Genomic DNA, 70,174 nt, shown 5'->3' with positions numbered 1-70,174 from the left:
GGAGATGATTGACTCATAGTCATATTTGCATGCTAGATGGGTCTTAGTTGGTGCATGCTCAATTAGCCCCTGCATACATGCTGTTTACAGGGAGGTCAGGTTGAGGGGGAGAGAGCACATCAGTGGGGCGGGGGGGAAAGGAGCACAGTGTCACAGCACGTTTGCTCTTTTATGGCACATCATCTCTATCTTAAGCACTGCACACCGAGAAACCTTGCTGAGGACTTTCACAAGCAAAGAGCCTGCTTTGGTGCCCAAAGGAGGAAGGCTCTCTCCTCTCCCATGTTCTCCTACATCCTGCTTCTCCAAAAAGAGGGACCCACTGGAGAAACCAGTCTTGAGGCTCACCAGAGCATCCCAACGCATGGCCATGCTTTGTGCTGTTTCAACCCACATGACTTTGAACCTGGTTTTGAAAAATGCCAAGCCCCAAACCAACCCACAAACCCCAGATTCCTGCATAGATCTGCCCAGTGCAGCAACCTGCCAGTGCAGGGGCACAGAAGTGACTTCTCTAGTTCCCCATTTTAGGCATTTCACTGCCTTTGGCAACATCTGCAGATGTTCCTCAAGGAGTTATCAGAAAAATCTGGAAAATACCTGGGGTGGAGGGAGGTGACTGCTTTCCAGGACATGAGGGGATGTTTCTCTGCTCTCTCCCTGCCTCTGCCATCTCCATGGCACTGACCTACCGAGCTCCCACATGACACGAGCTGAGGTCACAGTGGGATGTGCTGCATCACAGGCAGGTCTTCTTGGTGCCATGGGTGGTGGCCCTCACCTCCCTGTGAGGCCCTGGTGCTGCTGGACACTGCTAATGCGATACCCACAGCTGCCCTTTGTAGTGGGTCCATGGCAAGAAGAGGGGACAGGAGGCAGTGGGGCTGCGTTGGGGGCCCCTCGCCAAAGGGCAGAAGAGCAGGAGCACATTGGAAAGGAGTTTGGGGTGATGAAACAGGAAGATCATCCTTTCTCCATGGCTGGAGAGGCAAGCTGAGGGCAAGGGGACAAGCGAGATGGAGGACTGATGGATGGACACCATCAGCCCACACCACAGTTCCTTCTTCCCAATGCTCCTGTGGCTCTCCACTGAGGGTAAGGGCTTTGGGAGCTCCTTCCCAAGGTGTCGCACAGACACTGTTAACTGCAAAAACTCCTGGGGATCCTGGGCTGTGGCGGTGGCTGCACAGGGCTGGGGGCTGCCGCAAGAGTCCTGCCTGAGGGTCCCCTCTGGCTCCAATGGACAATGTGGCAGCCAGGACTCCTGGGTCCAGGGGCTGCCCTGAGCCACAAGGATTCTGTGGGGCCAGCTCCATCCCCTTGTGGGTGGGGTGGGCAATCCATGGCCAGGTTTCCCTGGGAGTGGGTCCCCCTTTGGGGTCTGGCTCTGAGAGGAAAGGGGTCCTGGGTCCCAAAAGGCTGGTGCCACCAGCACAGGCCCCAGAACTTCCCCCCTGTGCCCCCATGGCCTCCAGGGCGCAGGGCAGCCAGCAGACCCGCAGGGCCCCTGCTGCAGAACCCAGCACCGCCAGGACAGCAGCCGCGCCATGGGGCCCTGCATTGCCCAGCCACATAGCGCCACACTGCCCCCAGGCCCCGCCGTGCCCTGGCCCCGCGCTGCCGCCCAAAACATGGTGCCCGACTGCGGGGGAGGGGGCAGAGCTGGCCGCCAGGGCAGGAGGGCTCAATGTTGCCATGGCACCGCCCCAGTGCAGACCTCCTATTGGCTGGAAGGAGCAGGAGGGCGGGCATCGATTTCACTGATGGCTCTGTCAGCCAATTACCATCCAACATGGGAAGGGGAAAAAGACACCAAGGAGGGAAGTGAAGGAGGAGCGGGAGCAAAGCAGGTGAGAAACGGGCAGGAGAGAGAGTGGGTGCGAGTGGGTTTGGTGGGGGCTGCAGGCGTGTTCAACTGGTGGCGGGTGCCCTCCTGCTGGGGCAGGGGCAGCGGTGCTGGTGACGGGCCTGCTTTCCTGCAGGAGCTGCAGCAGGGGCTGGTGGGGCCGTGAGCAGGGGCCAGAGCGACGTGGGCCAGAGCGGGGAACTGCCCTGCAGCCAGATGTGGTGGCCTGCCCCAAGCAGCTGGGCCGGGGCGGCTCGGTGGGGTTTGGGGGCAGGAACCTTTGGCCCTGTGGTGGGTCTGGATCGATGTTAAAGCATTTCCCCGAGCTGCTGCTGCCAGCGCAGCCCCAGGTGCTGCTCGGAGCTGTGTTTGGGAGCTGCTGGGCAGAGTGTGAGCAGGCTGCTGGTGTCCTCGCGAGGTGCCCTTCCCAGTGATCTCTTCTCTTCTGAAAACGGCATTTCCGAATGTCTCTAAGAGAGGCTGTCCCCGCATGTCATGCCATGCCTTAACCGTTGCTTTTGCTCCAGGCCTCTTGCTTCTCCCCGAGACCTGTGAGCCTGTCAGCAGCGTGAAGGGTTTTTCCAGAGCAGCTCTGTAAGTGTGAGCTGTTTTGCTTCTCAAGGGCCTTGAAAGTTGATAAACAGCCAGTCCTTGCACTTGCCGTTGTTATTTCCATCCTCCTAGGTCAGGATAAAGAGTTGCTGAATTGTGTCTCTGCTGGTTTCACCAGCTGAGATGGCCTGGCCTGAGTCCTTCCCCGTGTCTCCAATTGTCAGGGCATAAAATAGGAGAATGCTTGTTGTCCTGGATGTGTAGAGGATTTGCTGGGATTGTTCAGCATTGGGGAAGGAACTTGACTTCTGAGTTGCGAGAAGGCTTCTCCCTCTGACTGGGACATGAGGCCCTGCTGTCTTCAGGTTCCTGATCGCTGCTCCCATGCAACCCTCCTGTTAGAAAATGTTGCCAAGAATTACTTGCAGGCCTTTTCGCAATTCCTAAGTTTTATGGGCTATGTGTAGAGACTACCTAGGCAAAAGCTACTCTTGTTTTGGGGTCAGAACTGGTACCTGAGGTGTGTTTTGCTCATTCTGAAGCTTCATTGTGAAGCCACAAGGTGAATCAAGGAGGCCATTAATGAGCTGCTCAGCCTTGGGGCAGGGCAGATGGAGCTGCAGGAGGCAACAGCCCCATGGTCATGGTGTGGGCAGTGAGGTCACCACTGTCTGTGAGAGCTATGCCAGAAAATCACCAGTGTCAAATCAGTTCTTTGCAAGGAGCTGATAGGCCAGCAGGAGGCACATGGCTCAGCTGTTGATGATGAGGTCACTTCTGCCTGAGTACCTGATAGTGCAGGTGGAGGAAGAAGGCTTGGCTGTTGCTTGTGAGGTCCCTTCTGACTGCTGACCTGATTGGGTAGCAGGAGCCATGTGGCTGGAGAGGTGATTGTGAGGTCATTTCTACCTGAGTGGTTGATAGGGCAGCAGCAGGTCCATGGCTGGGATCTGTGTTTTTGAAATCATTTCTGCCTGTGCAGCTGATAAGGCAGGATTTGTCTCATGGCTGGGGAACTTGTAGTGAGGTAATTTCTGTCTTAGAGGCTTCTAGGCCAGTGACAGAGCCATGGCTGTGAAGGTAACTGTGAGGTCACGTCTTTCTGAGTGCCTGCTAGGCCAGCAGCAGGCAGTTAGGCATGGGCGTTGATTGTGAGGTCCCTTTTGTCAGAGTACCTGCTAGGCCAGCAGTAGTTCATGGCTGGGGAAGTTATTTGGAGGGAACTTGTGTCTCTGAAGCCCATAGGCCATCAGCAGTCCTGTGGTGGGGGTATGCACCTGTGAGGTCACCTCTATGTGAGCAGCTGATAGGTGAGGAGAAGACACATGGCTTGGATGTTGGTGGTGAGGTCACTTCTGGGTTTGTTGTGTGTGCTCAGAGGAGGGATTGACCCCTGCAGAGCTCTACAGCAATACTGAAATGGAACTGATTAATCAAGCAGAAGTAGATGTTCCACATCGTCTGGCACACATTTTATTTCACTCCATCATCATGAGTTAGTGATGGGCAAGTGAGGAGTTAACAGGACTGAAGTTTGTCAACTGATATGCAAAAGAACTGATATGCACAAGAACTGATGTGGGCAAAGCTCTTGAACAGAGGAGTTAACAGGACTAAAGAAGTCTACCAACCAATGTGCGCAAGGATTGACATGCCTAAGGCTGCCTAATGGAAGCATTAACAAGACTGAAGAAGTCTGCCACCTGGAATCTGCATGGACTCCCGGGGAGGGAAGAAACAATACGGAGGTATTGTGGTCTTGCCTCGCTAGCAGAGTCCTCCCAAGCAGACAAACAGACAGTCCTGTGATTGTGAAACTCGCAAAAAGTCAGCAAAAGCAGTGTTTGCCCAGAGCCCCAGCCGTATAAAGAGAGACTTGGGAGCTAGGAGAGTTTGAGCAGGGACGGGAACGTGACCTGATCATCCTCTCTGGCTTGACCGTGAGTATTCCCCCTCCCTCCCCTTTTCCTGGGACGCTGGGTTAAGGTAACTCCTCGAGGTTGAGAGTCCTCTCACTAAGAGAGTGAAGAAGAAAGCTTTCAAGTAGGGATAAGCAGTCCTTCCAATTAATAACGCAGTAATCGACGGTTTCAGGTTATCCTTTCTAAATTAGTAACTGATGGTTTTGTGTCATCCTTTCTAAATTAGTAATCGCATTATTTTAATGGATGTTACTAATCCAAGAACTTGTGTGAGGAAATAAGCATTTTTTTATTATTATTATATTACTGCCTCAGTCGTTGCTATTGAACCTTCATAGGGTGACAGTGCAACAGTTAGTACAGCTACATTGCAAATGTGGATGATGTTCTGTGGTGAACATGGACATGGAGTTGGACTCTCCACTTCTTGCAAAGCAGAAGCTTGCAGTCTCCTCCCGGTCAGCTAGGGAGTCCAAGTAGACTTTTGAGGCTGCTAAATTAATCTAGTGCTGGTGTGAGCAGTGGTGTTAGTAATCTCTTCTTGCCAGGGTGTGTGCTTTAGAAATTGCCCCTGTCAAAAGAGCAGGGAGCTTGTGAGATTTTCCTGCAAGGTCTGAATGCTGTGTCTGTCTTTGAGGTGTCCACCTGCTTCTTTGACACATTTGGAAGTGTAACACGCTAGAGGTCTCTGGTTTTCTGTCCCCGTATGCAGTCACTGCAGAATGGGTGCAAAGGCTGTTGGAGGAGGCAGAAGGAATGTTACCCCCCAAAAAGGTATGGGCCGCATTTTCCAAGAGATTTCTTGTTCAGAGAAGTTGAGGCACAAGCGAGAGGCAAGAGCTGGCCTGATGAGCCCCTGTGAGAGCACTTGCTCTCTGCTTCCTGGAGGTGGGAAGTGAGCAGGCCCTGGGCTGTGAGTGGGTGTTCAGAGGAAGTGCGAGCTGCAAGACCTTGGAGGACTGGAAGGGAATGGAAGGTGTGGAGAGTTGGGCTTTCTGTGTGTTGGGGTACTTGGAGGTGCCCTGCCTGCTGCCCTGTGTGGTGCTGTGCCCAGTGTGTCACTGATGCAGAGGTGTGTGTTGGCTGCCAACACTCTGTGAGGTGTGGGGGTAGCGGCATGTTCCAGTACGAGATGCCCTGTGGTGGGGTCGGGTGGTGGCCCCAGTGTTTTGCTGCTCAGCGTGGGAGGAGGTGGCTGGAGAGAGCAGTGCTCTGCTCCCAGAGCCCAGCCCGCCATCACGGTATCCTTCAGGGAGACCTGGGTGAGGACTGTTGGTGACCGTGTTCCCTTCTTGGAGCATCGTGGTGCGAGGCAGGGCTGCTCGCAGTCTGGTGGTTTCTGTCAGCTGACATATCTCTCTGAAATGCCTGTACACCAATGCAGGCAGCATGGGGAATAAACAGGAAGAACTAGAGATGTGTGTGCGGTCGCAGGGCCATGATCTCATTGCCATTACAGAGACATGGTGGGATAGCTCGCATGGCTGGAGTGCTGTCATGGATGGCTACGTGCTTTTTAGGAAAGACAGGCCAGGAAAGCAAGGTGGTGGAGTTGCTCTTTATGTGAGAGAGCAACTGGAATGTATTGAGCTGTGCCTAGGGGTGGATGAAGAGCGAGTCGAGAGCTTCTGGGTAAGGATGAAAGGGCAGGCTAGCATGGGTGACCCTGTTGTGGGTGTTTACTACAGGCCACCTGATCAGGAAGAGGAAGTCGATGAGGCCTTCTACAGACAGCTGGAAGTAGCCTCACGATCCCAGGCCCTGGTTCTCATGGGGGACTTCAACCACCCCGATATCTGCTGGAGAGACAACACAGCTAGGCACAAAGAGTCCCGGAGGTTCCTGCAGAGCATTGGTGACAACTTCTTGACACAGGTGGTGGAGGAGCCAACAAGGAGAGGTGTGCTGCTGGACCTCGTACTAACAAACAAAGAAGGCCTGGTTGAAGATGTGAAGGTCGGGGGCTGCCTTGGCTGCAGTGACCATGAGATGGTGGAGTTCAGTATCCTGTGAGGAGGCAGCAGGGCACCAAGTAGGATCGTAACCCTGGACTTGAGGAGAGCAAACTTTGGCCTCTTCAGGGACCTAATTGGAGGAATCCCATGGGTTAGGGCCCTAGAAGGAAGGGGTGTTCAAGAGAGCTGGTTAATATTCAAACATCACTTCCTCCAGGCTCAAGAGCAGTGCATCCCTATGAGTAGGAAGTCAAGCAAAGGAGGCAGGAGACCTGCATGGATGAGCAAGGAGCTCCTGGCAAAACTCAACCAGAAGAAGGAAGCATACAGAAAGTGGAAAGGGGGACAGGCCACTTGGGAGGAATATAGGAATGTTGTCAGAGTATTCAGGGATGCGAGGAGGAAGGCTAAGGCCCGTTGGGAATTAAATCTGGCTAGAGATGTCAAGGACAGCAAGAAGGGCTTCTTCAAAGACATCAGTAGCAAGAGGAAGACTAGGGAAAATGTGGGCCCTTTGCTGAATGGGGTGGGTGCCCTGGTGACGAAGGATGCAGAGAAGGCAGAGTTACTGAATGCTTTCTTTGCTTCAGTCTTTACTGCTCAGGCCAGCCCTCAGGAACCCCAGATTCTGGAGGCAAGAGAGAAAGTCTGGAGAAAGGAAGACTTTCCCTTGGTGGAGGAGGAGTGGGTTAGAGATCATTTAGGCAAACCTGACACCCACAAATCCATGGGCCCCGATGGCATGCACCCACGAGTGCTGAGGGAGCTGGCGGACATTATTGCTAAGCCACTCTGCATCCTCTTTGAAAGGTCCTGGAGGACAGGAGAGGTGCCTGAAGACTGGAAGAAAGCCAGTGTCACCCCAGTCTTCCAAAAGGGCAAGAAGGAGGACCCAGGGAACTACAGGCCAGTCAGCCTCACCTCCATCCCTGCAAAGGTGATGGAGCAGCTCATCCTGGAGGCCATCTCCAAGCATGTGGAGGACAAGAAGGTGATCAGGAGTAGTCAGCATGGCTTCACCAAGGGGAAATCATGCCTAAGCAATGTGAGAGCCTTCTCTGATGGAATGCCTGGCTGGGTAGATGAGGGGAGAGCAGTGGATGTTGTCTCCCTTGACTTCAGCAAGGCTTTTGACACTGTCTCCCATAACATCCTCATAGGGAAGCTCAGGAAGTGCAGGTTAGATGAGTGGACAGTGAGGTGGATTGAGAACTGGCTGAATGGCAGAGCTCAGAGAGTTGTGATCAGTGGCACAGAGTCTAGTTGGAGGCCTGGAGCTAGTGGTGTCCCCCACGTACTGGGGTCCAGTCTTGTTCAATTTCTTCATCAGTGACCTGGATGAAGGCACAGAGTGCACCCTCAGCAAGTTTGCTGATGATACAAAACTGGGAGGAGTGGCTGATACGCCAGAGGGCTGTGCTGCCATTCAGAGAGACTTGGACAGGCTGGAGAGTTGGGCAGAGAGGAACCTCATGAAGTTCAGCAAAGGCAAGTGCAGGGTCCTGCACCGAGGGAGGAATAACCCCATGCAGCAGTACAGGTTGGGGGTTGACCTGCTGGAAAGCAGCTCTGCAGAGAAGGACCTGTGAGTGCTGGTGGACACCAGGTTAAGCATGAGGCAGCAATGTGCCCTTGTGGCCAAGAAGGCCAATGGTATGCTGGGGTGCATGAGGAAGAGTGTTGCCAGCAGGTCAAGGGAAGAGATTCTCCCTCTCTCCTCAGCCCTGCTGAGGCCAGAGCTGCAGTACTGTGTCCAGTTCTGGGCTCCCCAGTACAAAAGAGATGTGGCACTACTGGAGCAAGTCCAGCGAAGGGCTACTAAGATGATTAGGGGACTGGAGCATCTCCCCTATGAGGAAAGACTGAGAGAGCTGGGCCTGTTTAGCTTGGAGAAGAGAAGGCTGAGAGGAGATCTTATCAATGTGTACAAATATCTGAAGGGAGGGTGTCAAGAGGATGGAGCCAGACTCTTTTCAGTTGTGCCCAGTGACAGGACATGAGGCAACAGGCACAAACTGAAACACAGACAATTCCATCTGAACATGAGGAAAAACTTTTTCACTGTGAGGGTGACAGAGCACTGAAACAGGTTGCCCCAAGAGGTGGTGGAGTCTCCTTCTCTGGAGATATTCAAAACGCGCCTGGATGCAATCCTGTGCAATGTGCTCTAGGTGACCCTGCTTGAGCAGGGGGGTTGGACTAGATGATCTCCAGAGGTCCCTTCCAACCTCAACCATTCCGTAATTCTGTGATTCTGTGATAATAGCAATGCTGGAATGGGTCTCTCTCCATTCTTTAGAAAAGGCGCATAGGTGATTCTTTCAGTCTACTTCAGTGACCGTGTCCCAGGAGGAGGAAGCACAAGGGAGAGAGAAATTCACGCCTTCAGCTGGACCACTGTTGCTGAGCAGAGGCAGGCTCCTGGGACGGAGAGAGCTCCTGGCAATGTGGCAGCACTGCTGGGAGACAACTCTTTGCAGGAGCAGCTCCCCTGTCAAGAGCAGCGGGGCTCTGGGCACTGCCTGCTGTTGCTGACATCCATGAGAGAAGGCAGAGAGAAGTGAAAGGGAGTGTGGAGTGGGAGGCCAGAGGAGAGCTCCTTGTGGGAGGAATCTTCCCAGCCCTTTGCACGGTAAGCCTCTGGCTGCAGGGCAATGCTACTGCTGTTGCTGGAGGGGTCTTCTAAACCCAGCCCATAACGGAGAGTTTTCTTCAGGCTTGCTCTCCTGGCTTCTCCAGAGTGGAGGAGAGATTCCCTGCCACACCATGCCAGGGACAGGGTGTCCTGCTGCCTTCTGCCAGGGAGAGCTGCATGGGTGTGAAGCCAGGGTGTGCCACAGGTCTAGCCGGGGCTGCCATTCAGAGCAGTGTTCCTGCACCCCAGGGTGCTGTGTGCCCCGGGCACTGAGTCTGCTGCCTGCGAGGGTCAGCACTCAGCCTGCCCAGCAAACTCCCCACAGCGCTGCGGGGAGAAGCTCTGGGTGGGAGGAGAAACCCAGACAGGGCAGGCTGAGTGTGCTGTGGAGAGGGTGGTGCATGGGTCAGGGCTGCTCACAGCTGCAGCTCACCCTGAGGACATTTCTGGAGGGCACTTTTCAAAAGGAAGGTCAAGGCAGGGGCTACTTGAAAGGGAAGGAGCTTTCCTTCTAGGCTGTGTGCTTTGAGTTCCCTAATTTGGGGAGTGGGAGAACAGGAAAGAGTTTTGTGCTTTGGGAAGGAACTGAGACTCTCAAACCTTCCCTCTCGGAGATCACTAGGTCTGTGAGAAAGCTCAGCAAACCCCTTCAACCCCTCCTCAGCCTACAGGCAGCACCAGCATCATCTTTATGGCCTTGTCAGGGATTTTCTGACGTGCTCCTCAGGAACTCTGAGCACAGCAATGCCTCTGCCCAGCGCCCTGTCCCAGTAGGTTTCTGTCGGGAACAACTGAGCATGCAGAGGGTGGGATGGGGTCTGTGAGCACTGTCAGGGAAAAGACATTGGGATAGAGAAGGAGCTGCCAGCAGGGAGAGCTCCAGGCAGCGAGATGGGCAGGGAATGAGAGGGAACTGCAAACAGAATTGCCATGAGAGGAAGAATTTGGCCAAGTCATGCTCAGTCCCTCTGATGCAGACACCTTCCTCTGAGCCAGTCCTCTGTGTCTCTGTTCCCACCCAGCAGATCCTCTGCCCTGACAGCCATGGAGTGCAGGCCATGAGCCACCTCTTCTTCAGCCAGACCTGCGGCAGAGGAGAGGGGCATCTCTCCTGCCACGCGCCCTTTTCATGCTGCCCAGCAAAGGGGCTGAGAGCCGGGGAGCTGAACGAAGGTAAAGGAGAGAGGAAAAGTGGGAGGTTCTGTGAGGAAGGCAAAGGGTTTGTCTCCCAGAAGACTGCTCTAATTTGTCCCTGTCTTTTCCTCCTTGGACAGGCCCCCATGCCCAGATTCAGCAAATGTCCAGTAGCAGCTCCCTCAACAAATTCCTCCTCCTGGCATTTGCAGACACACGGCAGCTGCAGCTCTTGCACTTCTGGCTCTTCCTGGGCATCTACCTGGCTGCCCTCCTGGGCAACGGCCTCATCATCACAGCCGTAGCCTGCGACCACCGCCTCCACACCCCCATGTACTTCTTCCTCCTCAACCTCTCCCTCCTCGACCTTGGCACCATCTCCACCACTGTCCCCAAATCCATGGCCAATTCCCTGAGCAACACCAGGGCCCTTTCCTACTGGGGATGTGCTGCACAGCTCTTTCATTTTTACTTTCTCTTAGCAACTGAGTATTCTGTTCTCACTGTCATGGCCTATGACCGCTACGTGGCCATCTGCAAACCCCTGCACTATGGGACCATCATGAGCAGCAGAGCTTGTGTCAGAATGGCAGCAGCTGCCTGGGCCAGTGGTTTTCTCAATGCTCTCCTGCACACTGCTAACACATTTTCCATACCACTCTGCCAAGGCAATGTTGTGGAGCAGTTCTTCTGTGAAATTCCCCACATCCTCAAGCTTTCCTGCGCAGACTCCTACCTTAGGGAATTCGTGGTTGTTGTGGTTAGTGCCTGCTTAGTCTTTGGGTGTTTCATCTTCATTGTGCTGTCCTATGTGCAGATCTTCACTGCTGTGCTGAGGATCCCCTCTGAGCAGGGCCGGCACAAAGCCTTCTCCATGTGCCTCCCTCACCCGGCCGTGGTCTCTCTCTTTGTCATCACTGTCATGTTTGCCCACCTGAAGCCCCCCTCCCTCTCCTCCCCAGCTTTGGATCTGGTGGTGTCTGTTCTGTATGCAGTGGTGCCTCCAACAGTGAACCCCCTCATCTACAGCATGAGGAACAAGGAGCTCCAGGACGCACTGAAGAAACTGGTTCAACTGCTACTACTTCAGCAGCAGTAAGCTGCCCATCTCTGCTCACAAGGGATTTCCAATTTACCTTGGGCAACTCTTGTGCTTTGGGCATTCTACCTGTGATAGTCATTTGTACACAAATACTTGAGTTGATCCCACTTCTCCAGAGGCACAAACCCTGTCTGCCAAATTGATTAGTCAGTGGGGATTGGATTTAGAGACTGACTCATTGTAAATATAATGTCCTTGTTTTCCCATGATGAAATAATGGAAATTGTCAGGGAGGTTGTGATTCTGAGGAGAAGAAATTTTCATCTACCCCTCAGGCTGGTGTACCACCGCTTTGTCTGTTATGCTAAGGACTTAATCTCAGTAAGCGTTCACATATTTCCCCACGTCCTGATTAAAATGTTCCTTTCTAAAGTCATCTTTGCAGCAGACTGTCTGGACATAGGCACTTTCCCTTGCTTCCCACTTTTCCTTCTCTCCTTTCTCTTTATTCATTCAGACACCTCTGCTGTCTCTAGGTGCTGCTCTGAGCTTCGGGGAGTGTAGAGCTTGCCTTATCTTTCAGGAGGCTAATTGTCTCTTTAGACAAAGCCTTAACTATTTTTTTCCTCTATCCTTTCCCATCAATCTGTCTAAAACATTTCTCCTAAGGCTATCCCATGTGTAAAGTGCACCTCCCTGGAGGCAGCCTGGACTTGAAACACAGTTTAGGAGTTTATTTTGTTTATCATTCAACTCCATCATGTTTTATTTTTGTTTGATCCCGATAAAGAAAAAGCCTTCTGTGTCTATTTGCAGCTAGTTCTCGAAGGAAAGCAGGTGGGAATTGGTGCAGAGAGGCTGTAACATTCAGCTACAGACTTGAGTGGAAGAAAGCTTCGATTTTAACCAGAGTGAGGTAGGTCCCCAGTGGCTGATGAGAGAAATGGCAGGGCTGGGGAGGTGAGGAGCAAGGCTGTTCGTACATGTCTCCTGTCAGAAATACTGCTTTTCTCACACATCACGATTCCTTAGGAGACCCTCTGAGTCACTATGAATTGGAGAATGTGGCTATCACTTATTCTGTAAGCTGAAAAGTAAAGAAAACGTTACAAGCAGAAATCCTTTCTTTCTTTTTTTTTAGGTGCTCTTTGAACAATTCATCTTTAAAATACACTCCTGAAACCTCTCCAATTAGCCACACGAGAACTGAAGGACTGAAGGAAATTATTGGTATAGACAGGGCTTGTTAGGGCTTTTTGCATTTTAATGACCCCTTGGGGTCTTCTTGGTGCTTAGTCCATGAACGTCAGAATCTGCGAGGAGACTGAACAAACCTCCCAGGAAGCTGAATTCAGAAGCCAGTCCCAAAGCTTCTAGGAGCATTAATGGGTCCCCCTGAGGGCCATTACTCACAGAGCCTCCCTAGAGGCTGATGAGAGCAGAAAGTTGTAGGCCCTGATTGCAGGTAGGCAAAGGAAATGTGCAGGTGGCTCTGATGCCACGTCATCCTTGATGTGTTTCATCATACAACATGGCCAAGCAGTGACACCCAGCCCTTGGGTAGGGTGATCCCTTGCCTCACACTTTGCTCAGGCCTCTCTGTGGGGGCAGTGTGAGGGTGGGGGTGTGCAACACTGCGTTAGGGACAACAAGATGGCACCTCCCAGGCGCTCCCTGGGAGGCAGGAGGAGGAAACAAGGCCTCCATTGCCCTTAGCCTCCACTTCACCAGGATAATGTAGCCCAGGTGCCTCAGCCTCCCTCTACAGGTCATGTGCTGCAGGCAACACGCCCCATCTTGGCAGACCTCCTCTGGACCCTCTCCATGTCCTCCCCATTCCTCCACCACTGGGCATCCCACACTGGCACACGATTTCAGATGTGGCCACGCCAGTGCTGAGTCGACGGGGGATAGTAACTGTCCTTGTCTGGGTGGCCAGACGCTTCCTAATGCAGCCCCATATGCAGCTGGCCTCATCTGTGGTGAGCACGCACCACAGGCTCATATGGCATCCCTCGTCATGTCCAGGCCCTTCTCCTCAGGGTCACTCCCCCAAGGCAGCACCTGCCACTTCCCCTTGCACAACTCCAGCAGGCTTCTGTTGGCCTCATCTCCAAGCTTCTGCAGCTCCCTCTCCACTCAAGCTCCTTTCTGTCAGCTCTGAATGTGTGCGTGCAGATGCCTCATGCCATCTTGCCAGGCCTCTCACAGGATAACAGCATGACGAACTGCAGGACACTACAGATAATAATGGGGTTAGTATTGTAAAGGAAGTGCTGGCAATGGTGGAAATGAGCATGGCAACCATCTCGGAGAAGGCAAAGGAAGGTACAAAGGCAGCAAAAGCAGGGTCAATGGGGACAGGGTAAAGAGAGGTGGTCTGACTGCATGGGAGGAGATCAGGGTGGTAAAGGAGAAGAGCTTGTAAGGTGGAAAAGAGGGGAAAATGCAAGAAAAGATGAAGCAAATGAAAGCCCAGGGCTATGTGGGGGTACCTGCCAAGCAGCCCTGAATCTGAACTACTCTCACCAGAGCAGCACAAGACAGTAAGCGGAATGTTTTCTCCAAGGTCAACAAGAGAAGACCCGGGGTGGAAGGAAATGCAAATGCTCCAGGCTGGAAGGGACCTCAGGTTGTCTCTAGCCCTACCTCCTTCTCACAGCAGTTTCAGCTATCAGCTCCAACCAGCTTGCTGAGGCCTTCAGTCATTCAGGTCTTGAAAATCTCTGAGGATGGAGATGGCACAAACCCTCTGGGCAACCTGCCCCAGTGCTTCACCGTTTGCATGGGTAAAACGTTGGCCTAATATCCCCAGCCTGAACCTCTCTTCTTTCAGCTCATGCCCACTGGGCCTCATCCTCCCATGGTGCACAATGGTGAAGAGCCTGGCTCCATCTTCTTGATGACCTCCTGGTAGGGATGGGCAGGCTGTTATTCGTTCTGCCCAAAGCCTCCTCTTCTCCACGCTGAACCAACCCAGCTCCCTCAGCCTCCCACAGTGACAAAGCTGACCTTACAAATGTGTGCCTAGGATGTTGAAGGCCCTCCCAGTCCTTCTGGATTTTCCTGGATCTGCAAAGGACCTTAGGCCTGTTAGAGTGCAATCACCCTCATGCCATGACTTTCTGCATGCATCACACTCATTGGGCATCGTGTTGTAGTGACCTGGTGTTGTAGGCGGTGAGGAGGGCCCATTCTGGACAAGCAGTCCTTCATCATTAAGTCTTGAACTGAAAACCTTTCAGGCCCAAAAGGCAACCTCACACCACTAGGAGGGGCTGGCTCTGGGGATGGCATATGTGGTGCTAACCTATATGCAAAAAAGGAATTCCGGAGTGCAAGAATTGCAGTATCTATCGCCAGAGAGGACAGAATCACCGATCCATTTCATTTGGAAGGGTCGTTGGGAGGTCTGACCTCCTGCTCACATCAGGATCAACACTGAAGCCACACCAAGATCCTTCGGGTTTTGTCCGACAGCGTCCTGAAAGCCTCCAAGAACAGACAGTCCATAACCTCTTCAAATGCTTCATTTTCCTCATTGATTTTTCTCCCTGCTATCCAATTTTAGCTTTGAACCATTTCTGCTCATTCTTCTGCCATGAGTCCCTGTAAAATCCTTGTTCACTATGGGTGGCAACCTTGAGTTGGGAAGCTGCTACAAGTTGCTCCAAAAGCCGTTCCTGCTCCAGGCTGAACAAACTCGTTCCCTCAGCCTCTCCTCACAGGACAAGTGCTCCAGCCCCCAGTCACCTTGGGGACCTGCAACTGAAATCACTCAGAGTGATCAGCAGTGCTCTTCTACAGGGCCCCCAAATGGATACAGCTTCTAGATGTGCTCTAATGAGGCAGAGTAGAGGGGGATAATCACTTGCCTCCTTCTCCTGGCTTTGTTCTGGTTCATGCAGGTCAGGATGCTGTGGCCTCTGTGGTTGCCAAGGAACGCTGCTGACTCACAGTCAGCTTCCTGCCCACAAAGTCTCCCAGGTGCTTTTCCACCGAGCTGCTGCCCAGCCAGGGACTCCCCAGCCTGTATCTCTTCAGGGTGTTGGTCTATCGGATGTGCAGGACCTGGCATTTGTCCCGCTTGAATTTCACAAAGATCCTGATAGCCCATTCCTCCTCCCTGCTGAGGTCCCTCCCAATGGCAGCCCTCAAGCATGTGACTGCTCTGCCTGATGAGGTGTCATCTCAAATGTGATGAGAGTTGCCTCCTCCAGGTCACTGATGAACCTCTTAGACAGGTCAGGTGCCAGTAGAGACCCCTGCATACTCCACTTGTCAGCAACTTCCAGGGAAAGAATGTCCCCTTCCTCAAAACCCTCTGAGCTCGATCATCCAACCAGCTCGTTAGCCATCTGGTTGTCTACCCAGCCTATCACAACACCTTTCTTGTATACAAGAATATTGTGGGAGACAGTGTCAAACAGCTTGCTTAAAATCATGGTAAGGGACCTCCACTACTCTCCGCTCCTCCACAAGACAGGTCTTTCATCACAGAAGGCAATCAGGTTGGTCAGGAATGATTTCCCTTCACTTAATCTATGTGGACTGTTCGGAGTCACCTTCTTCTCCTCCATGTGCCCAGAAAGGTGATCCAAGATGAATCGCTCTGTGACACACTCCTCACTCAAGTGAGGCAGAATGGCCTGCAGCTCCCCGCGTTGTCCTTGTGGCCTTTTTGGAAGATGGGCACAACATCTTCCTTTTTCTCGTCATTGGCACCTCCCCCGATCTCCACAACCTTTCAAAGAAGAGCCTTGTTGTGATAGTGGTCAGCCCTCTCAATGCCCTGACACCCTCCAGAAACCTCCTGCACTGCTTGCACTCTGCTGTGACAGGGGGATGAAATTCCCTGCAAAGAAACAGGCCCTGTGATCCACAGGCTTCCTCCCATTGATTCAAGGAGATGCATCCACCTCCTCAGCCTAAATGAGTGGTCTGAAAGTCACGTTCACCCACAAGCTCTCACCCTGCCCCTGGTCCATCCCAGGGAAGACCTCCATACATCTGAGCTGCCACTTCACACAAAGGGCATCCTCCCACCTCATCTTCCACGACAATCTCTCCTGAAAAGCTTGTAGCCTGCCATCACAGCCCTCCAGTGGTGTGAGTGATTCCAACACATTTCTGTTATTCCAGCCATCTGGCAGCATTGTGAAAGCTTGTGCATCTCCACCTGCTCCTGCCTGTGCCCCAGGCTAAAGACATTTGCAGATATTTGGGCTGCAGAGCCGCAGCTATGGCACAGCTCCCTCTGCTTCCCTCCCTCAGCAGAAATATCATGGGATTGCTCTCCGGTACCCACCTGTCCATGCTGCCCTTGTCCTTGCCCTTGGACTCTCTGGGCAGGGGGGTTTCTGATGCAGTTCAGACACTGACCCTGTGGGTCCTGCCATGCAGACGTCTCCTTGACACTGAGGTGCCCAAGCCCCCCTCTAATGTGTGGGGCTCTGTGCAATGCAGTGTTGGGGGCTGGGAATGAGCCAACTCTCTCTTCAGGACACCCTCTCTTAGGACATTCCACTAGTTCCTTGGGGTGTCCAGCTGGGCTGCACTCTGCCCTCCAGAAGGGCACAGATCCCCCATTGCATCTTGGTGTTATCTAGGTGCCCCATGGAGAACTTCCTAGATATTGAGGCCATGGAAATGGTGCTGGCAGGCTGCATGTGCGCAACTGGAATGAGTCCAAGGTGCTCCTGGTTAGAAGGGGAGTGCTGAGATGTCCCTCAGATGCTCAGGGAAAGGGTGCTGGGTTGGTTGCTCTTCACTTTGGAACTGGATTCCTCTGTGGTGTCGTTTCTTTTTAGGATAACATGAGTGCAATTGTCCTCCACCTCTGCGGTGTGAGCACAGGGCATCTGGGAACAAGACAGATGGTCAGACCAGCTCTCCTCACTCTGCACTAAAGCTACAGTGAATCCCTTTGCCTCTCAGGAACCACAGCTGGTCACTCTGAGTGCAGTAGCAGTGCTGAGGATTTCTGTCTCCAAGAGTCCTCCTCGGGTGTGATGAGGGCACCTAAAATAAAATAAAACAAAACAAAACAAAACAAACAAATCCTTAAAACTCTTAATGAACTCCCATTGTTTAGAACTGGGAGTGAAGATGCTGAGAGCCCTTCTACATGAGCAGTGGATTAAATCTGATACAAAAGGTGAATATAGAAGTTGAATCACCCCTGCTCCCATGTATGCAGTGCTGTAGGTCAGGGCTGACTCCTCTGGAGCCCACGGGCAGAGGCCCCTGCTCCTCACAGCAACCTCAGCCAGCACAGACCAGAGCTCCAGCCATGGAGCTCAATGACAGTGGTGCTGAGATGGGGAGAGGTAATGTGTGTGTGTTGGGGGGAGGTTATGTGAAAATTTTCCACAGAGAAGTCTGTCCTAACTTGTCAATGACTCTTCTTCCTCAGACAGTTTCCTCAGCCGGGAGGGAGCAAATGTCCAATAGCAGCTCCTTCAATGAGTTCCTCCTCCAGGCATTCGCAGGCACACAGCAGCTGCAGCTCTTGCACTTTGCGTTCTTCCTGGACCTCTAGCTGGCTGCCTTCCTGGGCAATGGCCTCATCATCACAGCCGTAGCCTGCGACCACCGCCTCCACACCCCCATGTAATTCTTCCTCCTCAACATCTCCCTCCTCGACCCTCACTCCATCTCTGTCACTGTCCCCAAATTCATGGCTAATTCCCAGTGGGACACCAGGACCATTTCCTACTGGGGATGTGCTGCCCAGATCTTTCTGCCTCTCTTCTTTTTCCCCCAGTGCAATGAGCAGAGTTTCCCTTTGCAGTGTCTTTCTTGGCACTGACACCAAGGGAGCTCAGGTGAGTACAGGTGGGGTGAGGCGATGGGTCCTGTGTCCATTAGGAGAGCTCATCTTCCCTGGCCACAGTCAGGGTGTGATCTCACACCCCTCTTCTGCGAGGGTGGCAGCCAGGTGTCACCGTGGGCTGGTCCCTTCCCCATACCATGCTCCATCGTTCACAGTGAAGCGGGAGTGGAGGGTCTGGATGCAGCAGGGCAGTCTGGACGCAGCCTGTGGGGATGGACCCTCTGCTCCTCAGGACCATCCCCCCCCACTACCACAGCCCACATTTCCTCATTGCAGCCTTTGCATGGGGGCTGCAGCCCTCCTGGAGACATGTCTGCCAATGGTAGCAGGACTTTCTTTCTTCAGGGCTTCTTTTCCTCACTTCCACACTGGCCTGCTGTGCTCTGACATATGTAGATGGCCTGAGCACTCTCCTAATGTGGTGGTGGTGCATTCCTGTGAGCACCAAGAGAACCAGGCATTGGGCACCTTTCTGCCAGCCCTGGCCTCCAGAATAACACTTCCATAACAAGAGGAGATCTGCCCTGTGACGTGCCTGATCTCAGGCCTTTCTTCAAAGATGGAGCCAAAAATACACCCAAGGAACTGCACCACAAAAGGGCCTCTGCTCTGCTTGTGAACTCTGTGGGCTCCATAGGACGAGCTCAGAGTGCCAGAGTGATCTGTTAGGGAGCAAGGGCTGGGTCCAGGGCTCATCTCTTGGTGACCAGTGCCAGTGGAAATGCAGGCAGAGAGGGAGGGGATCTGCTGGACACAAGAGCAGGTCAGACAGAGAGTGACTGGCCTCATTGCAGGGCCTCCTGCCCTTTGCTGGAGAGCTGCTCCCCTTGTCCTGGGGCCTGCCCTGAGTTATGCTGTGGACATGCCTGTGCCTGGCCCTGCACCTCTCGGGTGCTGACCTGACCCTGTCCCCGTCCTGCTGACCTGACTCCCCATCTCTGCCTCAGACCTGCCCCCTCACTACAGGCAAGAAAGCCTTGGCAAGGGAAGCTGGGATCCAAGCAGATCCCAGAGAAGGTTGCAGGTACAAAAGGTGACCGCATATCCCCACAGCAACTCTTGCCTGAAAGCCAAGTCAAAGGTGTAAGGAGGGCTTCAGATTTCAGCCCCTACCCACGTAACACTGCACACGGACTCTTAGCTGAATGAAAAAGTGTGGGCAGCCACTTGGGGTCTGATTTGATGATGCACAGTTACGAGAGCAAGTGTTTCTGTATCCCAGCTCAAGTGTTTAAGCACCATTTGCCTCTGGGTTCCTGCTACAAAGAGGATGTTGTCAGGAGCAGCAAGAGTGGGGCTGCTCCATGTGGGAAGGGGAGTCGGGAGCCAAGGGTGCTGGCAAGGCAGGCAGGGCAGTGCCCCACCGACAAGAGGTGCCATCCCGCAGTACCCAGAGAAGAGGAGCAGAGGAGGTTTGGGGATGGTAACCGGGGTCAGGCACAGTCCAGCGATCTCCAGACAAGACTGTAGGGCTCCAAGCAGCCCTACTTTGTGCAGGAGGTTGGACTAGAGACCTCCAGAGGTCCCTTCCCACTGAAACTCCTCTGTGACTCCATGAATGGGAAGACCCCGAGCACAGAGACAGGCTCTGTCTTTCCCACATGCTGTGATCCTGGCGGGTGAGAGGCAGAGCCCTTGTCCAGCCCCACTCTCCCTCATCCTCCTCTGCCTCTGAGCAGGTGTCCTGCTGCCTGGCTGGGGCTTGATCCCCGATATGAGGAGAGGTGGGGATGGTCTGGGGCCAGGTAGCTCCTGCTTGCAGAGCTGGTTCTCATGGTGCCAGGAGAGGGGCCAGGGGGTGGGAGCAAGGGGGCAGCAGGCCAGGCAGGGGCAGGGGTGGGCAGGGATGTGGCAGAGGCCTCATGGAGGGGGCGCAGCCAGTGCTGCTGCAGCACAGCAGCTGTCACCTTTGCCTCCCTTGCAAAAGGTTCTGCAGGGCTGCCAGGCAGGAACAGGCTGTTCCCCCATCCCTGTGCTGCCCTCCCAGCAGCATGGGACATGTGAGAAGGGGCTTGGCCTGCCCTGTCCTTGGGACCAGCTCCCCATGGCTGGCACATCTTGGCCTGAGGCAGCTCCAGCTCCTTGGCCTCTACTCCAGCATGTCTGGCACAGGGATGAGAGCTCCTCAGGCAGGGCAGAGCGAGCCTGGCTGGGGCAGCATCAGGGGTGAGATGCAAAGGTGTCTGGCTCATTCCCGGGCTTTGGAAAACTCCCTCATGCATCCCAATAGGCTCCATCTGCCTCTTCCACCCTGCCCTCTGCTCCCCTCCCGTTGGAAAAAGTGGAGCTCAGCATTGCCTGGGGACTCTCCTCCCCATGGGGAGCAGAGGGAGGGCCTTCACCAGCCCCACACTGCCTTTTCCACCCCCAGCCTTTGCAATTGCTCTTGTGCCCACTTGCCTTCACCACTGGAAGCCCATGAAAATCCCGGCACGCCTGCCCTCGAGCTGGCATCCAGCCTGAACCTGGAACCTGGCTGGCCACAAAGGCATCACCTGTCCAGTGCACCGCCAGGGTGGCTTGGGAGAGGGCAGCTCCCCTCTGCCTCGCTGGGGCTGGCCATGAGGTCGGGACTGGGCACAGCTTTTCCCCAGGGATCTCCCTGAGGAGCCACTCTGGGTGCTCTTCCACCTCTGCCCTGGCAGTACCACCCATGCTCAGGGTTCAAGGGGGAAGAGCAGAGAGGGCAGAATGAGGACAGGCTACCCAGGGGGAGCATTGAGACCTTGTCCGTGCACACAGGGATGGAGTGAGGAAAGCCAGAACTCAGCTGGAGATGGAACCAGAGACCTCGCACATGGAAAGGGCTGGAGTATTATTCAATGATTATGAAATGATCCCCCAGAGTGTGGGGGATCCAAGCACCCAGCCTCTGCCCAGTCCTGGCTGGGGCCCCCACACCTGTTAGCAGACAGCCGTGCTCCCAGATCTGCTGGGGTCTGCTGCAGAAGAGTCACCATGCAAGGCTGGCCTCTTCCCCTCCATCGGGATATGGAGAGCTGCAGGAGGACGGAGCTGGTCATGCACCACCCCACAGCTGGGATGAGCAGCCAGCAGTGGGAAGGGGCCATGTGAGGGGTTGGTCCAGGACGATGGTCGTGGGGCAGCTTCCCCAGTGTGTCCATGCAACACAGGGAACAACCTGGGCTCTTCTCTTCTGCACCCTCCACGTCCTGGTGCCTTTCCCAGGAGACCTGCATTTGCCTGCAAGCACACTGCTGGGTGCTCCCACACTGCTGTTCACACACAGGAGCTGCCTGCTGGCGTTTTGCCTCTCCCAGGCCCTTTCCAGCCCATCTCAGCCCCTCCCCAGCTCTCCCCACCTCCCTTGCCCTCTCCTCAGCCCACCCAGCAAAGCAGCTCAGTCTGAGGGTGGGGAGGGACACTCCCTTCCCTGTGCCTGCTGGGTCCCCACTACTTCTCCTAAGATTTCTGAGCTCTCATTCAGTGCATTCTTCGGTTTAGCCCTTTACCTTTGGGGAACTCCACTTGGTTTTGGGAGTCTCCACTCACTGCCCATCCCAGGCGCATGCTGTCCCAGGAGATCCCCTGTGCTCTCGGGGTGGCTCCATATTCCCTTCCAGAAGCATGGACACCTCTCACCAGCCCTGTAATATGGCAGACAGTCCCCAGCAGACACCACTTGACCACTCGCCTGCTCCAGGGACACTGGGCACCCACAAGTTACAGCTGACTCCAGCCCTCCTGCCCAAACACATCACCCTAGGAGCTCATGCCCCTTAGCCCATGGAAAACCCAAGCACGGCAAAGGGCCTTTTCGGGTGCAACTCCCTGAGCACATTCTTGGCTCCAGCTTGGGAAGAAGAGCCCAACCTTCAGGCACTGTCCTCAGGAAATCCCCTTTTATTACAGACATGATGGCAGGGAGGCCTGCCCGGACACAGTGCTACACGGATTTACGGAAGGCTTCCAGGCCAGACAGACAGGGTTTGTGCTGCTGGAGAAGTGGGATGAATTCAAGCATTTACAAACAGAATTATCACAGATAGATAGAATGCCCAAAGCACAAGAGTTGCCCAAGGTAAATTGGAAATCCCTTGTGAGCAGAGATGGGCAGCTTATTGCTGCTGAAGTAGTAGCGGTTGAACCAGTTTCTTCAGTGCATCCCTGAGCTCCTTGTTCCTCATGCTGTAGATGAGAGGGTTCACTGTTGGAGGCACCACTGCGTACAGAACAGACACCACCAGATCCAGAAGTGGGGAAGAGAGGGAAGAGGGCTTCAGGGAGGCAAAAAAGCCAGTGCTGATAAACAGGGAGACCACGGTCAGGTGAGGGAAGCACATGGAAAAGGCTTTGTGCCGGCCCTGCTCAGAGGGGATCCTCAGCACAGCTGTGAAGATCTGCACATAGGACAGCACAATGAAAACAAAACACCGAAAGCCTAAACAAGCACTAATCACAATAATCCCAGCTTCCCGGGGGTAGGCATCTGAGCAGGAGAGCTTGAGGATGTGGGGAATTTCACAGAAGAACTGCTCCAGGACATTGCCTTGGCACAGAGGTATGGAAAATGTGTTAGCAGTGTGCAGGAGAGCATAGAGAAAACCACTGGCCCAGGCAGCTGCTGCCATTTTGACACAACCTCTGCTGCTCATGACGGTCCCATAGTGCAGGGGTTTACAGATGGCCACGTAGCGGTCATAGGCCATGACAGTGAGAACAGAATACTCAGTTGCTAAGAGAAAGTAAAAATGAAAAACCTGTGCAGCACATTCCCAGTAGGAAATGGCCCTGGTGTTGCTCAGGGAATTGGCCATGGATTTGGGGACAGTGGTGGAGATGGTGCCAAGGTCGAGGAGGGAGAGGTTGAGGAGGAAGAAGTACATGGGGGTGTGGAGGCAGTGGTCGCAGGCTATGGCTGTGATGATGAGGCCATTGCCCAGGAGGGCAGCCAGGTAGATGCCCAGGAAGAGCCAGAAGTGCAAGAGCTGCAGCTGCCGTGTATCTGCAAATGCCTGGAGGAGGAACTCATTGAAGGAGCTGCTGTTGGACATTTGCTGATGCTGGGCATGGGGGCCTGTCCAAGGAGGAAAAGACAGGGACAAATTAGAGCAGTCTTCTGGGAGACAAACCCTTTGCCTTTCTCATTGAATCTCCCAATTTTTTCTCTCTCCTTTACCTTTGCTCAGCTCCCTGGCTGAAGCTCCGCTTTGTGCTGCCTGAGTGTGCCGTGCAGAGCAGGGGCCTCTGCTAACGATTTCCAGAGGAGTCAGTGCTGCTCTGCTGGGGGGTGTAAGTGGAGGAAGGTGGCAAACATTTCCAGTTCTTTGGTGGGGATAGGAGGGTGTTGGTTTCCATGAGCTGAGCTAAGGAGACTCAGTCCGGTGACCCAGTGGGAATAGTCTCTGTTTACCAGAAGGAGAGAGGAATATGGCACTTGGACCAACCAATAAACCCCTACAATGGAAGAAGGCTCAGGGGAGATGGGCATGGGTGATGTGCTCATGGAGCTCAGGGGGTAAGGTAGGGTGTGACTGACCACAGCTGTTGCACAGAAAGCTGACTTTATCTCAACACAAAGGGGACCATGACTGGAGGGTAACCTTGGTTTTAGATAAACAGCTATGTCATTTGAGTGGATCAAGTGACTACAGCCCAACTGTGTGGATTAGCTGGTGTCAGTGTTTTCCCCTGAGTCCATCAAAAGAGTGTGAATGTCTCCCTGAGTTAGCCGGACCAGCATGGGGGGGAGTGTATTCGTGGCTCAGCCCACCACGGAGTACAAAAACTGAACAACTAACAAAAGAACTTGGAAAAGAGCAATGGGATCGAGCTGGTTTCATCCCATGTCTTCCTTCCCAGCGACTGGGGATGCCCAGCGCTGTGCTGGCGAGCACAGGATAGAGACCAGTAATGGGGATCACACTGGTATTGTGATTGAGCTGATACTGCAATTGCTCTATTTTGCTAAGTGTAACTCACACTTGTATTGTGATTTCAGTATATTGCTGTGTCACTCTGCTAAATCAAAAATCCTGTGTAATGTCCAATACCTTCAAAGAAGTAAATGTTGATATTCAACATTACACCGTCCATGTGTGGAGTAGCTAAAAGAACCTGGTCAGAGAGGATTGGACTCTGACAAGCTCTCCTGCCAGCTGTCTTGGAAAGGGAAGATCCTTGTGAGGGATTCATCTCCCCCAGCCTTGCCCTCTTGAACAGAGGTGTTTGTATCTGAAGCAGCCGCACCAGCTCCCATTCTAGCAAGGCAGGGAAACTCTCACATGAAGGCAGCAGGTGCCCGACCCTTTCTGGATGTCTCTATTCCAATGCGATAGACCCTCTCCTCACACCAATTTACCATCTGCTCTTCCTCTGCAGTGCGAGTGGGGAGTGACTAGCTCTGATGTACACATCCTGCAGCAGATTATATGTACCCCTTATGTGGAAAGACTGTTCAATATTTTGGCATCTATTTTCTCTGGAATATAATCTTCAGCGGAGGTGTCTGATTAGATATTGATTTAGCTTTTAGATACCTCCATCTCAGTGTGGGAGCATTCTTTGACAGGGCAGAAGTCTTTGGCATTTCAACTGCTCTGAGGATGAGCATTTGTGCATCCCAAGAGGAAAAAAGGGCTCACCGTGACTTTGTACAGAGTCACAGGATGTGGTCTGTCCATGAGTCTTGCCCCTCATGGCCTTGCGCTTGCACCTCACTCACCTAAAGGACATTCACAGTCACAAGTTTCTCTCAGAAAGAATATGACTGAGCTGAGAGCCGAGGACTTCAGGATTTAGGGGAAGATCTCCACATTCTTCTCTCTCAGGCCAGATAGAGAGAGAGTGATGAAGAGCATGACAAGGTCAACTAATTCGCCAATCCCTTGGATTGCCTTTCCTGGAGTCGCACAGGTTTCAAGGGGGCTGGGGACAGCTTATTCCTATGCACACCCCTCTGTTGCACAACTTGCAGGGCAGGTGTCTGAACTGCAGCTGAAACTCCCCAACCCCAGGCAGCCCAAGAGAAGACCAGGAGCAGCAAGGCCAGGGGGCAAAGAAGGAGCAACCCAGTGATGCTGCTGCAAAGGGAGGCAAGGAGAGAGAGACAGAAGGGCACTCAGGAAAGCTTTCATCTTCGCCAGCTGGACATGACACCTCAAAGACAGCAACACTGCAGGGCAGTCGCTCTCAGCCCCTTTTTCGGACAGCATGAAATGGGCACATGGCAGGAGACATACCCCTCTCCTCTGCCGCAGGTCTGGCTGCAGAGGAGGTGGCTCATGGCCTGCACTCCATGGCTGTCAGGGCAGAGGATCTGCTGGGTGGGAGCAGAGACACAGGGGACTGGCTCAGAGGAAGGTGTCTGCATCAGAGGGACTGACCATGACTTGCCCAAATCCTTCCTCCCATGCTGATTCTCTTTGCAGTTCCCTCTCATTCCCTGCCCATCTCGTTGCCTGGAGCTCTCCCTGCTGGCAGCTCCTTCTCTATCCCAATGTCTTTTCCCTGACGGTGCTGACAGACCCCATCCCACCCTCTGCATGCTCTGTTCTGCCTGACAGAAACCTACCGGGACAGGGCGCTGGGCAGAGGCACTGCTGTGCTCAAAGGTCCTGAGGAGCAGCTCAGAAAATCCCTGACAAGGCCACAAAGGTGATGCTGGTGCTGTCTGTAGGGTGAGGAGGGGTTGAAGGGGTTTGCTGAGCTTTCTCACAGACTGTGTGATCTCTGGGAGTGAAGGTTTGGCAGTCCAAATTCCTTGCCAAACAACAACAACAAAAAAACCTCTTTCCTTTTATCTCCCTGCCAAAATTAGGATCTATTCTTTCTAGTTTTATCAGTACTAAGTAGCTTTTTTTAGTCGGAGAGCTCCTTCCCTTTCAATGAGCCTTTTTTTCATCTTCCTCCTAAAAGACCCTTCGCATATGTTCTGTGCATGAGCTAGAGCTGTGAGCACCCTGACACACACAGCAACATCTTGGCGGGAGAATGACCCTGTCCTGCCAGAGGTCACTGAATCTATCAGTCATGGGATGGGATGGGTTTAGACGACCTCTCCAGGAAGCAGTGTTGCCCTGCAGCCAGAGACTTACTGTGTCAAGGGCTGTGAAGATTTCTCCCACCGTGAGCGCTCCGCTGTCTTCCCACTCCACACTGCCTTTCAATTCTCTCTTGTTTTTTCTTCTGTCAGCAAGAGCAGGCAGTGCCCAGAGCCCTGCTGCTCTTTGCAGAGGAGCTGCTCCTGCACACAGCTGTCTCTCAGCAGTGCTGCCAGGTTGCCATGAGCTCCCTCTGTCCCAGGAGCCTGGCCCCGCTCGAGAGCAGAGGCCCAGCTGAAGGAGTGAATTGCTCTGTCCCTTGTGCTCCCTCCACCTGGGACACGTTCACTAAAGTAGATGACAATAATGAGCTAGAGTCCCTCTCTAAACCATGCAGAGACACTGATTTCAGCATGACTATTTGTCTCATCAGAGGATGGTCATTTAGGACACATGGAAACATCCCACTCTGGAAGACCCTATTCCCATCTCTTAATTAGGCAGGAACCTAGACGAGGCCAAGAAGGGAGGTCATTTACCCATGGTTCAGGTATTGATTTAGGTGAGTCCATCTGGGCATCTCATGCCTGTGTAGAAGTCCCTGGGATGGAGTGGGATTCAGCTCTCTCCCATGAACTCCACAAACACACAGGAGGTGGGATTCCCCTTTCTCAACCTGTAGTGAGCACAACATAGACATCCGCGTGCCAGCTCCTTGTCTAAGCTCCCACTGTAACCAATAGAGATGGAGGGTGGGAGTCAGTTGTCGGCACACAAAAACCTGGTGACATTTGAAGAGACAGAGGTGGTCCAAAGCATGTGTTTGCTTGCCCTGATGGAGCAAGTGTGAGACCCACGTCCTTCTAGAGCCTCAGCTGGGGGCCATGTAGGGAATTTCCTTGGTCATCTGAAATGACACGAGATGCCTAATACTGCTAGAGCTCCACTCATGAAGCTGAGGCACAAGCAGATCCCTACACTGTAAACGGTTGATGTAATTCAGTGCAGACACTTGATTTAATGACAGAAATAGGCTGGCAGGGCTATGTCAGATTCCTGGGGTTTCTAGCACAATTGCACGTTTCTAGCAGATACCGCATGGGACCTACAGGAAAACCATGCCCTTTTGGAGTGGTTGCTGGGCAAGTGCTCCAGGGCATTTCGGGCTTCCTGCCCCTGCCCAAACAACGAGATCCCACCACTGCCTTCATGCAAAGTCCATCCCATCTAGAGCCAAGTGTGCTTCATAAATGGGAAGCACATCACACCAAGGAGTCTACTCATGTCCCTGCACTCTTAAACCCTTCTAGATCTTATTCCTCTGAACCTCTTCTCATCCCAAATGAACGGGGACTGTGTTAAGGATGTCCACAAAGAAGCTGGATTGCAGACTCTGCAGGCCCAAGGACTTTCTCAGTGGCACCTTGTCCCTTCTGGAGATCAGTTCACCTCTGTCACAGGCCCCAAGGTGCTGCAGGGTCAGCTCAGGCAGCAAACCCCTCTCCTTCTGTTCCTGCAAGGCCCAGCTCTCTTTCTCCCTGGCCTTGGCCACTGCAGGGTTTGCTCTTTTAGTGGGAACCTCATTTCACCATTACATTGCCACCTTCTCTCTATGCCAGCCTGTCACTACTCGGAATCAAATCCTCTGCATGCACCAGCTCCTTGGTAACAGGTTTCCCTGTGACAGATCTTCAGTTGGTGTGACAGCTGAGGTGATGAAGCCAAAATAGATGCAAACAAAAGCAGCCTGGGGCACAGACAGGATTGCCATAACTGAGATGTGGTGGGATCAGTCCCATGACTCGAGTGCTGCGATGGTAGGGTACAAGTCCTTCAGGAGACACTGGAAGGGGAGATGAGGAGGGGGGATGCCCTTTGTGTGAAGGCAACACTCAGATGCACGGAGCTCTTCCATGGGACAGACAAAGGGAGGCAGCCCTGAAGGGCAGAGGAGCTATGGAAAGCCAGCAGGTCCTTAAGAAGAGCACCCTCAAATCACATCAGTGCTCCGTACTGACAGCTTGTGAAATTTGTAGGCATCTCCAGACCCTGTCTTGGCTAAACAGGGAACTCATGCCTGAGCTCCAGTGCAGTAACGCAGCATAAGGGAAGGGGAAGAAAGGAGAGGCTGAAAAGGAGGAATTCAGAAATACAGTGTTGTCCAGCAAAGTAGGGAAGTCAAAGCTCCCCTAGCATACACACTCGCAGGGGACATCACAAGCACAAAGAAGAGCTGCTACTGCTTCAGTAACAGTAAAAGAGTAAAGAAGGAAAGTGGGGGCTCAGTGCTGCATGGAGCAGGGAATGTAGCAAGAGCAGATGTAGACAGGTCTGAGGAGCTCAGTGCCTTCTTGGCTTCAGGCTGCACCAACAAGGTCTCCTGGGCTGTTGTGCCTAGAGTCAGGACTGCAGATGAGAAAACCAGCCTGCAGTGCATGAGGGCTGAGAGAGGGATGACTTGCAAGAACTCAACCAATACAATCTATGGGATTGGATGTGTGGCATGCTCAGACCTTGAGAGAGCTGCCTGCTGCCACAGCAAAGCAACTCTCTATCATCAAAGGTTGTGGAGATCAGGGGAGGTTCCAAAGACCAGAAAAAGGAATATGTTGTGCCCATCTTCAAAGAAGGCCACCAGAACAACCCAGGTTGCTGCTGAATGAGAGCCAGCACTGTGTCCTGGCAGCAAAGGAGGCCACAGCATCTTGGGTTGCATGAACAGTAGCAGAGTCAGGAGATCAAGGGAAGTGATTATCCCCTTCTGCTCAGCACTCGTCAGAGCACATCCAGAGATGGCCCCCATTTCGGGGCACCCTGCAGAAGAATGATGTTGAACACTCAGAGTGAGTTCAGTGGCTGGCTGCCAAGGGCATCAGTGCTGGAGAACTTGCCCTGTGAGGAAAGACTGAGGGAACAGGCCTTGTTCAGCCTGCGGAAGGAAAGGCTCTTGGGGTACTCCTAGCAGCTTCCCAACTCAAGGTTACCACCAAGAAAGAACCAGGCTCTTTACAGAGATTCAGGGCAGGAGAATGAGAGGCAACGTTTAGAAGCTGACACAAACGCAGCTAGAATGGTTATAGGTTGACACCAGTGCAGCTGGTATTGGATTAAAGGGAGAAACATCAATGAGGATAACAAAGTATTTGAAGTGGGGTCCAGAGAGCTTTTGGACTCTCTGTTCTTGGAGGCTTTCAGCATGCTGTTGGACAAAGCCCGGAGGAACTTAGTGTGAATTCAGTGTTGGTCTTGAGTAGAGCAGGAGGCTGGACTAGAGACCTCCCAAGGTCCCTTCCAACTGGAATGGTTTGGTGATTCTGTCCTCTCTGGCGATAGCTACTGTGATTCTTGCACTCCTGAATTCCTTTTCTGCATGTGGGTTAGCACCACACATGGCATCCCCAGAGCCAGCCCCTCCCAGTGGTGGGAGGTTGCCTCTTGGGCCTGAAAGGTTTTCAGTTCAAAGCTTAATTATGAATGGCTACCTCTCCAGAATGGGCCCTCCTCACAGCCTGCAATACCTGTGCCTTACAACGTAATGCTCCTCACTGTTGTGATCGATGGAAGGATGAGGGCCAATGAGCATTAGTTGAAACAAGAGAGGTTCAGGCTGGGTATAAGGAATTTTTTTTTTTTCCCTCCAGACAGGCAAATCCTGGGGCAGCGTAGTGAGAACCGCTGCAGGAGATCTGTTGAGGAGTCAGGGGAGCAGCAGAGTACGCTTTCACAGTCCTGGAGTGTGCTCTGTACACACTGACCAAAGCCGCTCAGGGCTGGACATGGCTATTCCCTTTTGTCAACAAAGTCCAGCTGCTTCACAGCCAGTAACGACTCGAGCTTTGCATAGTGGAGATAAGGAACTAGCTCTAAGGGGCCCTTCGGATTCACAGAGTAAGACTGGCCTTGGCGTCCCAGCCCTGTGTCCAGCATCCGCCCATCAGTGACCCCTCCGAGCAGTGTCCTGGCCTCCCCACACAGTTTAGAGTGTAAGTCCTTCATTAAACCCACTTTGTTTAACCCCTCACGAACCTTGAGTGTCTCTCTATACCGGTATCTGACCCTCCCTTTCCCGCCTTGCAGTCACAGGCAGGTTGCCCAGAGATGCTGTGCCATCTCCTCCCTTGCAGGTTTTCATCCCGAACTCAGTAAAGCCATGAGCCACCTGGTCGGATCTGATAGCTGACCCTGCTGTGAGCAGGAGGTTGGCCTAGAGACTTCCCCATGCCCCTTCCTGCCTGGATGATTTCACATTTCCTTCCACCTCGGATCTTCCCTTCTTGATGGTAGGGAAAGCCGTCAGGTTCCCCGTGACCTTGGAAGTAATTCAGAAACAATATGGTCAAAGCACACGCTGCTGTCTTGTTCTTTTCCAGTCAGCTTTGTTCAGATGTAGGACTGTGTGGCAGGTACCCACAAACAGCTCTCTTCATAGTCTTCATTTCACCTTCTCTTTTCTGTTTTCCTCTTTCCCCCTTCCAAGTCCTTTGCTTTTATCATACACATGCCCTCCAAATAGCCCACCTCTGTTTACCCCATCCCCTCGGCTCCAGTTTTGCTTTCTTTTTACCTTCATTTGGCTTTTCCAGACCATCAGAGGAGTGACCGTGAGGACAAGGGCCTGGACATTACAAGGGATGCCATATGAGCCTGTGGTGCGTGCTCACCAAAAATCAGGCCAGCTTCATGCAGGGCTGCATTAGGAAGAGCCTGGCCACCCAGACAAGGACAGTTATTATCCCCCTTGACTCAGCACTGGGGTGGCCACATGTGGAGTAGTGTGTCCCAGTGTGGGTTGCCCAGTGCTGGAGGAATGGGGAGGACCTGGAGAGGGTCCAGAGGAGGTCTGCCAAGATGGGGTTAGCGTCCTGAAGCACAAGGCCTTTACGGAGAGGCTGAGGGACCTGGCCTCCTTTAGCCTGGTGAAGTGGAGGCTACGGGCAGTACAGCAGCAGCCTGTTACTGCTAGAAGGGTGATTTCAGAGGTGATGGAGCTTTTCTTGGGAGTAGGAAATAGCATGAGACGGGGAAAGTGCCAAAAAATGCAGCTTGATTGGTTCAGACTGAACTTCTGGAAAAGTAAATGTCACTTGTGCTGTGGGTCAACAGGACACCCAAAGAGAGTCTGTGGTGAGCCCCTGGCTTTGTGTTTGAACGAAAAGCGAGTGAGGGGAAAGAGCGGGAAGATCCCAGGGTGAGATCAAGGTGGGGAAGCAGAGCAGGTGTCTACAGGCTTCGGGGGAACAGACGCAGGAGTTGGACAGCATAGGACAGCCTGCAGTGGAGACAGCTGAGGGCACTGCCAAGGCTGAAAGCCTCCACCGAAACTGAGGCCTTTATCCTCTTGGCTATGGCTAGTGCCTCTGCCACCAAGGCCTACAAGAAGATGCCGTTTCCTTAGGGCACTGGGGCCTAGTTGCCTCCTCATCTCTGCGGACCCAGGAGGTGTCGTATCATTGTCCTGCCCTCGGCCTTGCACACCCCCACCCTCACACTGCCCCCACAAAGAGCCCTGAGCAAAGCATCATCCTGCCAGGGACTCGTGGGGGCTTGGCCATTCTGCTTAATAAAACACATCCAGGTTTTCCTGGCATCAGAGCCTCCTGCACATTTCCTTTGCCTACCTGCAACCAGTGCCTCCAACTTTCTGCTCTCATCAGCCCCTGGGCAGGGTTTGTCAGTAATGGCCCTCAGGGGGACCCGTCAAAGCTTGAGGAAACTTTGCGATTTGTTTCTGAATTCAACTTCTTGAGAGGTTTGTTCAGTCTCCTCGCAGAATCTGAGGTTCGGGAAGTCAGTACCAAATATACCTGAGGGGTCATTAAAATGCAAAAAGCCCTAACAAGCGCTGTCTATCCCCATAATTTCCTTCAGTTCTCATGCGTTTTATTGGAGAGGTTTTAGGAGTGTCTTTACAAGAGGAAGATTTCAATGAGCACCTCAAAAAAAAAAAAAAAAGAGAAATTATTTCTGCTTTTAAAGTTTTCCTTATATTTCACTTACAGAATAAGTGATATCCACATTCTCCAACTCATAGTGAGGGTCTTCTTATGAAGTCCAGACGTGCAGGAAAACCAGCACCCTTGAGGTCAGACAGCAATCCTCCCCATCTCCCCAACCCTGTCATTTCTCTCCTCAGCCACCTGGGGCAGACATCTAACCTTTCTCCACAGACGTCTACAGGTGAATTTTACAGCTCCTGTGCACCAATTCCCACCTGCTTTCCTTCGAGAGCTAGCTGCAAATAGACACAGAAGGGTTTGTCTCCGATGCGATCAAACAAAAATAAAACATGACACAGCTTAATAAAAGATGAAATACCCTCTTTAACTGGGTGCTAAATCCAAGCTGCCTCCAGTGAGGGCCACAGTCTACAAGGAATAACCTGCCTTGAAAAGCTCTTGACAAAGAGATAGGAAAGGATAGAAAGAAACACCATGAAGGAGCTGGCTAAAGAGACAATAGGTCTCGGGAAAGACGAGGCAAGCTTTACACTCCCTGAAGCTGAGAGCAGCACCTAGAGAGAGGAGAGGTCTCTAAAGGAATAAAGAGAAAGGGGAGGAGGAAAACTGGAACACAAGGGGAAGTGCCTGTGTCCACATAGTCCGATGCAAAGAGGACACATGGAGACATGTGAAAGATGCGTGAGATTATATACACAGCATACCAGACAGAACAGTGGTAATGTAAGTTCAGGGGGAGACCAGTAGTTCTTCTCCTGAGGTTCATACCCTTCCTGGAAATTTCCATTATGTCATCATGGGAAAAAAAAGACATTTTATTAAAATTCTTCAATCATTTCAGCTGATGAAAAGGCACTCATATATGTTTTTTAATGTTGAAAATAGTTTTTCACCTATTGAGGCAGAGCTCAGGCACCTAACCATAAGCATCCAGTGGCACCTGGAGAGGCCTTGGTGTCTCTGAGGTACCTGCTTGGGCCTGGAAGCTCTCAGAGAGGACCTGCGGGAGACCGGAGCCCCTCGGAGCTGCAGAGGGATGCTGGGCAGAGGGGACCAAGGAACCTACAGTGGCATCAGGCCTCCGTGACTGTGTCACTGCATCCCACCCAATTCTGAAAATCACTTTTCTTTTCAAAAAAAAAAACCCCAGAACCAAAATCCTCCCGAAAGTCCAGTATGCTAAAACCAAACAAAGCAAGAAGGTTGCTAAGAACACACAGAATGTTAAAAGCTAAAAAGTGCAACACAACATTTCTTTGCTTTAGATCATTTTCTGAATTTCTGTCGTGTTCTCTTTTTTTATTGACATTTTCTAAACATTTCTTTTATAATCATGCCTACACCATTAAAAATGGTATTTTCGTGCCTCACAGAGAGTGAGGGGCCCAGTGCCCCCTAAAACACTTCCTGCCCAGGGCAGTCCACACCACTCCTCACTCTCTGCACAGAGTGAGGCACGCTCTGATGTGTCCAGTTCTCTCAACTGGTAGAGGGAAGCAGAGTGACCAGCTTCACTGACATGTTCTAGTCTTCGGTGGCCAAATCTGCACCAAGCTCAACACACCTATGTTACAGCGATGTCTTAAAGGAGTCCCTAAACATCTAGCCACACTCCCTTTTCATTCCCTGCAGAGTCAATGAAGTGCAACTCCATTTTAATCAACTCCATTTTTAGCGATTCTGTGATTCTGTGACAACAGGGATGAGACTGATCTCACCAACGCCAGCTGCGCCTGCAGTGCATACATCTGTGTCTAATCCAGTTGTCTGGATGTCCCTTTGTAGCAAAGAGAGAGAAATAAGGTGTCTCACTGAGAGATCTTGAGCTAGTTCTCCTGGTGACCAGCTAATGCTCTAGGAAGGTTCCTGTAGGTCCTGGCTCACAGAATCACAAATTCACAGAATGGCTGAGGTTGGAAGGGACCTCGGGAGATCATCTAGTCCAACCGCCCTGCTCAAGCAGGGTCACCTAGAGCACGTTGCACAGGATCGTGTCCAGGCGTGTTTTGAATATCTCCAGAGAAGGAGACTCCACAACCTCTCTGGGCAACCTGTTCCAGTGCTCGGTCACCCTCACAGTAAAAAAGTTTTTCCTCATGTTCAGATGGAACTGTCTGTGTTTCAGTTTGTGCCCATTGCCTCGCGTCCTGTCACTCAGCACCACTGAGAAGAATCTGGCTCCATCCTCTCGACACCCTCCCTTCAGATACTTGTACACATTAATAAGATCTCCTCTCAGCCTCCTCTTCTCCAGGCTGAACAGGCCCAGCTCTCTCAGCCGTTCCTCATAAGAGAGATGCTCCAGTCCCCTCATCATCTTTGTGGCCCTTCGCTGGACTTGCTCCAGTAGTGCCACATCCCTCTTGTACTGGGGAGCCCAGAACTGGACACAGTACTGCAGGTGTGGCCTCAGCAGGGCTGAGGAGAGGGGGAGAATCACCTCCCTCGACCTGCTGGCAACACTCTTCCTCATGCACCCCAGGATACCATTGGCCTTCTTGGCCACAAGGGCACATTGCTGCCTCATGCTTAACTTGGTGTCCACCAGCACTCCCAGGTCCTTCTCCACACAGCTGCTTTCCAGCAGGTCAACCCCCAACGTGTACTGGTGCATGGGGTTATTCCTCCCCAGGTGCAGGACCCTGCACTTGCCTTTGTTGAACTTCAGGAGGTTCCTCTCCGCCCACCTCTCCAGCCTCTCCAGGTCTCTCTGAATGGCAGCACAGCCCTATGGCGTATCCACCACTCCTCCCAGTTTTGTATCATAGGCAAACTTGCTGAGGGTGCACTCTGTCCCTTCATGCAGGTCATTGATGAAGAAGTTGAACAAGACTGGACCCAGTCCTTACCCCTGGGGGACACCGCTAGCTCCAGGCCTCCAACTAGACTCTGAGCCATTGCTCACAACCCTCTGAACTCTGCCATTCAGCCAGTTCTCAATCCATCTCACTGTCCACACATCTAACCCACACTTCCTGAGCTTATCTATGAATTTCCAGCTGCACCCAGGCTCATCCGAGGGGGAGTCTGGAAAGCAAGAGGGTCCAGTCTGAGCCTTGGGACTCAACAGGAGGGTCCCCTTTGCATACACTTCTTTAGACATAAACCGTTTACCAAGTCTGGGACTAAGATTGCATCCAGCCACACATAGGCTCCTCTCAGGAGGAGTTTTGAAAGCAAGGGGGTCCTTTCTGAACCTCACGACTCAATGGGAGGGTCTCCATTGCATGTGCATCCTTCATGCGGTAAATAACTGAGTGAACGTTGCCAATCAAACCTCGTGAAATCATTCTTATTTACGACTGAACTTTGTTAAGTCGCTATCTTACCGCAATAAACATAGTGCTGCTTCCCTCTCACGAGTGAAGTGCATCACTCCTCTGCGACAAGCCCCCAAAGACAGGACCACCATTTCAGTGACTTTATAAAAGAAACAATCAAGGCAGCAATGTTTTCTGCTTTCCCTTCTGTACTAGGACCTGATTTTCCTCTCCCTCTTCCCTTTCAACAAATTCAGTATCCCACATGCCTAGAGGCACATTTGGCACACAGCACATGCCTTTCCAGGTCCTTCGTGCCTGTTTAAAATAGAACCAAAAGTAACTTACTCCTTCAGGTCTGCAAGTACTGTGCCAGGGAGCACAGCGAGGGCCAGCTGCTCCCTAAGGGACAGGGAAGTGGGAGCTGAGCATGGTAACACGGTCAGGAGGGCAGGTGCCTCACCAGGCAGGGTCCCATCCCATGGTCCCCAAGTGAGTTTAGCAGGGAAGCCGGGGGTTGAAGCGGGGGTCAACTGAGAGTCCAGATCTCCAGCCACACTTTTGGTGATGAGGCAGGTGTGAGGTCAAGTCGGGCCATCAATCCAAAGGTCAGGGTCAGGATCAGATCCAGTGATGGTAACCAGGGTGAGATAGAGCCCAGTGATCATCCGGCAGGTCCATAGTGATGAGACAGGTCTGAGATCAAGCCAGGAAGTCAGCGCGAGTCTGGGTCCAGATCAGTGGGGTCCATAGCCAAGCACAGACATGACTGGGGCTGTGCTGGAGAGCAGCACTAGGTCAACATGGCTCAGAGAGGAACTTAAGCCCAGGGCTGAGCTGAGATGGGGCTCCTGGGCCCATGGACACAGGGTGTGGGGCTGCTCAGGGCCATTAAGGCATAATTATGGGGTTCTGGGCATATAGACAGTGACGAGGGTGCTGTAGAAAACAGTGACGATGCTGTGGTAGAGGAGCAGGCGGAGAAGGTCTTTAACGTGCCTTGTTCTGTCCAAGAAGCTAGCTGCAAGAGGAGCTCTGGGAAGGGGCACGTCAGAGGCACATCAAAGGCAGATGTGTATGCAGGACAGCCAGGAACCACATGTCACCCAGGTGCTTTCATCATAGGCAAACAGAGCCAAAGGAAGGCGAGATGTTCTGGGATTTTCTCCCTGTTCTAGAAACTACTGCATTTTGCTGGAGTCATCTGCTAAAACGCAGGGAGCCCACTAGAAGTAAGAATCATCACCAAGCCTAAAAACCACTGCCTGAAAGAAGGGCCACAGGGCTAGAATCCTTCATGTGTCTTCATTTTCAGACAGTACATCTCTGTCTCATGGTTGCACAGTGTCTTTGTTCTGGGTGGAGGGATGCAGAAAAATCCATTTTGGCCTTGCTCCTCTCTCAGGGGTCGGGTTGAAGCAGCAGTGGGGCCAGGGCCCTGTCATACACTACTGGCAGGTTTTAGTTACCTGCACACAAGTCCCGGTGCCCTCTGGACCCCCTGTAGCAACCAGGGGCTGCAAGACATGACACAAGCCCTGCTGCTCTCAGGATCTCAATGGAGTGGCCCACTCATGGGTGTCTATTGCTGCTGGCAGTGTCCTTGGCAACTGACTCAACTCTTTACTAATGGACATATGGCGACGCTTAAGACAGGACTCATTTGCTAAAAGGTAAGTGCCTGCTTTCATTTTTGGTGCTAAAGGTGGGAATCTGTGCGGTCCTCTAGCAGTACCTCCGGAAGGTGACATTTATCGGTCCTTCCAGCCCTGTTTGCTGCCTCAGATGCCACAGAGTGCTTTGAATGCCCGTATGTAAATCATGCCATCCAGCCCTTCTGTCGTAGCCTCCCCAAGATTGGTAAAATGACTCCCAGGCTGAAACATAAACCTCTGTGGATGAATGTGTTACCACCGCCTAAGCTTCCTGAAGACAGTTTTGAAGACACGAATACTATTCGATTTTGGGTGCCTAGGAAATTTGTGAACGTTTGGTCTTGCAAGAGAGGTCCAGTAATCGAGTGATGAGGGTTTCAGGGTGCTAGAAGTTGCTGGATCCAGTAGCCCGGCGGAGGTGAGGCTGCCCCGGTACCCTGTGCTCAGTAGGCACCCACGCGCACATGCGCACAGTGCACATGTACAGACATACACCGCCGGCCACAGAAGAGCAAAGACAGAAACACTCAACGCTCATGCGAGCACAAAGAGCACCCGCAGCCTCATCCTGTTCCCATCTCTGGCTGGTCAGGAGGAAAGGTGGTAAATGGAAAATATATACCCATACATACATGTAGACCGTATGGATCTCTCCTGTAGCTGGTCGTAGATGCTCAGTCTATCCAGGAGCTGGGCCCTGGATCCCCCTGTCTCCCCAGCTGCCTCACGTGCACACAAACACACACACAAATGGGTCTCTCTGGTGCAAAATCTCAGAAAGCAGTCTGTTTCCATGTGATCAGTTCCTTTCACCCTCTTTTCCCCTCGGTGTTCTCATGCTTGTAGCCCCTCAAAACACCTTCATCCCTCCCTTTTCCCGCCTTTGGTCCTTCCCTAAACATCCCATGGAAAGCCTTGCACAATCCCAAAATGGTCTTCCCAGCATCTCATAATAAGCCTCCTTCCCCTCTAGGCAGGAACTGCCCTCCTCAGTCTGCAAGGCCATCCTGAGAGGCTCTGCCATTGACCAATCTGGGCTAGTCTCACACATGGACTTCTTGGATCCATGTCTGAATGGATGTTGGATCTGGTTCGGAATGAATGTTTCTCCCCTGAACTGTTCCATTATTTCACTGAAAACAGGGTGGTTTATGTCCTAGAAATGCCAATCCTTCATCTGTCTTTCTTACAGAAGTGTGGGGGTTTAGGCCAGATTAAAATGCTGTGTGGGATATGTGTGAAAATGAGCAGGCCAAGCGCATCCCATCTGACCATGACCAAGTCCTGAGGACATCAACCCCCAGTGCATTTCCTTGCGCTGACCATACCTGATATGGGCCATAGCATCTGCGCGTCTATCTTGATGACCCACTAAGTCCTTTCCATTCTAGGCCTGTGTTATCCCCAGAAGGATGTGTCACACATTCAAGATCCAAGATCTGAAAGGAATTAAAGTGACGGAAATGCAAGCCAGCCAGACAACAACACTATTTCAAAGTTTTAACCGCAACAAACATATCAAGCAACAATTGCACGCTGAGATTAAACACATCCTGGAGGATTTTCTTGTACATCATCTGAAGGATGCCTAGGGACTCTTTAGATACATCCATTGATTTGGAGGGTGTTTTGGATACTCTCCAGCATGCTGCAATTACAGTATAGCGATCTTCCAGAGAGTGGAAGTAGTGTTACATCAAGCCAGAAATCGAACATCTCAGATCATGGTCTAGGCTCATGTTGCCCTACTCAGAGAGACAAAGGGAGAGTCTGGAAGATGATCCATCTCCTTCCAAGGGAGACACTGAAATAAGCCCAGTTAATCAGCCTGGTTCCCTTTTCTGACAGTGCTCAGCAAGTCACTTCAAAAAAGATGTCTTAGATCCTTGCTCCTCCCTGATCCCCTTCCCTAAACATTCCTTAGAAACTTTTGTATAGTCCCACAAGCGCCCCTTGAATAGCCAAAATCTTCATGTCTTCTTTCCCCCTTCTTATCGGTTACAAAGTCCAGGGAGGACCTCTCCAAAGCTGCGCCTGTAGTTTCTTCATGGACCACCAATGAGTGACCAGAGACTTTTGAGCTTGCCATTGTTTCCGTTATCCCTTGTCTATCAAGTTTGTGTCACTGTGTGTTTTGTTAAGTGCCTCCCTCTTTGCTTATTATCCCTTTTGCCCTGAAAAGATCCATGCTCAGATAACCTTAATGTAGCAGATGCTCTCAAATGCCATGAACCCTTACATCAGCCAGACAGGCGTACTGACTAGTAGCTTGTTGACCCAGGACTGCTCCCTTTCTTCACCCCTCCTCTCCATTTTCCCATTCTTGATTCACCTTGATCTCTTCCTTTCCCTGCCTTTGGCCCTTCACCTGAACATCCCAGCGTAAGCTTTGTGCACTCCCACAATCTCCATCAAAAAAAATCTCAGCTCAAGTTCTACACAGTCTCACAAACCCCATACAATATCCCACAAGGAATTTGCTCTTCCTAGGAGACCCTGGATAATTTTCTCTCCTTGTGATCAGCTATAGAGTAGTGCTTGGCCCTTTGCAGGGCTCCCTCAGTGCCCATCCATCACTGACCCCAGAGCTCTGGTCTCTGTTATCTACTGCCCGATACTCTGGAGAGCTGGGTTGCTACTCAAGGGGACCTAAACACACTGCAGATTTGGGCTTGCAGGAGCCTCCTGAAATTCAGCCAAGGAAAGGGCAGAGTCCTGGACCTGGGCTGGAACAACCCCAACAGCCCCATGCAAAAGACGGCCTAGGTGATGACTGGTGAGAGAGCAGCTTTGCAGAAGAGGACCTGGGGCTCTTTGCGAGAAAGCTGAAGAGGAGTCAGTAATGTGCCCCGGTGGAAAACACCATCAACCGAGATGTGACTCCCAAGGCCCCCTAGTGCAGACAGAAAAAGGAGTTGAGATCCGTGGGTAACCTGACCCCTAAGCCACGAATTTGCCCTCACTAGAGAAAAAAGATGACAAGGTTGCAAAATTTCCCACCGGTAGCAACACTACTTTATTGTCTTTATTTGCACAATAGTGCACAACTGCTATGAGCTCTGGGTGAAAGCCAGAGCTTTCCTGAGTGCTTTTCTGAGGGCCTCCCTGACCTCCCTGTTCCGCAGGCTGTAGATGAGGGGATTGACCAGGGGCGTGAGGACGGTGTAGAAAAAGGAGAACACTTTGTTGAGCTGCCTTAGCCGGGGGGTTCTGGGCAGCATGTAGACAATGATGAGGGTGCCATAGAAAACAGTGACAACGGTGAGGTGAGAGGAGCAGGTGGAGAAGGCCTTCTGCCTGCCCACGCTGGATGGGATCCTCAGGATGGCAGCTATGATGCACATGTAGGAGGCCAGCGTGAACAGAAAGGGGAGGACCACATCCAAGAAGCCGAATATGAAAGCAACGAGCCTGACCTTCCTGGTGTCACTGCAGGCAAGCTCCAGCAATGGGGTAAGATCACAGAAGAAGTGATCTATTGCCTCGGGGCGGCAAAACTTCAGCTGCGCCAAGAAAGGAGTCACTGCTGTAGGGATAAGGAATCCCATTAGCCAAGACCCAGCCGCCATCTGGAAACAGACCTTCCAGGTCATGAGGCTGGCATAGAGCAAGGGCTGGCATATGGCCAAGTACCGATCGTAGGACATCATGGCCAGCAGGTAACACTCTGCAGCTGCAAAACCGCCAAAGAAATAGAACTGAGCAATACAACCATGAACAGAGATGGTCTTGTTCCCGGTCAGGAGGCTGGCCAGCAGTCGAGGCAGGATGGTGGAGCTGTAGCAGATCTCCAAGGAGGACAGATTGCCCAGGAAGAAGTACATGGGGGTATGAAGATGCCGGTCTGCAACCACCAGCACAACGATGAGGATATTCCCAACCACACACATCAAGTAGATCATGAGCGAGAGGAGGAAGAGTGGTCTCTGGAGTGCTGGGATATTCCCCATTCCCAGCAGAAGGAACTCCATCGGTGATGTCCCATTGTCCCATTCCCATTTCTCCATCAGCATCATAGATCTGTCTTTCTTTTTCCTGCTTTCAAGAAGGAGGCCTGCAAAAAAAGAATATTTCTTTCTGTATTAAAACATGGGAAGAAAGTTTTTGCCAGAAGAATAGTCATGCGATTCTGCACTCAGCAAAAAACAAAACAAAACAAAACAAAAAAAACCTAAAGAATAGTTGAGGTTGGAAGGGACCTATGCAGACCATCTGGTCTAATCCCCCTGCTCAAGCAGTCAGCTACAGCAGGTTGCCCAGGACCATGTCCAGTCAGGTACTGAGTATCTTCAAGGATGGAGATTCCACCGCTTCTCTAGGCCACCTGTTCCAGTGTTCAACCACCCTCACAGTGAAGAAGTTTTCTTATGTTCAGATGGAATTGCCTGTGTTTCTGTTCGTGTCCATTGCCTCTCATCCTGGCACTGGGCACCAGTGAGCAGAGTCTGGCCCTGTCCTCTTGACACCCTCCCTTCAGATATTTATACACATTGATAAACTCCCCCTAAGTCTTCTCTTCACCAGGCTGAACAGTCCCAGCTCTCCCAGCCTCTCCTCGTATTACAGATACTCCAGTATCCGCAATCATCTTTGTGGCCCTTTGCTGGACTTGCTCCAGAAAGTCCATGTCTTGTACTTGGGAGTCAGAACTGGACACAGTACTCCAGATGTGACCTCACCAGAGCTGAGTAGAGGGGAAGGATCCCCTTCCTTGACCTGCTGGCAATGCTCTCCCTAAAGCAGCCCAGGATACTGTTGACCACCTTTGCCACAAGGCTGCATGGCTGGTTCATGTTCAGCTTGTCCACCAGGACACCCAGGTCCTTCTCTGCAAAACTGCTCTCCAGCTGGTCAGCCCCCAGAGTGTGCTTGTGCATGGATTTATTTCTCCTCAGGTGCAGGACTTCACACTTCCATTTATTGAACTTCACGAGGTCCCTCTCTGCCCGTTTTTCCAGTCTGTCAAGGTCCCTCTAAATGGCAGCACAATCACCTGGTGTATCAGCCACTCCTCCCAGGTTTGTATCGTTTGAAAATTTGCTGAAGGTACATTCAGTCTCATCACCCAAGTCAATAATGAAGAAATTAAACAGTATTGGCCCCAGTGTTGACCCTGGGGGACACCACTAGTGAGTGGCCTCCAGCTGGACTTTGTGCCACTGATCACAACCCTCTGAACCCAGCAGTCCAGCCCGTTTTCAGTCCACCTCATGGTCTACTTATCTAGCCACATTTAATCAGGTTGTCTATGAGCACGCTACGGGAGGCAGGGTCAAAAGCCTTACTGAAGCTGAGAAAAACAACATCTACAGCTGATGGATGAACATCCATTGACATTCCCTTTATTGGCTCCATGGTGAGAAACAGGATTTTCCAGAGGGGAAAACCACTCATCTGAGGAGCATCCCCTTTTGACCACAGGCATGAGCTGCCCCACTGAGTTACTGTCTTTATACTGTGACATTAACAGAGAATGTCCTCCTGCTCGAGCTGAGACAGCCTTGTTTCCCGTGTTCGAAGTTATCCCCTTAGCACCCAGCTGAGATGTCGAGGAAAGAGATCCTTCCGCTCTAAGGCCTGAAACAGATATCGCAGAGAGGGGGGAAAAGGAAATCCCACTCCCAAAAGGACTCCTCAAGTGAAAGCATATCATGCCAGGCACCTTTTCTCCTTGCACAAAAACAATCAGCCCTGCAAAGGCGGAGTGGTCCTGGCTCTCTGTAGCTCTTTTTGGAGGAGAAAAGATTGTTCCTAGGCAGCCCAGCTTTTTACACGGACATAGCTCTGATCAAGGGTTTCAAGCAGAGATGCACAAAGGACTTCACAGTGGACTGTCTCAGTCGATAGCTAGAATCTGCTCATTGGAGCCTCTCTGGGGAGAAAAGTGAGAAGAAGAAACTTTTTGCAGGGAGCAAGGGAAAAGCACAGGGAAGATCACTGGCTTGACATCTTTTCCTCCTCAGCGGTGGTTCCGGAGGGTTCAGGGGCTGCCTGCCTGAACACCGCAGCCCAGCAGCTGGACCTCAGCACGGACAACTGTGCTCATGGGGGTCCCTGCTCAGCACTGCTGGGCACTGGCGGGGGGGTCCCCAGTGTGCTGGGGTGAGGGGGACAGGAGCAAGGTCAGAGGCATGGCGATGCCCAGGACATGCCTGAATGCCTGGTCACGGAAAGTCTGTGCCTGAGACACGCAGCCCTCCGCCCAGTGCCCTTCCTGGGGGGGTTCACAAAAACAGGGAAGGAGAAAATCATTTCCCTGATGATTCCCTTCAGCTGCCATTAGACCTGTTACAGTGACTTAGAGACGCCAAAGGACGACACCCAGCTTGCCTAGAGAATTCCTGGGAGGGATGAGTCCCTCCAAACAGCCACACTCCCCCGAACTGACTTTACACTCACCTTCTCAACCGGGATGAATTGCTTCTGCAGGTGATAGTGACAGCGTTAGGAGAGGTCACCAGCATCGCTACAGAATGGCTGACATCCCCAAGCCTCTGCCTGGGTGCGTGAGAGTCAGTGCTGAAAAATCTGAGAGTCTCACACCAAAATTACAGGTCTTTGAATGACGGAGAGAAGAAAGATAGACAAGAGACAGAGACGGAAAAACAGGGAGACAGAGAGGCAGCAGAAGGGAAACAGAGATCGAGAGCAAAAGAGACACAGAGAAGGAGAGAAAATGATAGATGGAAGGAGAGTAGGAAAGACTCCCTGCCCAGACTGTTCCTCCATCCCGGCTGAGGTGGGTTAATGCCCCGGGGTTGGCTCCAACACACCAGCAGCCCAGCTGTAAGTCAGCATCCCCAGTCCCGCCCCAGGATCTCTGCTCTGCAGTGCCAGGGACTCGGGTGCGGGGGGAGTCTGGGGGAAGGAGGGAGCTGGGTGGGGAGACAAGAAGGAAAGGCCAGGACTGAAACTGTGGTCTCACTCACAAACTTTCCCTTTGCAAACACCCAGCAGCAAAATAAATAGCACCCTGACTTGTCTCAGGACATCTAGCACCAACCTCCAACCGTTGGCATGCAGGGGTGACCTCTGCGCTGATGGTGCCTCAGAATGGCGATCAAGGTCGGGGTCCCACCCTCTGCAACTTCCCCATCACATCCTTGTCTTCCCTGAACTCTCTGCAAACCCCAAACCAAGGCTCAGGCTTTGTCCTGCCATTGCCATCTTCTTCCAGCTGTTCCTGCAGGGAGACCCCAGAAGTACCAGAGAGTCCTGAGGTTTATAGCAGAAACAAATCTTCGAAGGTTCCTGCCACAGCTCAGCTCTCCCCAGGGATTGCAGAGAGTGAGCAATGCATAATTGGCTCTCAAAGGAGACTGGAACCTCTGATTTGGTGAGAACTTTGTAAATTCCTCCGGCAAGGCTTCCTTTCTTCATACTTCTGGGTCATTTCAACTCTGGGTCATGCTCTTTTGAAAAGGAACTGAAGAAGGCAGTGCTAGGACTCCTCCAGTCTCATGAAGCAGAACCAGGGGAGATGCCATGACATGGGATTCCCTTCCCCTCCCTGCAGACAACTGTCTATTCACTGACTCTCTCAGGTTTAGAGAGCCCTGATCGCCTGACTTGGTCCCTCCAGCCTCCCGCAATGGTCAGCAGGGAGGAAGAGGCTGAGCCACAGGCATTTCCTCCCAGCCATGGAGACTTGCCCTGGGCAATGGGGTGAGTCCCCCTGGGGTGCCAGGCTCTGTCCCCCGAGGGGGGAGAGCCCCCTAACCTGTCTCTGAGGCACAGGGGCCTGGCATGTTGGGGGTTGAAAGGATCAGAGCTACCGACATGTCCTCCTGGTTCAGGCCCATCTCTCCTTCCTGGAAGGTGCCCAGGGGCCTCCTTTGCTCCTGTTGTGGCACAAACGTAAGCTGCAGGAGGTCTGATTCCTCTTAATCGTGTTGGACTTGCGTGTCATGAGGTGCAGTCTCTTCAGCCACTGCTCTGGCTGGAAGGGGAGGGGGACGCGGACCCATGGCTGCAGACATTTGTGCTGTGGCTTCTAAGGACAAGAGACATTTGCCTCAGTGGGAGGATTGGGGTTTTTTTTATGTGAATCACAGTCATTTCAGTATAAGTGCCAACACAGGTGTGCGCACTGGAGCTTGACGCATGCTCTCCTCATCCCTTCAGGAGTGCTGATGTGCAGGAGACCTTTCCCTCTCCCTAGCCCTTGTAGTGTGTCTCTGGCCTCCAGCTGCCTTTTGGGAAGTCTGGGAATCACCTTGAAGCTCCGTGTCACCTCTCCACACTCTCTCAGCCTTTCTCTAGTACCCAGGAGTGTCAGAAATGGTCACAGAAACATGTATCATAAAATCGAATAATAATTTGTGTTGGAAGGGACATCCAGATGTCCATAGTCCCACCTGCTGCTCCAGGAAGGGTCAGGTTGACGTCAGACTACGTCGCTCAGAGCTTTATCCCATAAAGCCTTGAAAACCTCCAAGGATGGAGACTGCACAACCTCTCTGGGCAACCTCTTCCAATGCTTGACTACCCTCCTGGTGACACAAATGCTACCTCTGCCCAATCTGAACCACTCTCCTTTCAACTTCTGCTTGTTGTCTCTTGTCCACCCATGGTGCACTACTGTGAAGGGCCTCGCTCTAACACCATTATAATCACATCATAGGTATTGGGAAGCTTCAATTACTGTCCCCAAAGCCATCTTTTCTCCAGGCTGAACAAGCCCTCTTCCTTCAGCTCTCCTCACAGGGCAAGTGCTGTAACCCCCTGAGCTTCTTCATGACCCTCTACTGAACTCACTCCAGTTTGTCAATGTCTTTTCTATATTGCGGGCCTGAAACTGGACACAGTAATCTAGAGTGCTCTGGTGTGCACTCTACTGTGTCTAACAAGCACTGAGTCGTGGGGAGTGATCACCTCGCTTGGTCACACAGCCCGGGATGCTGTTGGCCTCCCTTGCTGCATGGGCACGCTGCTGGCTCATGTCCACCTTGCTGGGCACCATGACAGCCAGGGCCTTCTCCACAGGGCTGCTCCCGGCCAGTCTGTCCCCAGCCTGAATGACTGCAAGAGGTCTTCCTTCCGAAGGGGAGGATCTGGAATCGTCCTGTGGTAGTCTGTGTAAATATACAGACTAGGTAATCTATTTGGGGGTTCACCTGCTGTTTGGCAATTTAAAAGACAATCTTTGCTGGGGCATAATGTGGATGCTTCTTAACTGTTCTAGCACTTTCCTTCACAGACAAGCTGTAAGCAGAGTCACCAGTCAAAACCGGATCCAACTGGCCTTGAGGTGCAAGGGATGTATAACTATAGCATTCCATAAAAGGAAAGGCTTTTGATTATGACTTTTGATGGGTTAAAATGTTTCTCAAATATGTAAGAAAGTACATAAAAGGCCTTGTTCCTGGTGGCATGCAGAGACCACACCGGTGAGGCTTATTGTCGTCGTTGCCACCATGCGCTCTCTCCTACAGCTAGCTATGGTAAATGAAGCTTCTGCTGTGATGTAACCCCAAAGTACTGAGAATTTCTTAGACAGTCCTTTTCTGAATTCCATGAGGATCCTGTTGGCCTCTCTAGGTCCTTCTGGTAGCTGCCATGTCCTTGAGCATATAGACCAGTCCTCCTGATTTCTTGTCATGTGCAGGCCTCTCCCAGGTGACTGATGATGTTGTAAAACAGGGCAGGTCCCAGGACAGACCCCTGAAAGACTCCACTTCTTTATGGCCCCCAGGGACAGTACAACCCATCCACCTCTCTATTCTGAGCACAGTCACCTAACCAGTGTTTCATTCCTCTGGGCATCCACCCACCTAGACTATCATGTCCTGACTTTCATACAGGACTATTGTGGGAGACTGAAAAGTCCTGCTAAAGAAAACTTTAAGTGGCATTCACTGCTCTCCCCTCCTCCACAAATCCAGCTGTTTTATCCTAGTAGACAATCAGGTTGGTCAGGCATGATTAATCCTTGGGAAATCCATGATGACGGTTCACAGGCACATTCTCCTCTATGTGCCAAGTGGTTTTCCAAGAGGATTCACTCCATGATTTCCCCGGGGACTGAAGTGAAGATGGACTGAACAAACAACCAGCCTGCTGTTCCTTGGATCATGCTTTTGGCCTTTTTTGAAGAAGGGTGCAAACTTTGCTTTCCTCCTGCCATTGGGAAAGGATGCTGTCCAGTTTTCTCAGCATGGTCAGATGCAGCCCGCGGAGTCCCATGGACCTGAGATGTCGAGTTCTCACAGCTGAGTCAATCCTCATGCGCTGCTGGATCCTCATCCACAGTTCTCCTTCCTGAACTTTTGTGCTAATCACGGAGGTCTTCCTCAGCATTCTGTGTGCCCACTCTCACTACGCATCCAACTCCATTCAGCAGTGGCTCCACTGTTTCCATTTTTAAGCCTTTGACTGCTCATGAAGCCACAGAAGGTTTCCTGACAGGCAGCAGGGCCTGTGGCAGGAAGCGCAAATTCAGGTGCCAATGGGCACATGTGCAGAGGGACACACAGCACCCATAGCCATGCATTTAGACCCTTGGACATGTGAGGAGAGCTCCTGGCTCTCCCACTAGCCTTACATCATCAAAACATGGCAGAAGCTTCTCAGCCAGCTGCAGAGCAATGGGGTTGGGCCCCTTCATTTCCAAGTAGCTGTGGATGCTTCTCAGCAACATCAGGCTTTCCACACACATGGCCCTGTGAGCACCCTACAGCCACTCCATGATGTCTGGGAGGAGGCTCTGCATTTTCCTTGCCTGTGTGAAAGACAACTTCCTTTTGTGAAGCAAGGAAAGACACTCCGGCTGCCAAAAGTGCTGTGGTTGCTGATTTCCCATCAGGGCTCAGTGTCCAGGGCCAGGAATCTGCACACGCCATGGTTTGGCCACAGAGGGTGCAGTGCAGAGAACAAATCTCCAAGTGGGCCCTGATATACGGAGGGCCTCCTCTGTGTGGAGGAAGGCTGCTGCCTCTAGGCCCAGGAGCAGCTGGCTGCGTTAGCCTGGTGCTGCGTTCTGGCTCGTTGTCCCTCTCAGTGGGAATCTGGGCACAGCATTCTCACAATTGATGCCATTTGGAGCTGGCTTGCTTGGTGCTGGGACTGGATCTCTGCCTGGCACAGCCGAGAGATGCCAGCAGTGGGAGCTCTTCCCGGTGGGTACTGGTGCCTTTTTCCTTGTGCAGCACAGCCAAGGGCCTGGCATGAAAGACTTGGGGCAGCTGAATGGGTCAGCGGGGAGTTGGGAGCAGCCACCGCACCTCCTGATTGCCAGCAAAGTCCAAGCCACTGGGTGACCCACCACCTCCTGTCAAGCCCCAGGCTGCCAGCATGGCTTCACTCAGCTGCCTTCCTGGGTCAGCATGACCATCATCGGGGAGGTCTCATGTATCATGCAGGCTCTGCCAGGGTCCCTGTCCCAGGCCTTGCTGCCTGCCCAGGTTTTGCAGGAGCCCTACTCCAGCCCCTAACTTTGCCCCAACCCTAGCCTGGGTTTCCAGCTTGCTGAGCAAGGTCGGCAGATGCAGGGACAGTGTAGGATGGAGATTGCCTGGGCATAGCCAGCCTAGGTGTTTGCGTGCAGAGAGGCACAAGCAGGATTCAGCAGCCCTGTGTGCTGGCAGTCGGAGGTCTGGCACTGGGCATGTTGTATCCATCGGCCCAGGAGAGGTCCCTGCTTGGGGGCACACCGGGAGGGGAGAGGGGACCCAGAGAGGCAGGTGCCAGCCTGGGGCAAGCGAGGCCTCGTCTGGTAACTCACAGGCAGGGGAAGAATGTGGGTGTTGTCTCTGTCGGGGCTGGACTGCTTGCGCAGCAGCTGGTCCTCCAGCAAGCTCAGCAGCTCCCGCAGCATGTCCGTCGCAGCCGTGGGCTTAGCCGTCATCACCTTCCACATGGTCACAGCAGTGCTGCAGGCCCAGAGCACTCTCTCAGTGGTGCCTCCTTGGCCACAGTGCCATAGCCTGGGCAAGCCTTGGAGGTTCCCGGCTGTGTGGCAGCCCTGCCCCTGCCAATCCCCTCCTCACTGGGAGCCCCAAGAGAGTTCTGCCCAGGCAGGCAGGACATGACCAAGCTGAAGTCCCTTGTGCGGCAGGCAGGGAGCATGGCAGCTGCGCTCTGGGGCTGAAGGCATGGACACTTGGTCAGCTCTGGCTCCTGAAGGCCTGCTTGGTGCACCAGGGCTGGGAAATGGTGGGAGAGACAGACAGCCCTGTCCCTCGGGGGTGTCCTGGAGATCTCCTTGGCTCTCACCAACTTTGGGCCCTTCTCCCCATGGGATGAGCTCTCGAGGCTGATGGGCGCCACATCTGTTGCAGAGTGGGGAGCAGTACCACAAGCTCACGATACCTCATCAGGGTTCGAGGAAGCCAGCTGGCAAAGGGTCCTGTTTAGGGCAACCCAGGCTGCCAACTCCCTGACGTACTTCAGGCTCCTGTAGAGGCACCTTATGATCTGTGGCACCTGGAAGAGACATGGGTGAGAGTGGGGCTGCTGCCAGAGAGCAGCCATTACCCCAGTCCCCACTGAGATCTCCTTCCCTCTCCATCACTCCCCCCACTCCTTGCTGCCTTCAAAGGCTGTCGGGTGCCCAAGAACCCTGGGTCTGGCGGGGAGAGCAATGCCCCAGAGGGCTCAAGCCCCAGGCACACCAGCCGCAGGCTGCTTACATCTTCCAGCAGAGAGACAGTGTCCAGCATGAACATTTTTAGCATGTGGGTAGCCACCACCATGCTGCAGGTGCTGCAGTTCCTCATGCCCTCAATGGCTGTGACAACAATGTCTGTCCTCTCAGAAGGCTGCAGGTCTTTCACAAACAGCTATGGGAGGAAGGAGGTGAGGGAAGAAATGCCACGCTGTGTGAGAGGGAGGAGCGGGGCAATGCTGGCACCAGGGCCCCAGGAGAGCTGGGAGTAGGTGATGTGCTGAGCAGTGGCACCGTGGGGCATGTGGACAGAAGGCCATCAGGCCAAGGGAGGGAGGCTGGGGTCAGGGTCACAGTGCACTGGTTCTGCAGGCAACCACAGCTTGCTGGTGGCCAGCAAGGCTGGAGCTGCTGCTGTGACACTTGGAGTGAAGCAGGAGTAGTATTCTTGAAGATAAGAAAAGCAGCAGCCTTCCTAGAGACGATGAAGGGGCCCAAGGAAGAAGGAGAAGACCCCAGACCTAACTATTACTATTGGTCCAAACTATCACTTGAGGGGTGGAGAATTTAGATTGTAAGGGTATAATTGCCCAGGGATTTCTCTGTTCGGGGTCCCTCTTCGGAGGCACCCAGCTCGAGCTGTAATTACCGCACATGTGTCATTAAATTTTGTTTCTCTCCAATCTGACTTTGAACTTCTGCCTCAGCGGGAACCTAGGGTCGGACCCTGTTATGGTGGCTGGCGAGCCTAATTTTCCATAACAGTTTGGCACCCCAGATGGGACCCTAGGCGACCACTGTCGGGGCCTCTCGTCTCCAAACGATCATCTGGTGCCATCGGGTGAGTTCACCTGGGATCTCTGGCAACGGGAGGCACCGAGAGGGTGAGTCTTAAATTCCTGCCTAAATTCTAAATTCTGGTTTGGTAACAAAGGGCACTGTAAGGGGTACGCAGGCTGATCACCGTAAGGCGTATCAGGTACTACATTCTAGGCAGAGTGGGTTCGAGTCCCACCCCCAGGGTTTGAGTGGGTTCAAGTCCCACCCCCATGGTTTGAGAGGGTTCGAGTCCCATCTCACTCCGGGGTTTGAGAGGGTTCGAGTCCCGTCTCACCCCGGCTGGAAGGGGGGAGTGCGCAGCCTGATCAGTGTAAGGCACACCGCAAGACTAACTTAGAGTTACTCTGACGAGTGTGAGTGCGTGTGACCTGGGAACCGAAGGGGGCACCCGTCGGCTGACAGAGCCGCCCACTGCAAAGGGACAGCAGTCCTAGCAGTCAAAGAAAGACTCGGGTGGTGTGAACGTAGTGCCCAGAGAGAGAGTAAGAGAGAGAGAGAGTGTAATCATGCCGGCTGCAGGGGGTAATGAAAACTTAAATTCTGGTGTTACTGAGGGGAAAAAAAAAAAAAAGTATATTATAAGGAAGTGCGCTGCCTGATCAGCATAAGACGCACTTTTCAGGAACTCAATATGGGAAATAAGTCCGGCATAGAAAAGGGGACACCCTTAGCTGAAATTTTGCAAAACTAGAGTAAGATTGATGGTACCAAGAACCTAAGAAAAAGAAAAAAAAAAAAGTTTGATCCAACTATGTCAGGAGGATTGGCCATTCCTGACAAAGGCTGGTGACCCAGCGAAACAATGGCTGCCGCAGGGAACCTTTGATCATCAGGAGTTAACTTTCCTGCGTCACCATTTGGAGGATAGGTTCCCCAGACAAATGGATTATTGGTGTGTATGGGACAGCTGGGCAAAGAAAAATTTTTCTCAGAATGCTGCAAGTAGTGCAGCTGCTAAAACGCTTGTGGAAACCGCTCCACCCTATGTGCTATCCTCTGCTTCAACTTCTCTATACCCCCTCCTTGCCTTCCTCCTCCGCCTCTCAAGCCCCTTTGCATGTCGTTCCTGTGCCAGGAGACCCCCCGCCAGGTCCGGACGGGGCACCTTGGGTAGCTACAATGCAAATTTACTCATCCTGGGGGCCCCAAGATTGGATTGCATGGAGTCAACAAACTCCCAGGCTTCGGGAAGATTCATAGAAAGTGTTACAAATCGTAAGAGGAATACTGCGGGCGTATGATCCTAACTGGGGGGGATGTGCAAATGCTCCTTGAAGCCTCGTTCACTCACTCAATTCTGGATGCAAGTTGTCGCTGGACAGAACAAGGGGGTGTTGCAGCTGCTCGAACAGCCTGGCCGGCTGTGGACCCCAGGTGGAATTATAATGTAGAGGCAGCTTACCGGCAGTTGCAATTAGCCAAACAAGGCTTAGAAAAAGCTATACGTTTGGCAGGACAAAAGACTGTGAATTGGTCTAAAATAAGGGAGTGTCAGCAACAACCTGAGGAACACCCCTCAGCTTTCCTTTCCAGACTATTTAAACAAATCCGAATGTTTGGAAGGGGGATAGACCCAGAAGCCGAGGCTAACAGGCCTCTAATAGTTTCCACATTTGTAGATCAAACGGCCTCGGACATTAAGAAGTATTTTTCTAAACATGTTCCTGACTGGCCAGGGAAGTCTATGGACGAAATAGCACGTTTAGCCACATTTGTATATAATGGTCGAGCTGAAGAGAAGGGGAAAGAGAAGAGATGACAAAAGAAAGAGGAAGCGAGTGTGTGAGCGGCTGTGTTAAGAGACAGGTTTAAAGAAACTAGAGGAAGGGGGCGAGTAAGGGCCGGAGAAGACAGACAGAATCAAAGCAAACATATTGTACGCTTAGGAGTTAATGATTATTGCCATTCTTGCGGGGAACAAGGGCACTGGAAGAGGGAATGCCCAGTGAAGCCCCGCATGCCCAGGAATAGAGGGGACAGCATGAGACAGTCGAGTACTGGGAATGACACCAGGCAATTCCCAGCCAGCCCACAATGATAGGAGATGGGAGATCCAGAAAATACTGTGGGAGCTGGGGTGACTTCATGGGATATAGATTTGGACTTCAGGGGGCAGGTAATGGCAAATATAGAAAGTCAAGAAATTCCCTTCTTAGTGGATACCGGAGCTACCCTTTCCCTTTTGAATTTTGAGCCTAAAGGATGTAACTCGTCAGATAAAATAACAGTACAGGGAGTAATGGAAAAAGGCAAATGAACATTAACTAAGCCCTTATTCCTCACTATTGGAGGTAAAGAAGTGTGGGGACATGTCATAATTTCCATGGATTCACCCTTTTGCCTTTTAGGGAGGGATCTCTTACAAGCCTTGGACACTCAGATCTGCTTACAGCTGGAAGGGATGAAATTAATAATTATGGGCTCATGTGTTCTGGCTGAGACACCAGAACCAGAGTCAACTAATCTGCAAATTCCGACAGGTTTAGAATCAGTTCCTGGAAAGTTATGGAGCTCTTCAGGAACTGATGTTGGACTATTGAAATCAGCTAGTCCAGTCTCGATCAAAACAAAGGGGGGATTACCTTCCGCGGTTAAACAATACCCTATCCCAAAGGAAGCAGAGAAAAGTATGCAAAAGCAAATTGATCACTATTTAAAATTGGGTGTCCTTAGAGTTTGTGAGTCCCCATACAACACCCCGATTCTGCCAGTGAAAAAGAATAGGCAGGATTCTGATGGCGATCCAGAGTATCGGTTTGTAAAAGACTTAAGAGTTATAAACCAACATGTAATTGCTCCACATCCAGTAGTTCCTGACCCGTCAACTATATTACTACAGATACCCCATTGGGCAACTTATTTTACTGGGATTGATTTAAGTGCAGCCTTTTTTAGTATACCAGTAGCTGAGGACAGCCAAGATCTTTTTGCCTTCACTTGGAAGGGACAACAATTAACTTGGACTAGACTACCACGGGGATTTACTGGGTCTCTGACTATTTTTTCGCGTATACTTAAAAATGATCTTGCAGATATCGAACTTTCAGGATGTTCAGTGTTAATACAGTATGTGGATGATTTGTTATTAGCAAGTAAAGATTATGAGACTTGTTTGAAAGACTCTGTTTCTCTATGTAACGCTCTTGCAGAGAAAGGGCATCGAGCATCTCCGTCCAAACTCCAGCTGTGTCAGCGAGAGGTAAAATATTTGGGGTTTATCTTGAAGGAAAGACACAGATTAATTGATCCAGAAGGAGTAAAGGCAATTCTTGATATGCCCCATCCTATGACAAAAAAGCAACTCAGGGGATTTTTAGGAGCTGTAGGATTTTGCCGACCATGGATTCCCGGGTTGGGAGAGCTTACCAAACCTTTGGTCCCGGCAACAAAAAAGGAGGAGACAGAGCCTTTGACCTGGACTCCAGAAAAAGAGAAAGCTTTTACATGTGTAAAAAGGGTGTTGGTCTCAGCCCTGGCTCTAGGACTACCAGATTATAGTAAGACATTTGAATTATTTGTTCATGAACGACGGAGTAGCAAGTGGAGCATTCAGTCAAAAACTAGGTCCTCACCGTAGGCCAGTGGCCTCTTACTCCACCCAACTAGATGCGGTAATCAAAGGCACTCCAGGATGCATCGGAGCGATAGCAGCTACAGCAGCCCTTATTAGAAAAACACGACCTGTAGTTTTGGGTCACCCAATGACTGTGTATATGGCGCAGAAGAAGAAAGAGAATTGGAAAAAGTGGGAAGCGGTTCAAGATGAAAAAGGAATTTGGACTATCAGGGGTAAGCCCATCCTTTCCTTAAGGTATTTACTTTCTACGGATAGGTGATATCATGATCGTGGACACGGAGGAGCATCGACTGTCGCCTCATGTATTCTACAAACCTGGGCAGCTCCCGAGTGCATGTGGTTGCGAAATGCAGAACAACAACCTGCCCAACTGGCCAAAAATTTAACGATACTTATCCAAAGATTAACAGAGGAGGCCGCCCACGGGCTTATTTTCCATTCCAGCGTCTACAAATTGACTATGCTGACATGCCAGCAGCAGAAGGATTTAAACATCTCCTTGTGACAGTTGATCAACTCAGCGGCTGGGTGGAAGCCTTTCCTACCCACAAAGCAGATACGGCTGCAGTGATTAAAGCCTTGTTAAAGGAAATTGTCCCTAGGTATGGAGTCCCAGAAACTGTAGATTCAGGTAGGGGTTCGCACTTTTCAGCTGGAGTTTTAGGGAAATTATATCAAATGCTAGGAATTCATAGAGAATTGTACACACCTTATCATCCCCAGTCTTGAGGACAAACTGAGAGAAAGAACAGAACTATTAAAAACAAGTTAGCACGGGTATGTACACAGGCAAGTCTCAAATGGCCTAACGCCTTAAACTTAGTGCTGTGGGAAATTAGAACAACCCCTAGACAACCGGTGGGATTATCCCCAGCAGAAGTCTTATTTGGGCATCAATTGGCTCTACCAGGAACTTATATCCCGGCTAAGACCAGCCTGTTGGACGGAGATGAACAGCTAACCCAGTATGTTCTAGGTATGCAAAAAAGGTTTGAAAATCTTAAAATTATATATATATTTATTTGTGAGATAAACACTGTCAAAGCTCAAGACATTTGTCTTGATACTGAACAAAATGTTTGTCATTTTGAAATACATCCTGATGAAACCCCTGAAACTGTACTTGTATATCTTGGAAAAGGATGTGTGTGTATGAGAACCCTCTGTGATCTTATATTCGTAGAGAACATTACTGTAGACACAAGTAATCATTCAAATATTTGTGTTTGTAATTTTTCTAAAGTTATGGGCTGTGACTTTAATTATTCAGCTCCTGTTGTGTCTTATCAATTAATACAATCTAATTATACCTTAAGTCAAGATTTATCGCCTACCCCTATCGGGATGAACCTTACATTGGTACAGAAACTACTACAACATGATGACCTGTGTCAACTGTTAAAACGCATCCGAAACAACGGATAAAAAACTCTAATCACCGTTCATCATGATACAGAAGAGATACACCACATCTTGGAAAGAGTGAAGAAGGATGGAGAATATCACTGGTGGGAGACTCTTCTGGGATGGTCACCAACCGCAACAGGGATCTATAATCACATGTTGCACCCAGTAGTAGTTGTGTTAAGTTTGACCATGTTGTGCCTATTGCTTACAACCATATTGTATAGAAGATTACGGAGAGCGATAGTACGCCTCGAAAGGCTTCGAGAACTCTGCTTAACGTATTAGCAGGGATGCTTAATAAAAACAAAGGGAGGCCTGTTAGAGAATATTGAACTGAAGCTGTCTAGAATTAATTGCTTAGCATAACTTGCTTAGCATTAGTAGCTAAATTTGCTGAAGCCTTAGGCCTCAGGCTGTGAACTTGCTGTGAACTTTTACTTAGATAAGTAAAAGGGGGCCCCAGAGCCGGTTCAAGCTGGAGGGATAAAGAAGTCACACTGACAGCAGGAGTAGCCAACCTTGAAGATAAGCAGTGGCCTGCCTAGAGACAACGAAGGGGCCCAGTGAAGAAGGGGAAGAACCGAGACCTAACTATTACTGTTGGTCCAAACTATCGCTTAAGGGGTGGGGAATTTAGATTGTAAGGGTATAATTGCCCAGGGATTTCTGTGTTCGGGGTCCCTCTTCGGAGGCACCAGCTCGAGCTGTAATTACCGCACGCGTATCATTAAATTTTATTTCTCTTCAATCTGACTTGGAACTTCTGCCTCAGCGGGAACCTAGGGTCGGACCCTGTTATGGAAGCCAGCGAGCCTGATTTTCCATAACACTCACCGAGCCCTCCAGGCTTCCAAGCCTTCACGGCAAGTTATCGCGAACCTCTTTCCTCCTCGCTTAAACGCTCGCAAAGCTCGTAGCTCCGTTTTAGTCCCCGATTGCCAACCAGCAAGCGTCCCTCCAAATTTGCGCATCTTCTCGGCCACAGTAGCGCAGTCCTTTTCGCACGTCGTTCATCGCGGAGACCAGCTTGGCCAGACGAGCGTCCTTGCCAGCAGCTTGCTTGCGCACGACCGGCCCCTTTTATTCCCTCTGCCTCCCTTTTCCCGTGCTGTTTCCTCCATGATCCAGCCCGATCCCTCCCTTTCTCCAGCTTCATCCCCTTTGAAATCAACAGCCCAACGCTAATTTTTTTCTTCGCCGGTCGTAGTTTTGCTGCCTGCGTACTCGAGTTTAATATTTCTGCTACCGTTACCTAGGTAACCCCTGGTTCATACGGTGCTTCGGGTGTTGTCGCCTCGCTCCTGCCGGTGGTGCAAGTCCGCTCCCCGAAGGATCCCCAATACGCGTTACGTGTGACGCTTGCCCTTCTCTCCGATAACTCTCCCTTAACCACCGCCGAAATCCAGCCACCCCTCGCCGTGCTGCCTGCAACGTGGCAGGCTCTCACCCCGCTGCCTGCCGCGGCCAATGACTTCTCCTACCCGCTAATTCCCTCGCGTCCTATTCACCGAGCTCAACCCCGAGCCGGAGGCTGGTTTTCTGCCCGCAAACCCCGACCCCACGGTGCCGGCGGAGCTGCCGACACGGATGGGAAGACCCAGGGCCGCCACATCCTTCACCGTGGGGCAGAAGGACCCAGCCCGGACCGAGACGACGGAGCTGCCCAAGTGCTCTGCTGCGCTGAGCTTCGGTCCCCCGACGCGCCGCAGCTTCCCCGGGGTCCCACGTTGAGGAGACCGATTTTCCCCTAGAAAGAGCAGAATTGTAGAATTCCCTTCGGAAACGGGACGCTTTATTATTAAATGTTAATAATAAATGTTAATGGAGCTGTTCAGGGCGATTCTGCCCCCCACAGGCCCCAACAAAACGAAATGCCGATTCCCAACGACTGCAAAAGAATAAAGCGATAGCGAGGTTTTCCCGTCCTCTGTGCTTTATTTCCCTGAGAATGCCCAAAAAAGGGAGAAAAGGGATTTCCGCGTGTTGATTATTCCTCTAAAACATGTTTTCCTTCAGCAATACCACAAGCTTCTGCCCATCGCTTTGCTGTGTAAAGACACCGCTGGAGGCGGAAGCGTAAAATAAGGGGGGAAGAGGGGAAAATATATAATTTCGTCGACGGACGACAGCAAAAGCGCGGCAGAAGCGCACGTAGTTTATCCGCAATAATCCCCGATCGTGAAATACCCCTTCGGCAAAGAAAAAGAAGGTGGAAAACGCCCGATTTTCCGAGCAGAAACACGACGCGGGTTTTTCCCCCCCCGTCACGCGACGGCGCTGCTCACTGAGGCGCCGCTCGCTCCCCCCTCTCAGGCGGCGCGCTGGGCACCGCCAGCCAATGGGCGCGTGGCGGGGGCGGGACCGCCGCGGCTCCGCCAATGGGGCGGCGGCGGCGGAGCGCGGGAAGCGCGGGCGGGAAGGCGCCGCTCCGCCCCTCCATTCCCCACCGCCGAGCGGCGCCGCCGCCATCTTGCCTCCCCCCCTCTCCCCGCCGCGGCGCTGAAAACCGACGGTTTTTCCTCAAAAAGTGAGAAAATTCCCTTCTTTTCCCCCATTTCCCCTCCCCCTGGTGGAGGATCCGCAACGGTGGCGGCTCCGGGGGACCCGGCTGGGACCGGGGCGGGGGGGGGGGGGTCGGGCCGAGCCCTGCGGCCCCGGAGCCGGCGATTTTGGGGGAGCGATTCGGTGAGGAGAAAAGCGAGAAAAACAGCGGATTCGGCCCCAAAACGAGGCGGCGGCGACGGCGAAATAAAGGGAAATCGGTAAATCTGGGGCTGGGCTCTTCCCTCCCTCCCCCCCCTGCGTACAGGGGGCCCAGGCGTCCGGGGGGCCCAGGCGTCCTGCGTCCTTTCCCCTCCCCCCCCCAACTCCATGTTCGACGGGCCCAGGCGTCCTGGCCCCCCCCCCCCCCGCAGCCGAACCCCTCCCCCCGTGTTCAAGGGGCCCAGGCGTCCGAGGGGTCCGGGTGCTCCCAGCCCGCGTGCGGGCACCCGGGGCACCCACCCGTGCACCGAGCGGCCCCGGCCTCAGCGGGCGGCCATTTTGTGCCCCCCCCCCCAACACCCACCCGTGCGCCGAGCGGCTCCGGCCTCGGAGGACGCCTGGGCGCCCATAGGGTGAGCGGGGGGGGGGCGCCCGGACGCCTGGGCCCCTCGCGCGGGAGGGGCGGGGTCAGCTGGGGAGGCCCCGCCCCCTCCAGAGCACTGCCCCCGTTGCTCTGCCCCATGCTTGGTCTACATTTCCCAGCGCCTGGACTACATTTCCCAGCGTGCACCGGGGCTCGCACATGCGCAGAGGCGGCGGCAGCGGGGGGGGCGAGGGCGCATGCGCGGGGGGGGGGGGGGGAACCCACACGTGCACCGAGCGGCCCCGGCCTCAGCACCAGGTTAGCTTATCGCGTCCACTCGTGCACTGAGCTGCTCCGCGCTCAGCTGCAGCTCGCTTCGTTGGTGCCACACGTGCACCGAGCAGCTCTGTGCTCATCCAGGGCTCAGTTCAGCGTGACCACTCGTGCGATGAGCTGCTCTGTGCTCAGCTGGAGCCCGGTTTATAGGCGCCACTCGTGCACCGAGCGGCCCCGTCCTCAGCCAGGGCTCAGTTTCTCCTGTCCACACATGCGCTGAGCTTCTCTGCCCTTAGCTGCAGCTCGGTTTATTGGTGTCACACGTGCACCGAGCTGCTCCGTCCTCAGCCAGAGCTGAGCTTATTGGCGTCACACGTGCAGCGAGTAGCCCCATCCTCAGCCACGTGTTAGTTTATTGGGGCCACTCGTGTCCCGAGCTGCTCTGGCCTCAGCGGGCGGCCATTTTGTGCCCCCCCCCCCAACACCCACTCGTGCACTGAGCGGCCCTGTCCTCAGCCAGAGCTGTTTATCGCTGTCACGTGTGCACTGAGCTGCTCAGGACTCAGCCTCACGTTAGTTTACTGCTGTCACTCGTGCACCGAGCTGCTCCGTCCTCAGCCGCAGCTCAGTTTATTGGGGCCACTCGTGTCCCGAGCGGCTCTGGCCTCGGAGGACGCCTGGGCGCCCGTAGGGTGAGCGAGGAGAGGCGGCCACGAGGGGGCGCCCGGACGCGTGGGCCCCTCGCGCGGGAGGGGCGGGGTCAGCTGCGGAGGCCCCGCCCCTCCGGAGCACCGCCCCCTTTGTGCTGCCCCACACCCAGACTACGTTTCCCAGCGTGCACCGGGGCACTGCGCATGCGCATTGGCAACAGCAGGGGGGCAAGGGCGCATGCGCGGGGCGGCACCGCCGGGCTCAGCCCCGCCCGGGGGGGGGGGGGGGGGAGAACCCGGGACCCACATGTGCACCGAGCTGCCCCGTCCTCAGCCAGAGCCCAGGGTTTCGCTGTCACACGTGCAATGAGCGGCCCGGGCCTCAGCACCACGCGAGTTTATTGCGTCCACCCGTGCACCGAGCGGCCCCGGCCTCAGCCACGGCTCAGTTTAGCGCGGCCGCTCGTGCACCGAGCTGCTCCGCGCTCAGCTGCAGCTCACGTTATTGCTGTCACTTGTGCGCCGAGCGGCTCCGGCCTCAGCCGCAGCCCAGTTTATCGGTGCCACACATGCACCGAGTGGCCCCGTCCTCAGCCAGAGCCCAGTTTATTGCTGTCACACGTGCAATGAGCTGCCCCGTGCTCAGCCGCAGCTCGGTTTATCAGTGCCACATGTGCAATGAGCTGCCCCGTCCTCAGCTTCAGCCCGGTTTATGGTGTCACTCGTGCACCGAGCAGCTCCATCCTCAGCCAGAGGCCAGTTTATGGGTGTCACTTGTGCACCGAGCGGCCCCGTGCTCAGCCGCAGCCCGGTTTATCGCTGCCACATGTGCACCGAGCTGCCCTGTGCTCAGCTGCAGCTCGGTTTATCAGTATCACATGTGCAATGAGCTGCTCCGTCCTCAGCCGCAGCCCGGTTTATGGTGTCACTCGTGCACCGAGCTGCCCCGTGCTCAGCTGCAGCTCGGTTTATTGCTGTCACATGTGCAATGAGCAGCTCCGTCCTCAGCTTCAGCCCGATTTATCGGTGTCACACGTGTCCCGAGTGGCCCCGTCCTCAGCCACAGCCCGGTTTATTGGTATCACATGTGCAATGAGCTGCTCCATCCTCAGCCGCAGCTCGGTTTATCGGTGCCACACGTGCACCGAGTGGCCCCATCCTCAGCCAGAGCCCTTTATTGCTGTCACACGTGCACCGAGCTGCCCCGTGCTCAGCCGCAGCTCGGTTTATCAGTGCCACATGTGCAATGAGCTGCCCCGTCCTCAGCTTCAGCCTGGTTTATGGTGTCACTCGTGCACCGAGCAGCTCCATCCTCAGCCACAGCCCCGTTTATCAGTGTCACACGTGCACCAAGCTGCCCCGTCCTCAGCCGCAGCCCGGTTTATCGGTGTCACACATGCACCGAGCGGCCCCGTGCTCAGCCGCAGCCCGGTTTATCGCTGCCACATGTGCACCGAGCTGCCCCGTGCTCAGCTGCAGCTCGGTTTATCAGTGTCACATGTGCAATGAGCTGCTCCGTCCTCAGCCGCAGCCCAGTTTATGGTGTCACTCGTGCACCGAGCTGCCCCGTGCTCAGCTGCAGCTCGGTTTATTGCTGTCACACGTGCAATGAGCAGCTCCATCCTCAGCTTCAGCCCGGTTTATGGGTGTCACATGTGCACCGAGCGGCCCCGTCCTCAGCCGCAGCCCGGTTTATCGGTGTCACACGTGCGCCGAGCGGCCCCGTGCTCAGCCGCAGCCCGGCTTATGGGTGTCACTCGCGCGCCGAGCGGCCCCGCGCTCAGCCGCAGCCCCCCGCGGCCCCGTCCCCGCCCCGCAGGAGGCGGCGGCAGGCGCGGGGGGCCACGGCGCCGTAGGCCTCGTAGCGGTGGTTGAGGGCGGCGCGCCCGTGCAGCCCCAGGCCGCTGGCCAAGGCGCCGTGCGGCGCGGCGAGGCCGAAGAGCACCCGGCGCGCCCGGGCGTGCAGCAGCGCCATGGCGCACAGGGCGCACGGCTCCCGCGTCACGTACACGTCCAGCCCCCGGCACAAATACGGCGTGACCTCATCGGTGACCTCATCGGTGACATCATCAGTGAGGTCATCACGCTGGGCGCGGGCAACGGCGGACAGGCAGGCCAGCACCGCGTGACCCAATGGGTGGCCACCTCGGCGCCTGCCTGCCGCCGCTGCCACCACCCTGCCCGTGCGCGGGTCAACGGCGGCAGCACCCGTGGCGGCTCCGGCTCGGCAGGCAGCTGCCACCGCTGCCTGCATGTGGCGGCAGGCAGCTGCCGCCTCCTCCGGCGACAGCGTTGTAGGCAGGGGGACGGCGCGGGGCAGGGCCGGCCAGTGGCGCCGGGTTGTCACGGCTTGGGGACCCGGTGGTGGGGGTCGTGCTGGCACCCGCACCCGGAACGGGGCGCCCAGGCCCCGGGTGTCCACCTCCAAGGAGGTCAGGAGGAGGCGGAGGGCTGCCAGGGCGGTGGGGGCGGCGGTGACGGCGGCAGCCACCGTGGTGGTGGCAGCGGTCGTGGTGGCTCCAACCGTCGTGGTGGATCCAACCATCATGGTGGATCCAACCGTCGTGGTGGCTCCAACCGTCGTGGTGGAGCTAACGGTTGTGGTGGATCCAACCACCATGGTGGAACCAACCATCATGGTGGAGCCAACGGTTGGGGTGGATCCAACGGTCGTGGTGGCTCCAACCGTCATGGTGGAACCAACCATCATGGTGGAGCCAACAGTCGTGGTGGAACCAACCATCATGGTGGAACCAACCGTCGTGGTGGAACCAACCGTCGTGGTGGAACCAACCGTCGTGGTGGAGCTAATGGTTGTGGTGGATCCAACCACCATGGTGGAACCAACCATCATGGTGGAGCCAATGGTTGGGGTGGATCCAACAGTCGTGGTTGATCCACCAGTCGTGGTGGCTCCAATGGTCGTGGTGGAACCAACCATCGTGGTGGACCCAACAGTTGGGGTGGATCCAAAGGTCGTGGTGGAGCCAATGGTTGTGGTGGATCCAACCATCATGGTGGAGCCAACAGTCGTGGTGGATCCAACCATCATGGTGGAGCCAATGGTTGGGGTGGATCCAACAGTCGTGGTTGACCCAACCGTCGTGGTGGATCCAACCACCATGGTGGAACAAACCGTCGTGGTGGAACCAATGGTTGGGGCAGATCCAACAGTCCTGGTGGATCCAACAGTCATGGTGGAACCAACCATCCTGGTGGATCCAACCATCATGGTGGACCCAACGGTTGGGGTGGATCCAACAGTCATGGTGGAACCAAGGGTTGTGGTGGCTCCAGCAGTTGTGGTGGACCCAACCGTCATGGTGGACCCAACCGTCGTGGTGGACCCAACAGTCCTGGTGGCCTCAGAAGTTCTGGTGGTTGGGGTGGCCTCAAGGGTCGCGGTGGCCCCAAGGGTCGTGGTGTCTCCAACAGTCCTGCCGGCCCCAAGGGCCACGGTGCTTCCAATAGTCCTGGTGGCCCCAAGGGCCACGATGTCCCCAACACCTCCATCATCCCACAGCCTTCCAATGTCCATGGCATCCTCAGTGTCCTCAACACCTCCGTCATCCCTGGTGGCCCCAAGAGCCCTGGTGGCCCCAAGACTCCTGGTGGCCCCATGGCTCCTGGCGTCCCCAGCACCTCCATCATCCCACAACCCTCCAATGTCTATGGTGTCTTCCACATCTCCATCATCCCTGGTGGCTCTGGTGTCCCCAAGAGCCTTGGTGGCCCCAAGACCCCTGGTGGCCCCAAGAGCCCTGGTGGCCCCATGGCTCCTGGTGGCCCCAGCACCTCCATCATCCCACAACCCTCCAATGTCCATGGCATCTTCCACATCTCCATCATCCCTGGTGGCTCTGGTGTCCCCAAGACCCCTGGTGGCCCCAAGAGCCCTGGTGGCCCCATGGCTCCCAGCGTCCCCAGCACCTCCATCATCCCACAACCCTCCAATGTCTATGGCATCTTCCACATCTCCATCATCCCTGGTGGCCCTGGTGGACCCAAGAGCCCTGGTGGCCCTAAGAGCCTTGGTGCCCCCAGGAACCCTGGTGTCCCCAGGAGCCTTGGTGTCCCCAGGAGCCTTGGTGTCCCCAGGAGCCCTGGTGTCCCCAGGAGCCCTGGTGCCCCCAGGAGCCCTGGTGTCCCCAAGAGCCCTGGTGTCCCCAAGACCCCCGGCGTCCCCAAGACCCCCGGCGTCCCCAACCCCGTCGGCGCCCCCGATACCTCCGCCATCACCGGCGACGCCGTCCCCGAGGTCCCCGAGGTCCCCGTCGTCCCCGAGGTCCCCGCGCTGGCCGAGGGGACGGAGGCAGCCATCTTCGAGGCCCAGGAGGACGGCGAGGCCCCGTGGTCCAGCCCGGACCCTCTTGAGGTGACCGAGGCCGGGCAGGGGCAGGGCGCGAGCCAACTCGCGCAGCAGCCGTCCCGTCTCGCCCGGGGCCACCACCGGCGCCGCCAACGCCGCCAGCAGCTCCAGGTCCCGGCCTTCGGTCTCCCAGGGCACCCGCCAGGGCAGCTCCTCGTCCTCCTCCTCGTCGTCCTCGTCCTCGTCGTCATCCTCCCCCTTCAGCTCCAGCTTCTTCAGCTCCTGCTCCTTCAGCTCCAGATCTTTCACCTCCAGCTTCTTCTTCACCTCCAGCTTCTTCATCTCCAGATCTTTCACCTCCAGCTTCTCCTTCAGCTCCAGCTTCTCCTTCACCTCCAGCTCCTTCATCTCCAGATTTTTCACCTCCAGCTTCTCCTTCACCTCCAGCTTCTCCTTCATCTCCAGATTTTTCACCTCCAGCTTCTCCTTCATCTCCAGATCTTTCACCTCCAGCTTCTGCTTCAGCTCCAGCTTCTCCTTCACCTGCAGCTTCTCCTTCATCTCCAGATCTTTCACCTCCAGCTTCTCCTTCCCCTCCAGCTTCTTCATCTCCAGCTTCTCCTTCAGCTCCAGCTTCTCCTTCAGCTCCAGCTTCTCCTTCAGCTCCAGATCTTTCACCTCCAGCTTCTCCTTCAGCTCCAGCTTCTTTGCCTCCAGCTTCTCCTTCCCCTCCAGCTTCTCCTTCATCTCCAGATCTTTCACCTCCAGCTTCTCCTTCCCCTCCAGCTTCTTCATCACCAGCTTCTTCTTCAGCTCCAGCTTCTCCTTCAGCTCCAGCTTCTCCTTCAGCTCCAGCTCCTTCATCTCCAGATCTTTCACCTCCAGCTTCTCCTTCATCTCCAGTTTCTTCAGCTCCAGCTTCTCCTTCACCTCCAGCTTCTCCTTTGCCTCCAGCTCCTTCATCTCCAGCTTCTCCTTCACCTCCAGGTTCCTCACCTCCGACTTCTCCTTGATCTCCTTCTTCTCCTTCTCTGCCTCCCCTTTGGGCTCTTCCTCCTCCTCGGCCTCCTCTTCCTCACCGGGGGCACCCCAGGGTGCTGCCCCCATCTCCTCCTCCTTCACCTCCTTCTTCTCCTCCTTCATCTTCTCCTTCATCTTCTCCCTCGCCTCCTTCTTCTCCTCTTCCTCCTCCTCGCCGAGGGCACCCCGGGGTGCTGCCGCCGCCGGGATCGGGGTCTCCATAGGGTGGCCCTGGGGGAGACGGGGGGGGGTTAAAGGGGGACGAAGGGGGTGGGGGGGGGACACCCATGGGTGACCCCCACTAGCGACCGCCCCACGGAGGCACCCGTGGGTGTCCTACTCCACTAGTGACCCCATGGGGACACCCGTGGGTGACCCCCATCAGTGACCGCCCCACGGAGGCACCCGTGGGTGTCCTTCTCCACTAGTGACCCCACGGGGACACCCGTGGGTGACCCCCATCAGTGACCGCCCCATGGAGGCACCCGTGGGTGTCCTTCTCCACTAGTGACCCCATGGGGACACCCGTGGGTGACCCCCACTAGCGACCGCCCCACGGAGGCACCCGTGGGTGTCCTTCTCCACTAGTGACCCCACGGGGACACCCGTGGGTGACCCCCATCAGTGACCGCCCCATGGAGGCACCCGTGGGTGTCCTTCTCCACTAGTGACCCCATGGGGACACCCGTGGGTGACCCCCATCAGTGACCGCCCCACGGAGGCACCCGTGGGTGTCCTTCTCCACTAGTGACCCCATGGGGACACCCGTGGGTGACCCCCACTAGTGACCGCCCCATGGAGGCACCCGTGGGTGTCCTTCTCCATTGGTGACCCCACGGGGACACCCGTGGGTGACCCCCACTAGTGACCGCCCCACGGAGGCACCCGTGGGTGTCCTTCTCCACTAGTGACCCCACGGGGACACCCGTGGGTGACCCCCAGACCCCCATGGACACCCGTGGGTGCCCCCCACACCCCATGGACACCCCTGGGTGCCCCCAGACCCCCAAGAACACCCGTGGGTGCCCCCTAGACCCCCCATAGACACCCGTGGGTGCCCCCTAGACCCCCATGGACACCCGTGGGAGCCCCCAGATCCCCATGAACACCCCTGGGTGCCCCCAGACCCCCATGGACACCCGTGGGTGCCCCCAGACCCCCATGAACACCCCTGGGTGCCCCCTAGACCCCCCATGAACACCCGTGGGTGCCCCCTAGACCCCTTACAAACACCCGTGGGGGCCCCCCACACCCCATGGACACCCCCGGGTGCCCCCCAGACCCCTTACAAACACCCGTGGGTGCCCCCTAGACCCCCAAGAACACCCGTGGGTGCCCCCTAGACCCCCCATGAACACCCATGGGCGCCCCCAGACCCCTTACGAACACCCGTGGGTGCCCTCCAGACCCCCATGGACACCCGTGGGTGCCCCCCACACCCCCATGAACACCCGTGGGCGCCCCCCACACCCCATGGACACCCCCGGGTGCCCCCCAGACCCCTTACAAACACCCCTGGGTGCCCCCAGACCCCCATGGACACCCCTGGGTGCCCCCCAGACCCCTTACAAACACCCCTAGGTGCCCCCCGCCCCCCCCCCCGGGACACCCGCGGTCGCGCCCCGACCCCACGTGGCGGCTGCCCCCGCGCAGCCTCACCTGCCGCTCGCGGCCCCGCGCCCCGCCCCCGCGCGCCCATTGGCCGCCCGCGCCGCGCGCCCCGCCCTCCCCCGCGCCCCCATTGGTCCGCGCCGCCGCCGCTCCCGCCGCGCAGCGGAAGTCCGCCGGGGAGATGAGAGAGAGGAGGCGGAGGCGCGGGAAGAGCGGCCGGAAGGCGGCCCGGTCCGGCGCGGCGCGCGCGGCAGCCGAGCATAGAGGCGGCGGGTAGAGAGTCGGCGAGGCCGGACCATAGAGAAGAGCGGCCGGAAGAGCCCGGAAGAGCATCAAGAGCGGCGGGGCAGAGCAGCGAGAGGGCGGGCAGAGCGGCTCCGTGCGGACGCCATATTCCGGCGCCATGGTCCTCCCGGCCCGGCACTGGGGGATACTGGGAGCACTGGGGGGTAACTGGGAGCACTGGGAGAGCTCGGGAGAAGCACTGGGGGATACTGGGAGCACTGCGGGAGCACTGCGGGGTATCTGGGTGTACTGGGGGGGGCACTGGGAGGTAACTGGGAGCACTGGGGGGGAACTGGGAGGACACTGGGGTGTAACTGGGAGCACTGGGGGGTAACTGGGAGCACTGGGAGGGTACTGGGCGGTAACTGGGAGCACTGGGATGGCACTGGGGGGTAACTGGGAGCACTGGGGGGGCACTGGGAGTGCACTGGGGGGTAACTGGGAGCACTGGGAGGTGACGGGGGTAACTGGGAGCACTGTGGGTAACTGGGGGGCACTGGGAGGTGACTGGGAGGTAACTGGGAGTACTGGGGGGTCACTGGGAGGTAACTGGGAGCACTGGGAGGGCACTGGGGGGTAACTGGGAGCACTGGGGGGGGCACTGGGAGGTGATGGGGGTAACTGGGAGCACTGGGAGGGCACTGGGGGGTAACTGGGAGCACTGGGGGGCACTGGGAGAGCACTGGGGGGTAACTGGGAGCACTGGGATGGCACTGGGAGGTCACTGGGAGCACTGGGAGATGACTGGGGGGCAACTGGGAGCACTGGGGAGGCACTGGAAGGGCACTGGGGGGTAACTGGGAGCACTGGGATGGCACTGGGGGGTAACTGGGGGGCACTGGGAGGTGACTGGGGGGAAACTGGGAGCACTGGGAGGGTAGTGGGGGGTAACTGGGATGGCACTGGGGGGTAACTGGGAGCACTGGGACAGCCGGGTCCCCCCCGGGGTCTCTTTATTGGTGCTGCAGGACCAACCCCTCCCCCCCCCCAGCCCCATTGTCCTTGAGGTCCCCATTGTCCTGGGGACACATTGTCCTTGAGGTCCCCATTGTTCCTTGAGGTCCCCATTGTCTTGGGGACACATTGTCCTTGAGGTCCCCATTGTTCCTTGAGGTCCCCATTGTCTTGGGGACACATTGTCCTTGAGGTCCCCATTGTTCCTTGAGGTCCCCATTGTCTTGGGGACACATTGTCCTTGAGGTCCCCATTGTCCTTGGGGACACCTTGTTCCTGGCGGGGGCCCATTGTTCTCGGGGGTCCCATTGTTCTCTGGCGGCTCCATTGTCCTCTGGGGTCCCCGTTGTCCTCGGCGGCTCCCCGTTGTCCTTGAGGGTCCCCATTGTTCCTTGAAGGACCTCATTGTCCTTGGAGGTTCCCATTGTTCCTTGGGGACCCCATTGTTCCTTGAAGGACCTCATTGTCCTTGTAGGACCTCATTGTCCTTGGAGGTTCCCATTGTTCCTTGGGGACCCCATTGTTCCTTGAAGGACCTCATTGTCCTTGAGGGACCCCATTGTTCCTTGAAGGACACCATTGTTCCTTGAAGGACCCCATTGTCCTTGTAGGACCTCATTGTCCTTGGAGGTTCCCATTGTTCCTTGAAGGACCCCATTGTCCTTGGAGGTTCCCATTGTTCCTTGGGGACCCCATTGTCCTTGAAGGACCCCATTGTTCCTTGAAGGACCTCATTGTCCTTGAGGGACCCCATTGTTCCTTGAAGGACACCATTGTTCCTTGAAGGACCCCATTGTTCCTTGAAGGACCTCATTGTCCTTGGAGGTTCCCATTGTTCCTTGGGGACCCCATTGTTCCTTGAAGGACCCCATTGTCCTTGGAGGTTCCCATTGTTCCTTGGGGATCCCATTGTTCTTGGGGTCCTCGTTGCTCCTTGAAGGACCTCAATGTCCTTGAAGGACCTTATTGTCCTTTAGGGTCCCCACTGTCCTTGAGGGGGGGGTCCCCGTTGTTCCTTGAGGGACCCCATTGTCCCTTGAAGGCCCCCATTGTTCTGGGGATCCTCATTGTCCTTGGGGGTCCCTGTTTTTCCTTGAGGGACCTCATGGTCCTTGGAGGACCCCATTGTCCCTTGGAGGACCCCATTGTCCTTGGGGGTCTCCATTGTTCCTTGAGGGACCTCATGGTCTTTGTAGGACCCCATTGTTCCTTGAGGGTCCCCATTGTTCCTTGAAGGACCCCATTGTCCTTGGGGAATCCCCATTGTTCCTGAGGGTCTCCATTGTTCCTTGAAGGTCCTCATTGTTCTGGGGGTCCCCATTGTCCTTGGGGGTCCCCATTGTTCCTTGGGGGAACCTCATGGTCCTTGGAGGACCCCATTGTTCCTTGAGCGTCCCCATTGTCCTTGAGAGACCTCGTTGCTCCTTGGGGGTCCCCGTTGTTCCTTGAGGGACCTCATGGTCCTTGGAGGACCCCGTTGTTCCTTGAGGGTCCCCATTGTCCTTGGGGGTCCCCATTGCCCTTGAGAGACCCCATTGTTCCTTGAGGGAGCTTGTGGTCCTTGTAGGACCCCATGCTTCCTTGGGGGACCTCATGGTCCTTGAAGGACCCCGTTGTTCCTTGAGGGTCCTCACCATTCCTTGAAGGCCCCCATTGTTCCTTGAGGGTCGCCATTGTTCCTTGAAGGTCCTCATTGTCCTTGGGGCGCCCCCATTGTTCTGGGGGTCCCCATTGTCCTTGAGAGACCCCATTGTTCCTTGAGGGACTTCGTGGTCCTTGTAGGACCCCATTGTCCTTGGGGGTCCCCATTGTTCCTTGAAGGTCCTCATTGTTCTGGGGGTCCCCAAGGTCCTAGGGGGTCACCATTGTTCATTGAAGGACCTTATTGTCCTTGTAGGACCTCATTGTCCTTGGGGATCCCATTGCCCTTGGGGGCCTCCATTGTTCTTTGAGGGACCTCATGGTCCTTGTAGGACTCCATTGTTGCTTGAGGATCCTCATCATTCCTTGAAGGTCCTCATTGTTCTGGGGGTCCCCATTGCTCCTTGAGGGTCCCCATTGTTCCTTGAGGGACCTCATGGTCCTTGTAGGACCTCATTGCTCCTTGGGGGTCCCCATTGTCCTTGGGGGTCCCCCATTGTTCTGGGGGTCCCCATTGTTCCTTGGGGGTCTCCATTGTTCCTTGAGGACCTTATGGTCCTTGTAGGACCCCATTGTTCCTTGAAGGTCCTCATTGTTCTGGGGGTCCCCCATTGTTCTGGGCATCCCCATTGCTCCTTGAGGGTCCCCATTGTCCTTGGGGGGGGTCCCCGTTGCTCCTTGAGGGACCTCGTTGCTCCTTTGGGGGGGTCCCCATGGTTCTGGAGGTCCCCGTTGTCCTTGGGGGTCTCCACTGTTCCTTGAAGGACCCCATTGTTCCTTGAGGGACCCCATTGTCCTTGGGGGGGTCCCCCATTGTCCTTGTGGGTCCCCCATTGTTCTGGAGGTCCCCGTTGTCCTTGGGGGTCTCCATTGTTCCTTGAGGGACCTCGTGGTCCTTGAAGGCCCCCATTGTTCCTTGGGGGGGGGGGTCCCCCACACTTCCGGAGGTCCCCGAGGTCCTTGGAGTGGGGTGGGGTGGGGGGGGGGGTCACACGTAGACGTTGCGGCCGTACTTGCCCCCGGTGGCCGAGGCGCCCCGCGGGCGGGGGGGGGTCCCCGGCGAGGGAGCTGCGGGGGGGGAGGGGGGGGGGGTCCCCAATTTGGGGGGGGGTCCCCAATTTGGGGGGGTTCCCCCTC

General features: G+C 54.2%; 2 protein-coding genes across 2 annotated transcripts; both read right to left on the bottom strand.

The window, feature by feature from the left end:
• Nucleotides 1-39,846: 39,846 nt before the first annotated feature.
• On the bottom strand, nt 39,847-40,803 carry LOC136994091 (olfactory receptor 5B21-like). The gene has a single exon (XM_067310344.1). It carries the CDS (start codon nt 40,801-40,803, stop codon nt 39,847-39,849), a length of 957 nt encoding a protein of 318 aa, XP_067166445.1.
• Nucleotides 40,804-60,582: 19,779 nt separating this feature from the next.
• ADAT3 (adenosine deaminase tRNA specific 3) lies at nt 60,583-66,562 on the bottom strand. The gene is made up of 2 exons (XM_067310342.1): nt 66,206-66,562; nt 60,583-64,777 (listed from the first exon to the last, which is right to left on the bottom strand). The coding sequence occupies exons 1-2, from the start codon at nt 66,560-66,562 to the stop codon at nt 60,998-61,000; spliced, it is 4,137 nt and encodes a 1,378-aa protein (XP_067166443.1). The 3' UTR covers nt 60,583-60,997.
• Nucleotides 66,563-70,174: the final 3,612 nt, after the last annotated feature.

This window comes from Apteryx mantelli, chromosome 24 (genome assembly GCF_036417845.1).
Source record: "Apteryx mantelli isolate bAptMan1 chromosome 24, bAptMan1.hap1, whole genome shotgun sequence".
Taxonomy (NCBI): domain Eukaryota; kingdom Metazoa; phylum Chordata; class Aves; order Apterygiformes; family Apterygidae; genus Apteryx; species Apteryx mantelli.
This window is presented reverse-complemented; position numbering and strand designations above follow the sequence as displayed.

Bases quoted from the DNA above. Each gene is read 5' to 3' on its own strand.
- LOC136994091 (XM_067310344.1), bottom strand. From the start codon at position 40,803: ATGGAGAAATGGGAATGGGACAATGGGACATCACCGATGGAGTTCCTT.
- ADAT3 (XM_067310342.1), bottom strand. From the start codon at position 66,562: ATGGCGCCGGAATATGGCGTCCGCACGGAGCCGCTCTGCCCGCCCTCT. The intron at 64,778-66,205 runs GTGAGGCTGCGC...CGTCTCCCCCAG, and splicing joins CGCGGGGCCGCGAGCGGCAG to GGCCACCCTATGGAGACCCC.